This window comes from Tachysurus vachellii, chromosome 13 (genome assembly GCF_030014155.1).
Source record: "Tachysurus vachellii isolate PV-2020 chromosome 13, HZAU_Pvac_v1, whole genome shotgun sequence".
Lineage (NCBI taxonomy): Eukaryota > Metazoa > Chordata > Actinopteri > Siluriformes > Bagridae > Tachysurus > Tachysurus vachellii.
In genome coordinates, this window is record NC_083472.1 from 13704528 (window position 1) to 13768923 (window position 64396).

At 37.9% G+C, this 64396-nt stretch overlaps 6 protein-coding genes across 6 annotated transcripts; 2 read left to right on the top strand and 4 right to left on the bottom strand.

Annotated features, from left to right (window-relative positions):
- The first annotated feature begins 1740 nt into the window (after nt 1-1740).
- Nucleotides 1741-9423, top strand: clic2 (chloride intracellular channel 2). Its single transcript, XM_060885014.1, has 6 exons — nt 1741-1927; nt 3415-3524; nt 3891-4016; nt 6688-6788; nt 7657-7838; nt 8056-9423. Exons 1-6 carry the CDS (start codon nt 1880-1882, stop codon nt 8215-8217), a joined length of 729 nt encoding a protein of 242 aa, XP_060740997.1. The 5' UTR covers nt 1741-1879; the 3' UTR covers nt 8218-9423.
- A 1743-nt stretch (nt 9424-11166) lies between these two features.
- On the bottom strand, nt 11167-12598 carry urp1 (urotensin-related peptide 1). The gene is made up of 5 exons (XM_060885824.1): nt 12502-12598; nt 11783-11908; nt 11615-11655; nt 11390-11495; nt 11167-11228 (listed from the first exon to the last, which is right to left on the bottom strand). The coding sequence occupies exons 1-5, from the start codon at nt 12596-12598 to the stop codon at nt 11167-11169; spliced, it is 432 nt and encodes a 143-aa protein (XP_060741807.1).
- A 3054-nt stretch (nt 12599-15652) lies between these two features.
- Nucleotides 15653-31407, bottom strand: slc24a6a (solute carrier family 24 member 6a). The gene is given in 18 exon segments (XM_060885630.1): nt 15653-17534; nt 17948-18013; nt 18183-18295; nt 18385-18499; nt 18623-18789; nt 22714-22987; nt 24249-24300; nt 24302-24413; nt 24661-24803; nt 24906-24959; nt 25058-25083; nt 25189-25263; nt 25352-25455; nt 25601-25685; nt 25786-25860; nt 26054-26130; nt 28573-28668; nt 30847-31407. Coding segments are annotated over 18 exon segments (1833 nt in total). The 5' UTR covers nt 30935-31407; the 3' UTR covers nt 15653-17423.
- A 5267-nt stretch (nt 31408-36674) lies between these two features.
- Nucleotides 36675-40955, bottom strand: zdhhc24 (zinc finger DHHC-type containing 24). Its single transcript, XM_060885581.1, has 3 exons — nt 40214-40955; nt 39789-40066; nt 36675-38024 (listed from the first exon to the last, which is right to left on the bottom strand). Exons 1-3 carry the CDS (start codon nt 40525-40527, stop codon nt 37732-37734), a joined length of 885 nt encoding a protein of 294 aa, XP_060741564.1. The 5' UTR covers nt 40528-40955; the 3' UTR covers nt 36675-37731.
- A 140-nt stretch (nt 40956-41095) lies between these two features.
- On the top strand, nt 41096-47563 carry LOC132856301 (glutamic acid-rich protein-like). The gene is made up of 6 exons (XM_060885825.1): nt 41096-41285; nt 44543-44693; nt 44862-44945; nt 45203-45263; nt 45769-46203; nt 46767-47563. Exons 1-6 carry the CDS (start codon nt 41245-41247, stop codon nt 47561-47563), a joined length of 1569 nt encoding a protein of 522 aa, XP_060741808.1. The 5' UTR covers nt 41096-41244.
- Nucleotides 47564-52932: 5369 nt separating this feature from the next.
- foxa (forkhead box A sequence) lies at nt 52933-56022 on the bottom strand. The gene is made up of 2 exons (XM_060885346.1): nt 55905-56022; nt 52933-54170 (listed from the first exon to the last, which is right to left on the bottom strand). The coding sequence occupies exons 1-2, from the start codon at nt 55962-55964 to the stop codon at nt 53079-53081; spliced, it is 1152 nt and encodes a 383-aa protein (XP_060741329.1). The 5' UTR covers nt 55965-56022; the 3' UTR covers nt 52933-53078.
- Nucleotides 56023-64396: the final 8374 nt, after the last annotated feature.

Genomic DNA, 64396 nt, shown 5'->3' on the forward strand with positions numbered 1-64396 from the left:
TATATTTCAAAGTGTGTAGTGCTTTATCAGCAGGGTCCATAATGATGCATTTTCTCCCCCAGCATGAAGAAGAGCAGGGTAATGAAAAAGCCATACTCCCACTCTGACCTCTGCTATATTTGACTAATGCTGAGTATGCTGACTGCAGGGAGCCACGGACCCATTCCTTAAAACCCGGCTTTCGGACCTCCATGGAAACACTGTTACATTTCACAAAAGTAATTTGCTTTGATTTCTAATTTCCAAGGAAGAGTGAAGCATGGATTTAAAATCAAGACAGGGCTAATGCTCATATATTATTGTAAGTGTGGGGGCAGGGGATAACACTGAGCAAAGAGTAATCTCTGCCATATCCTGCTTCCTGTGCTGGTCTGAGTGTGGCCTTGTTTCATTTCCAGGATTTGTTGGTAATTTCCATTTTAAGGGCTTGTTTTCTAATCTTACATTACATCTTGGAAGTTCCCCTCCACCCCATGAATACAAAAACATTAACTTTATCATATTCTGTTTGCCATTGTGTATATTTATATTTTGTTTCTCTTTCGTGAAGGGTATTTCGTTGTCCACTGGGACGGTTTCTCAAACCGTTGTGAAATCCCCACAGTGATGCAACAAATCCCCTTCTTCAAAGCAGAAATGAAACTCCTTAATATCCATTTTTAGTTTACCAAACTTTGAAGCTTGCCTGACTTTTGTTCATGGAGCTTAGCAAGAAATTAAACCCAAATTGTAAAGTATGTAAATAACATTCTCACTCTCTTACTCATTTTCTACCGCTTATCCGAACTACCTCGGGTCACGGGGAGCCTGTGCCTATCTCAGGCGTCATCGGGCATCAAGGCAGGATACACCCTGGACGGAGTACCAACCCATCGCAGGGCACAAACACTCTCATTCACTCACGCACTCACACACTACGGACAATTGCCATCTCTGGAAAATTGTCCGTAGTGTGTGAGTGCGTGAGTGAATGTAAATAACATCTCCAGTAAATTTCATGCATTTGAGGTCAAAAGGTAAAAGTACAGTCTACATGGTATCCATGGTAACAGGTTACAAACATTTGATTCTCAGTCGTAGTTTTTAAGTAAGCACTGAATAATGAACCCGAGACCTCATCAATGACTCAGTCGTTCCCTCTTTATCTTTCTTTCCTTTTTCTTTCAGTGAGCAACAGTTTCTTAGCATTGATCACACACTCACATGCACAGCTCTCACTCCCATCACCATCACCCTCTGCATGACTCATGGCTGAGATCAGAGCCCATTCGAAAGAAGTTTCTGGAAGGCTTAGAACACTAAAACAACAACAACAAAAAATCTAGTTTAAATTCTAATCAAACCTCTTTACACCAGCTAGTTTTGTTGTGAATTTCATTTCATTGTATTTCTTTTTCCATTAAAATTAATTATACTAAGTAAAAGAGAAGGGCATTGTGGTCGGACATAGTGGAAGCTTTGTTTTGGGAGTCACAGGCACTGAGAGTAGTGTTACTGAGACCCAGACCGTACCAGAAATAGCACACATGTTAAGTGTAGATGGCTTTAGGGAAAAGGATATAAGACCACTCGAAACACTTTGATGTTTCACTCTTTGTTAACTGCGAGTTGTGTAATGAAATGTGAGCTATTTTTAAAAACTGCATCTACTTGGCTGCTGGTTTATATAAGTCGATGCCACACCCATTTCACTTTCCCTCCCCCTTAGACTTAAAGTGTTGAAGGAGCAGATCCCCGAGCAGCCATCTCTCAGTCAACTAACTTCTGCGCTCAGATATATGTGTGTACCTATTTTATTGTTTCCCTCTTGGTTACGGCTAATTTGTTAGATCACAGCTGTAAAGTTTTCAGCTTACAAGAATCCAGATTGTGGAAAATAATGGCACTGCAACCGGATAAAGAACCAAGCATTGAGCTGTTTATAAAGGTCAGTGCTTTTTACTTTCATCCATGTTAGTCTCTTATATTTTCAAGGGATATAGCAGGGGAAAAAAAAAAACTTCAGTTAACTATCACTATGCTGCTTTTAATATTTTTACTTATTAAGTTCTACTAAGGCAAAACTATGGACACTTACATCTATCTTTAACAGCAATCGATGAACAGCATCACTTTTTATTTTTGTTTCTACTTCAGGCTTTACTTTAAACTACAGCGGGACAAGAGTTGTTTGTTATACTGACAGAATTGTACAGTACTTTCATCTGATTTGAGAAAATGGATGAATGTAAGACTTTACAGAAATATAATAAATTCAGGACAGAAATTAAAAATGTATAATTTCATCCTAAATGAACAAACCACATAAGACACTGGGGAGGAAAAACTCCATGAGACAATAATAGGAAGAAACCTAAAGAGAAACCAGACTCAAAAGGGAACTCATCTCCCTCTGTGTGTGATTATAGATAATTTCCCTTATGTAACTGTGTACAATATGGTCAAATTGTACAATTATGTAACCAGAAAATTTGTTTCCGTTTTAACATGTAGTCTATTTTGACATTCTCGACTGTTCGCTGATGGCGACTTGAGTGCAAGACAGTCCATATCAGTAGTCTAAGAGTAATAGAAACACAGACGAACACAAAAGCCTGCACATTTTAATGCTGGATGACTGCAGCTGAAATCTGTCAACCTTGATCAGTGACCTCTGTGTCTATAGGCAAAGATCCTTATTCTAAATGTGGCAGTTTGCTGTCCTGTCGTTATGTTGCCGTAGTTGCTTAGTAGTGCGTAGTGTGTAACTGTCCTTTTATACACTGCTCTTTATCACAACATACACACCTCAAGAGATGAGGGGGGTTTCATCTTATCATCTAACACACACCACACACAGGGAAATGCTGGAAAGCCCATTCCCCTTCCTGAGGCCCATGCAGACACACGCACATGTGCTTGCACTTACACATGTCAATTTTTTAATGCTCAGAGTTTGGAAACTTTTGGATAGAAACACAATAACCAGATTCCAGAAAATGATTCTACTGAAATATTGCACAAGAACTCACTCCTATTAAACATGCCAACATTCCTGGATTGGGTGTTTGTTTATTTTGCTTCTTTTGGAGGAAATGTGCTTGGAGAGGACTAAAGTTGATTTTTTTTCTTTGGATTAAGTGATTACACCAAAGCCCACATGGACACGCTGTTACCGCTTTTTATCTTCCTGTCATTTAGGTTTTTTAAAGATACCGGTGTGAAAATAGACTGAATTAAGCGGAAAAGGGAAATGTTGATTTATCCTGTAATTAATAACTAGGAATTCAATCAAACCCATGTTCTGCTCCCCTGCTCTGGGGAACAAAGCTATACCAAAGCTAAGCGCTATTTCTTCCTAATTTAATGTATGAATGTGAGAGTCTGTGTGTCTGGCTACAGCATTAAACACATATTTGCCCCTTGTGTCTCCAGGCAGGTCATGATGGAGAGAATGTGGGAAACTGTCCCTTCTGTCAGAGCCTCTTCATGGTACTGTGGCTAAAAGGAGTCAAATTCACAGTTACTACAGTTGATATGAGGAAGTAAGTGCTGCCCCTAACCCTAATAATTCAAAATAGTAATGAGTTGTTACATTATTCGAATAATCATGTTGGGAGATCTGCATAGATATGCATTTTAGAATGGCTGTCATGCCCATATTATTTACTTTTGGTATTACTGTTTGCATTAAGCAAATAAAATCAGGTTACTCAGTCATTCTGTCATAAGCAGCCTCTCCCACATCCGGGTGCGTAATGAATAACAAACATGTGAAAGATTAATTAATCATCACTGGCCTGATTCAGAAACAAATGCTAACCAATACAGTAAGTGCACCATATGATTGATGAGTTCATCCACACCCTGTAGGTCACACACTAAATGACTCCTCTGATTTTTCTGTGCAGGAAGCCAGAGGAGCTGAAGGACTTAGCTCCAGGGACCAACCCCCCTTTCCTCCTATACAACGGTGCCCTTAAGACTGACTTCATTAAGATTGAGGAGTTCTTGGAGGCAACCCTTGCCCCTCCCAGGTATCTTGAATTATACACTTAAATCAATGCTCCCTGTCTGTAATATCAGAATCTATTTAAATGACTTTGCTGATTTGCTGAGCAAATATATTGTTGAATTAATAATAGCAGAATGATTTCAGGCTATTTGGCACCATATATATGCCATAAATGACATAGATATTCAGTGGTGGAAATAATTATTTGATCCCCTGATGATCCTGTAAGTTTACCCCCTTACAAAGAAATGAACAGTCCATAATTTTTATGCTGGGTTTATTTCAACAGAGTGAGACAGAATATCAACAATCCAGAAAAAATCCAGAAAAAAAAAAATAATGGTTATAAATTCATTTGTATTTGATTGAGTGACATAGGTATTTGATTCTCAAGCAAAACATGACCTAGTACTTGGTGGAGAAATCCTTGTTGGCAAGCACAGAGGTCAGATGTTTCTTGTGGTTAGTCACCAGGTTTGCACACGTCTCAGGAGGGATTTTGGTTCACTCCACTTTACAGATACTCTCCAAATCCCGAAGGGTTTTCAAGGATTAAGATTGAAGATTCAATCTTATGAGAGCAAGGTCAGGAGACTGGCCAGGCCACTCCAGGATGTTAATGTGCTTCTTCTTGAGCCACTCCTTTGTTCCTTTGGCCGTATATTTTGGGGCATTGCCATGCTGGAAGACCTATCCATGACCCATATTCAGTGTTCTGGCAGAGGCCAGGAGGTTCTCATCCAGGATACTACATTACATGGCCCGTTCCTCGGCCCCTCAGTGCAGTAATGTCTTCCTGTACACTTAGCAGAAAAAACAACCCCAAAGCAGAATGTCCCACCGCCATGTTTGGAGGCAGAGAAATGCTAAATATGAATCCAAGAACACCGTCCCCACTGTCAAAGACAGCGAGTCGAGTTGATGCCAAAGAGCTCAATTTTGGTCTCATCTCTCCCAAGCCTTCTCTGAATAATTCAGGTGTTCAATGGCAAACTTTAGACAGGCCTGTACATGTGCCTTCTTGAGATGGGGACCTTTCTGACACTGCAGGATCTCAATCCATTATGGTGAAGTATGTTACCGATGGTTTTCTTGGTGACGGTGGTCCCATCTTATTCTGAGCTGATCCCTTCACCTTTCCCCACCTTTCTCAGAATCATCTTTACCCCACGAGGTGAGATTTGCATGGAGCTCTAGAGCAAGGGTGATTGAATGTTATCTTATATTTCTTCCATTTTCGAATTATTCCAACCAACAATGGTCTCTTTCTCACCAACTTCTTGCTGATGGTCTTGTAGCCCATTCCAGTCTTGTGCAGGTCAACAATCTTGTTTCTGTGGTCCTTTGACAGCTCTTTGGTCTTGCCCATGTGGTGAGGTTTGAATGGAAGAGATTGATTCTGCGACAGGTATCTTTTATGCCCCTTTTCCACCGAGGCAGTTTGAGTGCTGGTTCGGAGCCAGAGCCCAATTTAGAACCAGTTCTTTCTTTTTCGACAGCCAAAGCACCGGGTCTGAACCAGGAAAAGTGGTTCTTATGTAGGACCAAAACGTTGTTGGTCTAGACCTAAGAACCGCTTGTGTCAGGGGCTGGGGGCGGGGCTACCGTTAGCGCATTTGATAATATACCTTAAGTATATTAATGTTTAATACACTTTTACTTTACCGTGATATGATACATTATCAGCACACATGATAGTAGGTAGCTACATGCTAAGGCTAAGTTTTTTCTGTGTTAATAATAAAATAACGTTATGTACTTTCTCGATAACAACCTCAGTTTATACAGATTACATGGAGCTGCATGTACACGTTGGATTTGCCGCATTTGGATGCCAATGTAGGTTCACAAAGCCATGAGAATTAACAGTAAAGCAACATCCGCCATTGCTGATGTGTTTGTGTTTGCCACTGCTGCGCTAAAGTTGCTGGGACACGTAACACGTATACAGTGACGTCAGACGCGGCTCTGTGATGGCTCTCTAGCCGGTGGAAAGACAAATTGGTTCTTAGAAGGTTCGCCAGTGGAACCAACTTTGAACCAGCACCAGTGCTAGCTCTGAACCAGCACTCGGTTCTTTTTGGTGGAAAAGGGGCACTATACACATGAGTTGAGCTTTAAGAGTACTTTCCTAAAGTGACAGGACTAATACGTATGTTACTGACACATAACCGGTCTGTGGGGGTCAGAAATCTCGTTGGTGGTATGGGATCAAAGAATTATTTTGCACGTTCAAATACCAATTTATTTATAACCTTTAATCTGGTTTTTTCCTATACAGTCGTATGCAAAAGTTTAGGAACCCCTGACAATTTCCATGATTTTCATTTATAAATATTTGGGTGTTTGATCAGCAATTTCATTTTGATCTATCAAATAACTGAAGGACACAATAATATTTCAGTAGTGAAATGAGGTTTATTGGATTAACAGAAAATGCGCAATATGCATCAAAACGAAATTAGACAGGTGCATAAATTTGGGCACCCCAACAGAAAAATCACATCAATATTTAGTAGAGCCTCCTTTAGCAGAAATAACAGCCTCTAGACGATTGTAAATTCTAGACTGTTAATTTCTTTGTAGAAGGGTAAACTTACAAAATGGATCAAATAATTATTTCCCCCACTGTACAAACAAATACAGTACATGTATACACACATCTCATACAATCTCTTCTGCACTGGCCTCAGATACCCTCATCTCAGTCCGCTGAATAAAGAGTCATTTGATGTGGGTGCTGACATCTTTGCCAAGTTTTCTGCTTTCATCAAGAACAGTCCAAACAACAGAGGTCAGTTACATTCAACTATATAAAAAATTTAGTTAAATTATTGATTAGTACTTTATTTACATTTAAAATCTAGCAAGTATAATTATAGGATGCATGCAGAAAAGCAGGCATTTTATAACATGATTTCTTGTGGCTTTTACTTTTAGAAATTATACTCACACATTGCTTTATGAGGACACCTGCATACCCAGTGCATAAAATTCATGCAGATGCAAGTCAAGAGATTCAGTTTCTGTTCACATTGAACATCAGAATGGGGAAAGGATCTTAGTAATTAGATGACTGGATTAAAGTCATAGGCAGGGATGTTGGCACCAGATGATCTCCTGGGAATTTCACTCATAGAAATCTCTAGAATTTACACAGAACGGTGTGAAAACAAAAATGTTTCAGTGAGCAGCAGTTCTGCCAGGGGAAGTACTTTGTTGATGAGAGAGGGCAGAGTAGAATGGCTCAGGCTGACAGGAAGACTTTGGTACTACCCAGTTAATACAATCGAATACCATCTTGTATTAGAATTCACAACATGTTAAAATTTGAGGATTTCACTCTTGTCAGCCAAAACCAGGAATTTGATACTACAGTAGGCACAGGCTCATTCAACTGCTCAGTTGAAGATCTGATAAACTTTCATTCTACAATCCAGTCCAGTTTAGAAGAGCACTGTACAGTAGATGGGCACTGTAGCCTCAGATCACGTTGTAGTCTTGGATGTAAACATGTACTGAAACTTTCTGTATCTGTATCTACGTGATCGTCTGATTGTGCTTCTGCCACATGATTGCTGCCTGGATAATCGCATGAATATTCCTGATACATTGGATAAAAGTGCAAATAACATTAATTTGTTCATTCTTTGTTTACACAGTACAAGAGCAGGCTTTGCTAAGGGAGTTTAAACGCCTTGATAATTATCTAAACACACCACTGCCAGAGGAGATAGATCACAACTCCACCGAAGACATTGCTGTCTCCAAGAGAAAGTATCTGGATGGCAACCGCCTGACGCTGGCAGACTGCAACTTGTTGCCCAAATTACACGTGATCAAGGTGAGACAGACCGGTTGAAGTAAGAGACAAATTGAAATCCTTTACATATATCATGGAATAGTTACAATATTACCTGATAGCTCACTTATTATGACCAGCATTAAGTTTCAATAAGATTGGTGTGCTTAATGTTAGGTATATTCTTTGTGTAGATTTCTAACAATGTACTGTGAAGCAAAAGTAATCTAATGTCTCTTTATTTTCTCTATATTTAAAGATTGCTGCCAAGAAATACTGTAACTTTGAGATCCCGGCTCATTTCACCGGCGTCCATCGCTACTTGCAGAATGCATATGAGAGAGAGGAGTTCAGTCAGACTTGTCCAGCCAACATTGAGATTGAGAAAGCTTATTTGAGCGTTGCTAGCAAGAGGACATAAATCTCCAGCAGTGTCAAGACAGTAATGCATTACCTTCAACTTTATATACAAAGGAGGACACAGCCTAAATTTTGTAAATAGCTTTAAATTAAATAAAGTGTCAGGTTTCCATTTAAATGACTATGAGTTTGATATGATATTGAAATATTTGTTAATTGTCCTGCTTTACCATTTAATGGTTTTGCAACTTGTTGAGCCCATGAACCTAATTCTTTAGAAATGGTTTTTAATGATGAATAATTTCTTCATTTGTCATATTGGCATGTTATATTTTTCAAACAGGAATCCCTGAATAATTTTTATAATTGCGGATTACCCCTGCATTATCTCTTGTGTAAGCCTGTTTATTAGGTCCAATTGAATGTACATCAAATGTGATTTGCTTTGTCCATAGTGTACATATGTATATCTAATGTTTTTACCCTTTTTTTCCTTTTTGTTTGTTGTTCTGGGGGAACTTTGGAAATTTTTTGAAGATTTTTAGGTAAAGATCTACAAAAGAGAGTTTTTATTTGACAAAAATGAAGATGAAGATGAAATCCACATTTGTTAACTTTACCAAAGAACCTTGAACCTTTTTTGTTCCTGAGAGTTTATCTATTCGATCATAATAATGTACATTTTATGTATATACAAAGTATTATGTATACGCGTATCACGCTATTATTATTATTATTATTATTATTATTATTATAAAATTACACACTAAGATAACAGTGAGTTAAAACACTGTACAATAACTAAGCATACTTATTTCTAAATAATCCTAAACAGAACTTTCCTGTTCTGTACATAGTTCAGTTATTCAGCATTCGTCTACAATTGTATTAAAGGAAAAGGTTATTCTTAGATCAAACAAAGTATTGTTACTGAAGGAAAAGGTCAAATACACTTCATTTCACAATTTTAATTAGAAATAAAACTCATTTCATACATATTGACAACATTGTGCACATCTAGATGATCTTCGGGGGCAGTGGTGGCCAAAGTGGTTAAGGCTCTGGGTTGTTGCTTAGACAACTGGGGTTCAAGCCCCAGCACTGTCAAGCTGCTACTCCACAGTGAGGTTTAAGGGCCTCCTTAAGGGGATCTGCATCATGGCTGACCCTGTGCTATGACCCCAATCTCCAAAGTTGGGATATGCAACAAAAGATTTTCACTGTGCTGTAATGTATATGTGAGAAATAAAAGCTTCTGTCGCTATTATCTTTGTGTTTTTATGAACATGCAGACCTTATAATACAGATGTACTGCTGACAGAAAAATACAGAAATAAAGAAATACAGAGATGATTCAAATTTGCCGGTCAAAATGTTCATAGCATATACAGACACAGTGTTGGCCTCATTGAAGCTCGATGTTTACAGACACTAGATATAGTCATTTTATTTAAAAATATATATCCGTGTTCAGGTAATGCGCTGTAGTTAAATTAGCATACACACTGTTAAAGGGCTGTTGGGTTGATATTTAAGGGAGAAGACAAATGTGACCTTTTTGGTGGCTGTTCCTCTGTAATTCCCACAGGACCGCTAGTTTGTTACACAGTACTTCCAGAAACAGGCTGTTAGGGAGCGACAAAGAAAAATAGCTTCATTGTTTGGAATTTCTTGCAGTATGACAATATATTGCTTTGATGTAATATTGTGAAATTAGAGTAACACTTTACAATAACAGTACATGAGTAATCACAAACCTGCACTAATACTTGAATTAATATTTACTTACTTAAATATGGAGTCATGATGAGTTAAGGCATGTACTAATCAGCAGCTAATGAAGAACTAACCTTAACTACAACTTGAGTCTTAAGAATTCATGTGAATTTATGAGAATTCAACTTAGAGCAAGCATCTCAGACTAAAACACTGGAGAAAAATCTTTTAGAACTTTGTAGCATCTGCTAAATGAATACATGTTACATGTTATAATGGATTGACTGGAGACATTTTTGCAGAGCTTCAGAGGCATGGAGTTCTGTGAAAGTCTTAACTTTTGAAAATATTTAAACAGGCCCCTAAATATCCATCTTATATCATTAAAAAAAAAACTATTCAAGCTTAAGTCTTATATTTACCTCAACATGTTAATTTATACATTATCTAACACCCAAATGTACTAACATGTACTTCATCGTTATTCACACATAAATGTATAAGACTCATGTCGTAGTTAATGTTAGCGCTTCATTAGTTTGTGATAGTATATTCCTCATCATTACCTCATATTTAAGTAAATCAATTCAGGTGATTCCAGTACAGGATTAATCATGTACTGTTATTGGAAAGTGTTACCAAAATAGTTATACTATCAACAACATCCTATGCTGCTACTGAAAATGACAAATTTGAACAGAATTCTGAAATAAAAAACTAAAAAAAAACTCTAAAAGGTTTTTAAAACAAGGCAACACAAGCACAAATGGCAAAAAAACAACAACATATAATTTCATGAGAAATGAGGCTTGACATCCTGATATTCCATTGTAAGTAAAGGTTTTAATTTAAACTACTTAACTTTAAACATTATCTTTTTATACAATTATGAGAATTTTTATAAAGTGATGTTTTCATTAAAAAGAAGAGAAATGATATTTCTGTACTATAGTGTAAAACCGTAGTAAAGTAAATTTGAATCTTTATATAAATATTCCTAAAAGAAAACATTCAAGATGTGCAAATCAATTGTGACAGGAAGCATATCAGAAATACTGTGAAAGCTGTGAGAAAGGTTTGCGCATTTCGTTTTCTTTTCTTAAAAGCAAGCAATCTGTTAATTGTTTTTGATTAAAACTGGCACATCAGGATATTTGGTTTCACTACTGCAGACTATGATTACCTCTCATTCTTCAGTCTCACACGGGGTGTCCAGTCTTATGCGCAAGGTGCTGGTGTGGTTGCAGATTTTTATTCCAACCCGAGCAGAAGCCACACCTGAGTCTATTGAAAGTCAAGAACAACTGATGAAACGGGTGGAATCAGGTGTGGCTGCTACTTGATTGGACTGAAAACCTACATACACACCAGGCCTTTGGCGATAAGATTAGACACCTGATCACATGCTTTTATGTTCTCATTATGTATAAGAACTCTAGAAACATAAATAGCCAGTGCTTTATTATTCATCAAGAGATATAGCAACAATTATACACATATCATGCAGCAAGTCTGACCTCTCTTGTTGGGTTTGGGTAAGTTCTGCTCAGAACGAAGAAAGCCTTGAGAGCGCAGGTTATCTGCTGCTGCTAATTTCCTGACTACTTCCTTTAAGTCATCCACCTGAGAGACAGTTTTATTTTTTTGATGTTACATAATCAGTAGACGAATCACGTGAAAGAAAAAGACACGAGACAACAACATCAAAAGCCATTTGGTTTTTGCCATGGTAACATTCTTACCATGTGGTTCATTTTATCCTGATGGAGATTTTCTTTCTCTCCTGAAACATGCAGCAGTCACCAGATTGAAATGACAGTAAAAGGTGAAATGTAATACAAGTGAGCTACTTACTAAAATATTAAATACTAAACTACTCTACTAAAACTCTACTATTCCCATTCTCTCACCTTCAGGCCAAGTGTCCCGGTCTCTATCCTGGTGAAGCAAGATGGGAAAGATAGTTTTGACATCTCTTTGTGTGCTTACGTCGCTCTGGTCATCCTCTATTTCTGTCACCAGTTTCTGAAGGAGGTCTGGAAACATACATAAGCTTGGTGTAAATACATTATCCAACTTTGGCTAAAAGCAACAGACACTCATAAATGAGATAGATCTAGAATATGTGCTGTTTCTGAACACTGTATCTAGTTTTTTTTTTGAGTTATCAGGCAACCTGATCAGTCCAATACCGTCTGAACTAAGCTTTAAATTGTAATAACATTTGACATAAAATATATCTCTTTCCATGGAGCCTCCTAAGACAGCCAGTAAGCAAACCAACACTAATAGCATCATCATGTGATGATCAAATATAATATACTTAAGCACAATAATGTTTTATATTAAATAATGTGTGTATATATATATATATATATATATATATATATATATATATATATATATATATATATATATATATATACATATATATATGTATATATATATGTATATATATATATATATATATATATATATATATATATATATATATATATATATATATATATATATATATATATACATATATATACACTCTATAGTCTCTATTTTTCCATGTTTCAGAGGAAATGAAATCAAATCCTTATGACTCGTCTTTCAAATTGTTCAAGAAACTGTCTGAACTTACCTTCGTGTGGTGTAAGAGCTGTATCTGAGTATAAAGGTAATGCATTCAATGCTGGGAAAACCACAGCCAAAATGTAGAGCAGTGCCACAGACAGCATACTGACAGAATCTTGGACCTCTTGAGTCTTTGTTTCCTGCCAGTGGGAAGGGACTTTGGTTTTATATCTTCTAGGGCCATCTATTCTCAATGGATCAATATCGCTCATGTCAACCCATCAGTGTAAATGGTTTGGATGTGACAGCACTCTCGTCATAGGTGTAATTCAGGGTGTGCTCACAATTCATAGGGTTCCTATCTCTGCTTGCACAGTGAGCCCTAACAAATGTTGACTCTCTCCTTCCAATCAGCCATCGTTCAGCCATCTCACATTGTTTATGACCTGTGTGGCATGTCAGATGTATTGGCCATACAGACCATTTTAAAAATGTCAACGCATAACATTGTCTTCACACAGGCCTAAAAGATGCAAGCTAGTATATAATCATCTTGAATTAGGACATTTGCTCTATTTTTCTTTTATTCAGTTCAGATTTATTTGTATAGTGCTGTTAACAATGGACAATTTCACAAAGCAGCTTTACAGGAATATCTAAATTTTCACAATCAAGTTTAAAATGTATATTTATATGTACAGTATATTGATCCCTAATGAGCAAGCCATACGCAATACTACTTCAGATGCCTGACTCAACCAGACTTAAAAGGGAACTCATCCTCATCTGGGTGACACCGGAGAGTGTGATTATAAATAATTCCCTACTATAACTGTGTACTATATAGTCAAGTGCTATTATATAACCAGGAGCATTTGATTAACCTCTGAGTATAAGCATCAGCCTAATTTCTGAATTCATTATAGTTTTAATATGAATTCCTTTCTGCTGAAGCCATCAAATGTTCAATGACAGAGACCCGAATGCAAAAATGACTGTAATAGCAGTCCAAAGTCACCCCTTGGCCTCTAGGTGTATCCACAGCAGTCCCATCAATCTCTAGGATGGTCGCATGGGTCAACCTCCTCAGAATCCTCCTCAGCCATCCTCCAAAAGATGAGACCCCAACTTGAAGTAGTGAGTTAAGATGAATCAGACAGGCCCGAAGAACCTATGGAGTCAGAATCACTGGTATATCAAGAGTAACATGTCGATCTCAACAGAGAGAGAGAGAGAGAGAGAGAGAGAGAGAGAGAGAGAGAGAGAGAGAGAGAGAGAGAGAAAGAGAGAGAGAGAGAGAGAGAGAGAGAGAGAATAATAGTAATTTAGTGCATATCACGCAGTATGAATAATGCTTAAAATTCCAGAACCACAGTGCAAAATGCCTTCGTCCCTTTGTTCCTGCAAGCACAAAGAAACAAGCATGAAGAAAAGTGAAATATAAGGATAAGAGTTAATGAAAGTGACTAAATAATGCTCTAAATGAACAAAAAACGTGGCAGAGGAAAAAAGCCAAAGGGAAACATTAATAAATGTGGACTTCATTTGTACCACTCTGTCTGTCTCAAATAGTTTTAATCTATTTTAATCTCTTTAACATCAAATAACAAATAAATGACTAGCTCAGCCTAATGACCCTAGAAGACTAAGTTAAGACTTTTTTTAGGACTTCCCAAGCAGTCTACCTTTGGACCCGAATAATTTATAAAAAATAACAACAATGTATTAATTGTATTAACTTGGCTTTATCAAACCAAAGTGTAACTCCTAGTTTTACTACTTTACTGAAGCAGCTGTACATCTCTGACAGCTTTAAATAATCTAGATGTTCATCATCACTTAATAAGTCAGAAGAGAACATATATTGTTACCTGAACAAATACACTGAGACTTTACGTACATAGTGACGTGTGTTCCAGGATGTTGCTGTGGTGTCTCCAGGCCATATCTATCAAAGTGAAAGGTGTATAATACAACACACGAAGGCTGGTGTTTGATAAACAACCACACTATGTGATGATGGATATCGCTGTCTGGAAGTTTGTGAAACTGCAGATGAAAGTATCAGACAGTACTAATATCCCTCATCATTTTGATCTTTGATAAAGAATAGTGTCCATTTAAAGAAAAAAAAAAAAGAAACTATTTGTAAAGACCATTATAGCTTGGAACAGGATATTGCAAGAACTTCTTGTATTTATATTACCTTTATTTTGTCATGGTCCATAGAACTAATCGTGTACACTATACTGGATGGAATACCTGACTTAAGTATTCACCTGAATTAGTGACTACTTTCTACAATTTGATGCCATCCATCTGTCCATTTTGTGTTTGTGTGTGTGTGTGTGTGTGTGTGCGCGCGCGTATATATATACTCATTTTGGTGTATATATTTTTTATATTACTTAGTCATGGTACAGCTCTCTACCAGCCCACCCCATTTCGTCTCTGCTGGGCACAGGCTAACCTAAACTGGGCAGTTGATGATTGATAAATTATTGGAAAATAATTGCTTGGGATTTTTTAGTCATCAGCTGTTTCAGTAGTTTCAGCTTGTGCACACTGTGGCCTCAGGTTCCTGGTCGTGGAACTTAATATGTTATTTCCCCTGATGTAGCCGGTTCAACCCCAAGGTACAAAATGATGCTTTTCTGCTCACTACAGTTGTAAGTTGTAATTTAATTTGCCTTCCTGAAAGCAGTCTGATCATTCTTATTTGATTTCTGACATCAGCAAGACATTTTACACTATTCTGTAGAAAACTCAATAGACTTTTGCATAAAAATCCTAGAAAAACAGCAGTTTCAGAAATACAATTTTTATTCCATTCAGGAATCTTATAATTAAGATGCAATTAAAATTCCCATTCACCTGTATGTCTGATAAATACATATTTACTATTAAATAGTTAAGTAGCTGCATTAATAGACTTCTAATCCATATTAAACTAAATAGATGCAAAACTTTGACATCTGCTGTTTATGCTATGTTGAACAAAAAATGACTTTTATAAAATGTTATATCGAAGCATAATGTGTTTAATTGCACTCTGAACAACATACAGATTATTTCAGAATACAGTAAGAAGTGTAAGAAAAGTGCAAACAGACACTCAGACATGTTCGTACATCACTGCAAAACAGACAAGTTACTTCAGCTACAATGAATGATTTTCAGCAAACAATATAAGTGATATGAGAATAATTAATCCCCCAGTATTCCAGTAAACCAAATAAACATGGTGTTTATTATAAAAATACGTTAAATGCTATAAACACTCAAGCTATGATAAAATCATTACACAGGTGATGAATCCATTTGGGGTCTTAAAATCATAACAGTATACAGAAAAGACAAGTACAAAAAGCGTGAAAATTAACGGTGAGAATCATTAAACAATAATAACACTAATAATGACTCCTTTATTAATAATTACTACTAAATCTACTTTAGTGCTAAATGTTTTGATTGGAGAAAAAAGCGCAAAATAAATGTCAGAATCGAATAACTGCAACATAATAATAATAATAATAATAATAATAATAATAATAATAATAATTTATAAGCAGTTAAACAGCTCAAAATCATCAAAATGAGGTATCCACTTTTCAGGTTTACTCTTGTCAACTCATCCAATTTTTATTCAAATTTCAGCAAGGTTCATTTCCATTCACTGATTATTCGCAATTTAAAACTAGACAAAAACTAAAACCAGGTGAAACCCACACAGATTAGTGTTTAAAGGTATGTGCACACATGTAGTAAAATGTCTCCAAACATGCATGAAATAGAATAAACTGTTAAAGTCTATTTTTGTTTTGTTTTATCATTTTTTCCCAATTACGGATTACATCATGAAATACATACATCTAAATAATCGTTGTTAAAAAATTGTTGCAAAACATGTTGTTCTATAATTTGTGTTGTCTTGCTCATAATTACTACATCATTTGAAATTCTTTAGGGTAAAAAAATTACAAGAAAAAAGTGAAGAAGTGACCCGTGTTTTGTAACCATTAAATCCTGTGGCTTTATTCATTAAAATTAATGTAGTCCTTTAGAATAAAACTTGATATTGATTGATGATATTGATATTATTATTATTATTATTATTATTATTACAAATATATTAAATATGGCTAAGAGACAAAGTTGAAAGATTTGGCTTTAGTGACACTCAGTGTCCAAACTGAGAGCTTTTTTTTTTTCAGTATTACACGTTTTTGCAATAATTAGCCAAATAAAATTTTATTTAAAACCACCAACAGGCTACTTCAAAAACAACACTGTGGGGGGCAAATAGCATGTGGGCCAGAGCATTGTTTTAATTTAAAGTGTATCAATACTTCTTATCAGCAGCATAAATAATACAATAATACAAGTGTAGTAACTCTTTAATGTGATCTTGAATCTTTAATCACTAAGCTTTTCACACTGAGATTAACCCCAGACTAAACCTCACTTCTAACCCTGGGCAGTGGATGGTTTCACACTTGAACTTTAGAAGCAGGATTAGCACTGCTTTTTGCCCAGGGATGTAAAACCCTGCTAACCAAACATTGTGGCAACATATAAACAGTGCTTTTACAGTGTGAAACGATGTACAGTGTTTGAATGGTACGACTAACCGAAACCGAAAACAGAAATTGAACAGCATGTGTCAACTGGAGCATAGAGAAGTTTTATTTCATCCCTGATGCCAAAACATGAGACTGGTCACATGTTGAATTTATCCAATTATGGTTGCTGACACCACAAATTTGCAAGTAGGGCCAGGGTTTAGAAATATACAGTGTACAACTTCAGATGATGAATAGCCAGGATTAAAAGTTCACTAATACAAGTGTGAAAAGCCACACTGTTTGACCCACACATTACCTGCTCTTTATGTCTCTGACACAATAATTACAGTAATGTGATGTTTCCTCATGAATAAATCCAGCGTATTATTCAGGGTAAAGGTTCACTAGCTGTGTCTGATGTGACCTACAGCTTCTCAAAGCAGATCGAGCAGAGAAGGAAGATGCCATACAAGACCATAAGGCCCAGACCTAACCTCGGGTCAAGTCTCCAGTGATTCAAGTGTACGCTGAGAACCTGCAGCACAGGAGAGAAAACATTCACATAAAAGAGCATTTTTTTTTTTTTTTTTACCAGCACACGGCTGCTTCATTCTGCTGGTGAAATGTAAATCGACTTTTGGGACATTTTCAAAATTTATTGAAAACATTGTTGGCTTTCAGTGTGAGGTGTTTTCACCTCTGTTGAGATAACTTTATATAGAATTTTAGTGCTTGAGGTTAATGACTTCAGATGTTAGAAATTGTATTTATATAGTAAGCTAGGTAAAAACAGATACTTAAGAAAAACTACAAATTATTTTGCAGTTCCTACTTTCACATGAGCCATTAATCAAAACTGAGGAGTGTGACATGACAAAGAGATTCGATGCTCACATCAGCTGTCCTTAATTAAAAAAGGGAATAGTAAGCCTTAATAAAAGTACTCACTGTGAGAAAGACGGAAGCAAGCAGTAAAATAACTGAATAAACCAGTCCCCTACTATTAATGAAGACCTGAGAAGTAAGTGCAAAAAGAAAAAAATGAACTTTTTATGATTATTACAATTATGAACAATTTTATGCATATTACATCTAATAGCAGTGTTTATTTGCATTCAACATTCAAATAAAAAATCCAAGTGAGAGCACAAAGAGAAAATAGATGAAACTAGCTGGAACTAACCGTTGACCCGTAATCCACCACAAGCGTACGCAGAGCCCATGGGAACCCGAGGCCCAACAGAATATCAAAAATATTACTGCCTATTGAATTGGACACAGCCATGTCTCCCATACCTGCAAATCCACAATGTGTATACAAATAAAGTGTGATTCAATGAAATGACAATCTAGAACAATATCTTTTTTCTGTTAGGAATACATACCTTGCCGGGCGACTATAAGACTAGCCATGCAGTCTGGGACACTTGTGCCAGCTGCCAAAAACGTGATGCCCATAATCACATCTGGAATGTCCAGTGTGAAACTGATGATGGTGACCTGAAATACAGAATATGGATGAGCATATTATTTTTTGAAAATGAAGAAAGAATAGAATTCATCTTGATACATTCATCTAAGTTAAATACAGTACTTCCATTTGTGAAGTACAATGGTGCATACCATCCACACCATGAGGTAGGAGAAAACAGCAATCCAGAGTGTGGAGACCACAAAGGTGACCATGAACCAGCGCTCCCAGAGTGGTAGCAAACAGTTGGGCACAGTGTAATAAAGCAGACAGCTTAAAGGCCATGAGAGAAACCACTTCACACGTTCAAAGCATCCTCCTGTGGTAAAATAGAGAACAGAGATTACACTTAGACTACAGAGAGCTTTCTAAGCCTATGATGTCATTTACTGAAGAAAGGAACTGTTAAAAAGCACACAGTCACAAATCCATTTTCAAACTCAATTACCAACACTATCTATTGTGTGACAGATATTAATGATTAATGGTTGTATCCTGGACACAACTTCAAGGTAGCAGAGGCCTTAGCTGTTCTGTATGCATGTATTTTCAGCCCTGTATACAGCCAGTTTACATGATGTATTTATTTATTCTGAGAGAAAATGGGAATATTGCTCTGGGTTCCAGTGCATGTATGACATAATGGCTGTGTGAACAGAATTAATGTGTCTTGGGAAGATGAAATTATAGAATTAGTTGAGGGCAGTGTGAAATAATAAATAAATCTTATGTGACATTTAATAAATTGTTTATGGACAATGGCTCAATTTCTGCAAAAACAAATTTTTGTTGTTTGATACTGGAATTGACTAATATTAACTGTGTCTAAAGATGGTTTTCCTGATTCTTATCAAGATCATCTTGTGACTGTGACCCCATGAGGGGTCTACAGCCTATAAAAAGTTCCTACTACATCATACTCATTCTTTTTCCCATTCTAGTCTTTCCAAGGGTTTAAAAAAGTGGATTCACTGACACATTGATTAGGCTGTAGTGCTCTAAATGTTGCAATTGTTAAAATCTGAAACATCAGAAAGAGTGAGCTGATGATACTTGAGTGACGATACTTCTAATATTTACTTCATTTTTTTCACTACTGACTTTGCTGCTATACAAGACACATCTTCTGTAATTCAGTGGATGTTGAGCTCTTCTGCCAAAGTGCTGGTGGAACATCTGGGGCTTTTAGGACTTTACCCTAATTGCAGCCTTGCCCTAATGTCATTAGCAACAATCCTTTAAAAGCAAAGGAATGCTTTAAAGTTCATCATCATACTTTAAGGCTGTGCAACCACAGTAAAGAGAGAAGAGAGCAGCTGATACATCTGCAGAGCCCACTGGGACAAAAAGATAAGATTAGAGAAGCTGGCAGTGAGCATGGGCCATATGCAAAAACCATGAGGCTCAGTTTGAGCTATTCAAAGAGCCTGCTGAGCACCAGTCATACTGTCTGTATTTACAAATGCAGAAGCCCTAAGCTTAGCATTAATACCTCTATTTCAGTGCATTCAGAAAGTATTCAGACCCCTTTCTCAATTTTCAATTTAGTTATGTTGCAGCCTGATGCTATAATTATTCAAATTAGTTTTTTCTCTCAGTACACCATACTGACAAAGTGAAAACAGAATTCTAGAAATGTTTTCAAATGTATGAGAAATAAAAAACTGAAATATCCCACGTTGCTGAGATCTTTCTACACCTTGACTCGAGTCCACCTGTAATAAATTTAAATGACTGGACATGATTTGGAAAGGCACACACCTCTATAGAAGGCCTCACAGCTGACAATCCATAGAATTGAAAGGAACTGCCTGCAAAGCTCAGAGAGGATTGTTGCAAGGCACAGATCTGGGGAAGGCTACAAAACATTTCTGTTGCACTGAAGATTCTCACAATCACAATTCTCAATGGAAGACATTTGGCACAACCAGGACTCTTCCAAGAGCAGGTCACCTGGCCAAACTGAGCAAATGGGAGAGAAGGGCCATAGTAAGAGAGGTGAACAAGAATCTTGTGGTCACTTTGTGCTCTGTGCTCCAGGGAGCCTGTGTGGAACAAAATTCCAGAAAGACAACCATCACTGCAACCCTCCACCAGTCTGGGCTTTATTTCAGAGTGGCTTGATGGAAGCTTCTCCTCAGTGCAAAACACATGAAAGCCTGCCTAGAGTTTGTGAAAAAGCACCTGAAGGACTCATAGACTGTGATGAAAAAGATTCTCTGGTCTGATGAAACCAAGACTGAACTGTTTGGCCTCGTTTTGTCTGGAGGAAACAAGGCACCGCTCATCACCTGCCCAATACCAACCCAACACTGAAGCACAGTGGTGGCAGCATCATACTGTGGGGCTGTTTTTCAGAAGCGGGGACTAGGAAACTTGTCAGGGTTGAGGGAAAGTTAACTGGTGCAAAGTACAGGAATATCCTCAATAAAAACTTGTTCCAAAGCATTCAGGACCTCAGACTGGGCCAAAGTTTCGCCTTTCAACATGACAACGACCCTAAGCAGAAAGCCAAGACAACACAGGAGTGGCTTAGGGAAAACTCTGTGAATGTCCCAGAGTGGCCCAGCCAGAGCCCTGACTTGAACACTATTGAACATCTCTGGAGAAACCTGAAAATGGTTGTCCATTGATGGTCCCCATCCAACCACAGCGAGCTGAGAGGATTTGCGAAGAAAAATAGCAGGAAATCCCCAATCCAGGTGTGCAAACCATCATACCCAAAAATACCCAAGTACTGATTAAAGGGTCTGAACATGTGATATTTCAGTTTTTTCTTTTTAATAAATTTACAGACATATTTCGAATTCTGTAAATTCTGTAATTCCGTTTTCACATTGTTATTTACTAAGTGTATAGTAATGAGAGAAATATGGATTAGAAAAATTGTAGTATCAGAGTGCAACATAACAAAATTGATTATTGTGAAAGGGGTCTGAATACTTTCTGAATGCACTGTAGATATACTGCTAAAGGCAATGTAATATATGATGCAATAGGCACAGAAACTCTTGTGTGAGCCAAAGCAACAGAATGAAGGGAATATTGTATGACAAGAAGACAAGTTTGTTTGGGTCAAATGACATTGTTGGAGCCTGATAAAAAACATCTGGACAGGTCTTTGGCAAACAGGCTCAGATGGCATAAAATTATTAGCCCTTCACTCTGATAAAAAGTCTCATAGACTACATGCAGGATGGAGGGAGCTATGTGGGCCATACCGGGACCAGAACAGAGCATGAGATGATCAAGATTTACTCAGGATTCTGAAATTACGCAGTCAGTTGTCGGATGTTTCCAGATCATTGGACCTTGATAACAAAAGACAGTAGCCAATGAGTACACTATCCACTGGAGATATCCACTCATTTACAATACTGTCACAATCATGCGGTGACAACGTTGCGATATGTACTTAGCAAAGGAAAGGAGCAAATAGTAATTCTCCAGCTAGTAATTAGTTCCACAGGAAACTGCCCTGATAGCCTTTCAGTTGTAGATGTTTGTATGCATACCCAACCCTCTGTTTTACCTGTCACAAAATACAAAATACCACATTTGGATGAATGAAGCAACACAAAAGACTTAAGGTTTCAAAAATCATATCTGTATGTCAGCAGTTTTATAATGAATTTAACACCTAATATGTTAGTTACTGAAATGTATGTAAAGTGAAATGATTCTTTTTACCAATGCTGAACATTTACCAATGCTTTTCACCAGTGGTGTTTACATTTCACGTTGAAACAAATTCATTATAATGACAGTTAGATACTTGCTTTTAAGTTAATACTATTATGAATAGTACAAATGTTGAAAGGTTATGTTCACATCTGCTTTATGAAGGTTTATGTTGCTGCAATTGAAGGTGTTTTCCAGCAAGAAATTGACCTTTTTGTGGTGGAGAAGTGTGGAACTGTAAGTGCTACCTATAGGAATGACTATTCCTTTTAGCATTTTTGCACTTTTTGTGCTGAGTACACAATTTGCTGACCTGGTATATATGAGAAATTCAAAACACATCTCTTTGACTTCATTATGCTGCTCATTCTAAGGAATTCTAATCACTGTTTGCAATTTAAAATGAGCACCGCTAATCAGGTCACAATGAAAAAAAATCCCAAATGGGGCAAAATGTCTTAAAATATCAGACAAGTAGGCTACATACCAGTTCAGAGGATGTATCATTATAATCAGCCTATCAAGCAGTCTTTTTTATCTCACATGTATGAAAGTCACTGGCCTGGCACAATCAGGGGATTGAAGGGTTGTACTTCTTCTGCCTCTTCATCTTCTGTGTCTTTGGGTTGTGCATCCCCCGTGTCTTCCACCATTTCCATTGTTCCCCCCTTTCCCCATGTCCTCGCCTCTTCTAGCGGCTGAGTCTCGCTGTCCATGTTGTCACCATTTTCTAGTCCCCAGGGTGCTCCCTCCATCCCTGGGCTCTCCTGACCAGGTATTTCTCCTGTGCCACTGCAACTTTCCCCTGAGCTCCGGCTCATGATCAATCTCTGCCTCTGTGGGATAAGAGCAAGAGAGGAAGAATGTCAGAGGGACTGACCAATTGAACACAGAATATTGATAAAGAGGACAAATATTAATAAGTAATTATATAATTAATAATTATCTGTTTATATCAGATGATTATATGACACTATATAGAATACAGAGATAGACACCACACTGGGGACTTCATCACCTACTGTGAAGTATAAAAGGACTGCACACAGGAGAGAGAAGCATGGGCAGGTTCAGAACACTTAATAGTATATGAAAAATATCTTTTTGCCATAACTCCTGTATAACTTGTCCTAAATCCATGGATCTGGGATCTTTAGATAAGGCATACTGAGTTGAATGATGCCCAGTCTTACAATGTTTACCACTTTAGGCATTGTCCAAGTTAAATTGTGTGTTATGATGATTGCTGCTTATAAATGTATTATTACTATTATTATTGCTATTATTATTATTATTATTATTAGACTGTGTGTGATTTTGGTTCTTTGTATTCTAGACATATTTGTAAAGATGTCTGGATGAGTTCTGAATGCATCATAACTTTTTTTACGGAAATAACGGCTAATAATTGGAACTATGAAGTATATTTGATTACTCTAAAGTTTTGCAGAATGGATTATGATCAATTAGTGGTGTTTGGGTTTAAACATTCTGTACATTTCTTGGCTAAACACAGCTAACATGAAAATGGAAATTTTTAGGAATTAAAGCCAGTAGGTCATAAGGTCACATTCTTACCTGATGGTGCTAGCAATATTAATACCCACACACTCTCACTCACTCTCTCACTCATTTTCTACCGCTTTATCCGAACTACCTTGGGTCACAGGGAGCCTGTGCCTATCTCAGGCGTCATCAGGCATCAAGGCAGGATACACCGGATACATACGGAGTGCCAACCCATCGCAGGGCACACACACACACTCTCATTCACTCACGCAATCACACACTACGGACAATTTTCCAGAGAGGCCAATCAACCTACCATGCATGTCTTTGGACCGGGGGAGGAAACCGGAGTACCTGAAGGAAACCCCCGAGGCACGGGGAGAACATGCAAACTCCACACACACAAGGCGGAGGCTGGAATCGAACCCCCAACCCTGGAGGTGTGAGGCGAACGTGCTAACCACTACGCCACCGTGCCCCCAATACCCACACACTTCAAACGATAACCCATGTTTTATTAGCTAAGAGAATGCAGCTTTCCTGTTCCTGCCAGTCGACTACCATGAAGGGTGAGTGGGTGGGCATTACCTCAGCAATGAGCATGCATCCAGCTATGTTGAGGCGTATGTAGGGAGAGAATGGGGGTGACCATGAGATGGAGGCTTGCCTCTGATAAAGAGAACTGGTGAGGATGCAGACTCATCAGCTCATCCACCATCACCACAGCTGAGTCCTGTTCACTTGCACACTGATCTGCGAAATACAATGTGTTATTAGTGTTTTTGAACAATTAAAAGGGGAACAATGAACTGCTTCCCATTGTAATTTTTAAATCTTAAAATTCTATTAAATTTTTTTTTAAAATATTATATATTTTCTTTTTTCTTTTTTTATTTTATACATTTAAATAATAATAAAAAATTATAAATTATTTTATAATTTTTTTTAGAAAGTATTTGAAAAGTGTTGCTACACAAACAACACACACAGAGAGACCTACCTTTCTTCATCAGGATCATAGAAGTGTCACAGTGTACGCTTGCTTCCTCTGGTGCTACATCTTGCTGAAGGCTGCTCACCAAACATGGCTGTCCATGTATACCACACTTCAGTTCCACCCAGCCCCAGATCTGACCATTAAATCTGTGGACCCGACACACACACACACACACACACTCAGTCATTGTTACTCTCATTAAGATTCTATTGGAAAACATTTAGTTTGAATGACTGATCATTACGTACTTCATGATAAGGATGTAAAATCCATACATCGATATGAGGACTAGAGTCTCCCACCTGTGAGAACCAAGCAAAGTTCACAAAGTCTGAGATTCTGTTTCAAAATTGCTATACAGTTTCAAAAGAATGAAAAAAAAAACCCCACTGAAACCTACCAAAGAACCTTCTCATCGTAAATGATCTGCAAGTCAAGAACATGTCTGTTTGTAACAATTCAAGCTGAGAAAAAAGAAGGATACATAAAATAGCTTTGGATGATTTAACATGTAATTCAAGGAAGTCTCACCAGAATTAAAGCTAAGATTGAGATGATGTAGAAAACAGAGTCTCGGAAGAGAGGCCACCACGTGAGACAGATCGTCTATGAGGAAAACGAAAACAAAGATCTCTATATATCTCTATTTCGCCTTACTTTAGGGAAAACACCTGGAAAAAAATAAGTATCCTACCTGTCCAGCAAAAATGCCACACACTCCAATGATAACTAGGATATTAAAGACTGCTGAGCCCACTATGGTGCCAACTCCCACGTCTCCCTTAGTGATGAATACACCTGAGACAATATACACAAATCACACTGGAGGAAATGTCTGAAAAATGTTCTTTAATAGTATTGTATATGACTATATAATATATAGATAAAAATATATAACTGTCACCAATCACTAATCTGACCAAGCAAGTTCAATAAAACTGACCAATCAGAGAGGTAAAGAGCTCTGGAGCAGAACTTCCTGCTGCCATGAAGGTAGCGCCTGCAACATCCTCACTCAGATGTAGGTTCTGAAAAAGCAAAGATGCTCAGGATGTACATAGATGTACGTGTGTTGGATGGACAACTGTGGACAGCGAAAACAATAGCTAAAACAATAACAACTCTGACCTCACAGATCTTTTCCAGAGATGGCACAAAATACACGTCACAGACAATAGCAAGGGCGTAGAACATGTAAACAGCCTGCAGATGGAAAACAAAAGAGAGCTTTTTTCATTGTCTCTATTTTGCTTCCACATTTATATACAAACTGATTATATAAAGTGAAGTTTATTTTACAATGACTTGTATTCATGCATTTATATAACATCTTAAAATGTAATATCTTTTCTTGTGCTATGCTGCACCCTGGAACCATGTTCTGTTGACAACTCACACAAAGGATATGCAGCAGCAACGCCCCATGCCTTCTCTGCTCCTTAGTGAAGACATCTTCAGGAAATTCATTGATCGCTGGAGGCATGTGTGTGCGTGTATGTGTGTGTGTGTGTGTGTGTGTGTGTGTGTGCATAAAAAAAAACACAGTCCATTAGTAACGGCTAGAGACAGAGCAAGCAGCTTTAAATTATTGACATAAAAGCAACTTGAAAACCTTCACAGCATTTCTCTATCCATGTTAATGCTGCTTTAGTGCTTCCACTCAGGCTGTTTATGCAAACACAGTAAGAAACACAGCATTTTACTTTTTGAACTGAAAAAATGGTAAAATAGTACCAAAAAATGTTTGGTATTTGGTATTTTTCTAAATAATCAGATCAAAAATATATCTGATAAAAGCATAGTCTGCTTAAAGAGTCTTCTCACACTAAATCATCTGCAGGCAGGAGGTGTATTGACATGAGGAAATTCAAAGCCTTTTACAATCCCTCTTCTTCTATTAGATAGCAGTGTGCAGAAAGTCAGTCAGCTACAGTACAGGACCGTACACAAATTAGCAGACATCGCAGAGCCAAGGGCTGATTAACACTCCATGTTATACCGAAGCTTTTGTCTCTTTTGGGCTAACTGAAATCTCTGATCATCTGTAGCTGATTTGATACAGTGGTCAGAACCCAAGGCAACATTCCTGCTTACATTAACACAATGAGAGACACTTTATAGTCTCCAGACATAAATTTGTTCTATGTATATAAAAACTGCACCACAGAAACTTTGCTTGTACACACATTGCAGTTATGTGGGCAGTTATGTACTCAAATATTGCAGACAGTACAAAGCAGATTCAAATTTCAAATGCTGCTTTAGGCATCCATGTGGATTCATCAGTCACTACACTAAATAGCTGATAGAGTTGCTGAGAAGAAGGTTCTGTAGTCCATGTCTGTAGTCCAAAATGTTATTGATTCCTAGAGTAGATTATTAATCTTGTGAGGTCAGAAAATAAAAGTACCCTGGTGCTGGAATATGATTATAGAGGGAAATGCTGCACAAAGAAGAGAAAATGTTAAACTCACAATATTGTATGTCAGGTTTCACACAGCAAATTTCATGAAAAGTCTGTCTGAAAAGTTTAAATAAATACTGTAGATCTTCTTATTGGGGACATGGTAGCTTTGTGTGTGTGTGTGTGTGTGTGTGTGTGTGTGTGTGGAGATTGCATGTGTTCCTCTTGCTTTGTGAGTTTCCTCCACATACCATGTAGTGAGTGTGTGTGATCTATTATGGGTTGGCAGCCCATCCAGGGTGTCCCCCGAATTGTGCCCCAACTACAGACTCCAGGTTCCCTGCAATTCTTGGATGGATGGATGGATGGATATAAGGATGGAGGGATGGATGAATGGATGGATGGATGGATCAATAGAAGGATGGATGGAAAGAAGGAGGGATCAATAAGTGGTTGGATGGAAGGATCTCATTGGCAGTGTTTTAACAGACAGTTATCATAGTGCTGGAAAACAGCAGCAAATTACAACAGTGTTTTCTTCCTAGTGTAACTTTTTGGGCAGAAACAGCATTTCTGTAGCATCAATGCTTTACCACATTGACTTTTTTTCAGGAATCTACCACATTCAGGGCCAAGTATAATAGCAGAGCAGTTAGCTTGTGTGCCTGGAAGATTCATCCTGGTTTCTTGGTAAAACTTTCCTGTTTTAATGATATAAAAGTTAATTTAGTTTGATATGATAGATATGAACCACAACTCATGTTAACAGCAATTATACTGAGCAGAAAGACTTACACACACCGTTGGAAGCAGCACAAATGATCAAAGACTGCTGGCTTCAGAGTGGGCCGAGGAAGTGTGACAGAGAAACACTGCTGTAGGTTAGTGATTAGAGAGCTGATCGGTGAGGAAAAAAGGGCTGTGTGACGTGTTTCTCTTAAGCACCCTGCTTTGACTGCTTAAAACAGACCTTCCGCTGTTTTTTTTTACAGATTCTGCTGCTTAGCAACACCAAGCCTCAAAGGGGGCTTGGCTCGGAAGGAGGCAGCTGTCTGTAAATGATGAGAGAGGAATAGATGGAATAGCAAATCAAGAAAAAAGTTAAGGGGTGCTGTTGGACCAAGAAATAAACAAGGGGAGAGTGAGAGAGAGAGAGAGAGAGAGAGATAAATCAAGGGAGAAGAGGAGAGGGAGATAGAGAGCGACAGGGAGCATGAGGAAGTCTGTGTGTGTATTGAAAGCTTCTACACCTTAAAATATATAATCATTTATAGTTTGTTTGGCTGCTTTATGACAAGTGTTTGTGGTACTATTGTGTTCTAAAACCTGTAACTCCAACCCTCACATTTAGTTTCTGTCCAAGTGTGTAAGAGAGAGAAGGTTTAGATTTTATTATTTCTTTCTTGTCAGATCGTACAGCACTTGTATAAATGTTTGCTCCTCTATCTGCTCTGTGCATTGCATTTCCTTATTACGTCGGGAAAATGCAAATTAAACAGACTGGAACTCACCAACTCGCGGTTTGCTTGATGTCTGGTTCAGCTCTCCACTCTGCTGAGTCAGTTTTCGTTTAGACCAGTTCAGACCAAAATCCTTATCAGGGGGATCTGTATGACCAAAACAATTACAGTACTAATATTATTTCTCACATAAGAAAAGAACTAACATCAGCATGTTTTTTGTAGGTAAGAAGACCCCCTAGACATATATTAGACAGCAACTTGTCCTTTGAAAATCATGTCGCCCAAACCACAAAAACAGCCTTCTTTCACCTTAGAAATATTGCCAAGCTGAGAAACATCCTGTCTCTATCTGATGCTGAGAAACTAGTTCATGCTTTCATGACCTCTAGACTGGACTATTGTAATGCATTACTAGGTGGTTGTCCTGCATCTTTAATAAATAGGCTACAGTTAGTCCAAAATGCATCTGCCAGAGTTCTCACCAGGTCAAGAAAGTATGACCATAATACCCCAATTTTATCATCTCTACACTGGCTACCTGTTAAGTTACAAACTGCTGCTACTTACGTACAAGGCTCTTAATGGTTTAGCTCCCATGTATCTAACTAGTCTTCTAACACGTTACAACCCTACACGCTCTCTAAGATCACAAAACTCAGGACTTCTGGCAGTTCCCAGAATTTCTAAGTCTACTAAAGGCGGTAGAGCGTTTTCTCATTTAGCTCCCAAACTCTGGAATAGTCTTCCTGATAGTGTTCGGGGCTCAGACACACTTTCCCAGTTTAAATGTAGATTAAAAACCCATCTCTTTAGTCAGGCGTACACATAACACATCCCGTTATATTATATTGTGCACTATTACACTAGACTTGCACATTTTTATGAACAGCAGATATGTTAATCCCTTTGCACTGCTCTTCTCTTTTTCAACCCATGCCGAGACACCCAGACATTGTACCAGCTCCGATCGTCTTCCGTGCGATGAAGTTTTTGGATCTCCGCTTAGATGAGGCCGACTCTGTGAGAATCCTGAGACATCTACAGATCTACCAGCTCCAGTTGGACTCTGTGATACTAAGAGGAGATCTGAACTCCATGTGATCCCTACACCAATACAACATTTGTCTGACTGTATATTTGGAATCACACCATCTAGTGTCACCCATATGAGGATGGGTTCCCCTTTGAGTCTGGTTCCTCTCAAGGTTTCTTCCTTTACCAATCTAAGGGAGTTTTTCCTTGCCACTGCTGCCTGAGTCACCTCAGACTTGCTCATTGGGGATAAATACATATACATACACACGTACACACACACTGTGAACTATATATATTTAGAGTTTTTATTATATTAATTCTCTATATTACTCCTTATGCTTATCTTCTGTTTTATGTTTACGTTCTGTAAAGCTGCTTTGAGACAATGTTCATTGTAAAAAGTGCTATACAAATAAACTGGAATTGAATTGAATTGAACATACAATCAGCTTACAGTCCAGAGAAAACATGGAGGTGCAAAGTCACTCAACAATCATCATTATTATTATTATTATTAGTATTATTATTATTATTATTATTATTATTATTATCATCACTGTTGTTTTACCAACAATTCTAAAGTGTACTATACGGACTGAAAATGCCACTAAGTTTGGCATGACAATTGGGTTTAGAGATATATTTAGATAAATGATCGGTAATGTGTATTTTTATACTGATAGAATGTAGAATGCATGAGCAAAATATGCACTCACATTTATAGATGATTACAAGATAATCTGATTATATAGCGTAGTGTCTCCCAGTCCTGGTCCTTAGATACTTAAGCCCTGCACATGCATGTTGTGTTTCAATATTGTCTATTATTATTGCACCAACGTTTTTTTGGCATTATGCTCATATGTTGGCTACATGCACTGTTGTTTTGGATGGAAGGCGTGGATGTGATGGACACCAGCTTCTACTCTCAACACTTTCTGCACACATGTAAACCAGATATTTTCACTCTGAACCACTGGACCCACTTTTGACTGGTTGCATGTTGCTAGTCAGCTAATATTTTTGGTAGATTTTATATTATGGAGTCTAGGGGCTCCACAAACACTGTATTCTTCCATCTGAACATTGTAATTTATTCCCTGCTATCAGCTCAATAATGTACAGTGCTCTTTCCTAAAAATCACTGATTCCACCATCATCCAAGCATTAGCTGTACAGTGTGCATAATACATTAAATTGGAATATTCAATCTAATGAATTAATAGCTGTTTAAAAAAAGGTGCACAGTTCAAATAGAAAAAAAAAATCCAGCAAGAGAGCACGCACCTGTTACGTGGAGAAGCCAGCTGAGGGCGATGAGTCCAACACAAACACACAGTCGCCTCAGGAACCTGCTCGTGCACAATGCCTTCATCACGCCACTGCTCAGCCCCTAACAGTCACAAAACATGCCGATGCAAGACAGGAAGGAAAACGCCTCTGTTTTATTTGAGCCTACATACACGAACTCTCGATCCTCGTTAATATGTTAGATTTGTTGGTTTGTGTCACACGCCGCTCGCGCGCCACAGCATCCTCACGCTCTGCCTCGCGACGCAAAGCAAATGTCGTTTCTTCTCAACATGAATCGAATCACCGGGTAGCTACATGCATGGAAGGAAAACAGTACAGAAATATGCTGAGGGATCGTCTGTCTCAGACCACATGTATTGTTTCTAGCATTCTCCGACATCCGTGCACCCCTCTGTGTTCCCTACACACTTCGTCGCTGAGGGTGTTTCCCCAAACAAGAGCTCTACTAGTGCGCCCTCGTGGAGGAGCACTGAGGAAAAACACAGCACTAGCACTAGCAAGATACAGCAGCATTGAATAGATGCTCATTGACAGTTGCAAAGACTTAGAAATCATGTTTTTTTTTATTCTGTGTATCACAGATAGTCCAGAATCTCCAATAAAATCAGAAACTCCAGAGTCTTAATGTTTGAGCTGTGAACAAATCATATTACATTCCTCTAGCTTTTATGCCACTTTAATGCCTTGTATAAAGGCAGCAAGTTCAATTCAGTTACATTCTATTTGTATATGTGTGTGTGTGTGTGTGTGTGTGTGTGTGTGTGTGTGTGTGTGTGTGTGTGTGTGTGTGTGTGCATTTGTTAAAGAGACCAATTTGACCACTGTGAATGAATGAATGTCACCAAATGAGAAAAGTGGTAATGCTGTACAATTAGACCATTTTTCAACTTTTATTGTTGTCATAATAAGTATTGTAAAATTTGACATATTGACAAGGATTCAGACGTCAATGGGATTGTTACATGACATGTTAATTGAGTTATATCAGTAGCTTACATTAACATGCATGAACCATGCTGGGTCTGTTTCCTCTTGGTCTATAGCAATGGTACCTACAAGAATACAGAAGCATAGAAAGGAGAACACATGGAAATATAGCTGCAAGCAGCGATACCGGGGTCAAGCCGATCAGATGCGCTCAGAACATGTCGCTGATGAACCATACCAAGTTTTGTAGCGATATGGCATTGTATTGGTAAAATACTGAACTTGACGTGAAAATTCAAAATAAGTATAAGTGTGTGTAGGTGTGTGTGTGTGTAAGTGAGTGTGTGTAAGTGTGAGTGTGTGTGTGAGTGTGTGTGTAAGTGTGAGTGTGTGTGTAAGTGTGAGTGTGTGTAAGTGTGAGTGTGTGTGTAAGTGTTTGTGTAAGTGTGTGTGTGTGTGTATGAGTGAATGTGTGTGAGTGTCTGTGAGTGAGTGTGTGAGTCAGTGAAGGTGTTTGTGAGTATGTGAATGAGTGTGCGAGTGTGAGCAAGTGTGCGAGTGTGAGTGTGTGTAAGTGTGAGTGTGTGCGAGTGTGAGTGAGTGTGTAACTGTGTGTGTATGTGAGTGTGAGTGTGTATGTGAGTGTGCGAGTGAGTATGTGAGTGTGCGAGTGTGAGTAAGTGTGCGAGTGTGAATGAGTGTGTTTGTGTGTTTGTGTGTAAATGTGTGTGTAAGTGTGTGTGTGTTCCTCGTATGTGAAAACATACACAAGTGTGTGTGTGAGTGTGTCTGTGTGAGTGTGTGTGTGTGTGTGTGTGTGTCTGTGTGTGTGTGTAAATGTGTGTGTATGTGAGTATGTGTGAGTATGTGAGTGTGCGAGTGAGTATGTGAGTGTGCGAGTGTGGAAACTTGGTATGTTTCATCAGCTACATGTTCTGAGCGCATCTGATCGGCTTGACCCCGTGTGTGTGTGTGTGTGTGTGTGTGAGTGTGTGTGTGTGAGTGTGTGTGTGTGTATGTGTCTCTGTGCGTCTGTGTGTGTGTGTGTGTGTGTGCGTGTGTGTGTGTGTGTGTGTGTGAGAGAGTGTGTGTGAGAGTGTGTGTGTGTGTGTGAGAGAGTGTGTGTGTGTAAATGTGTGTGTATGTGAGTGTGTGTGAGTATGTGAGTGTGTGAGTGTGTGTGTAAATGTGTGTGTAATTGTGTGTGTTCCTCGTCTGTGTGAGTGTGTGTCTGTGTGAGTGTGAGTGTCTGTGTGTGTGTGTGTGTGAGTGTCTGTGTGTGTCTGTGTGTGTGTGAGAGGGTGTGTGTGTGAGTGTCTGTGTGTGTCTGTGTGTGTGTGTGAGTGTGTGTGTGTGTGTGTGTCTGTGTGAGTGTGTGTGTGAGTGTGTGTGTGAATGTATGTGTGTGTCTGTGTGTGTGTGTGAGAGAGTGTGCGAGTGTGAGTGTGTGTGTGTAAATGTGTGTGTAAATGTGTGTGTGTTCCTCATAAAGACCTTTCTGATTCTGATTCTGATTCTGATTTTGCAAGAATTTTGCCTAAACATACTTGGCAATAAAGACCTTTGTGATTCTGATTCTGATTCTAATGTTGCAAGAATTTTGCCTCCAGGCCTTACGATTCAGCACAAAATTGGGTTTTTGGACTGTTAGTGGCGCTAGACGGTTTGAGCTAGACACACCAAAGTTGCTACAGTAACTTCTAAGACTGGCCTCTACATGTGTGCCAAATTTCATAACTTTCCTACGTACGGTTCTATGGGCTGCCATTGACTTCCATGGCGGAAGACGGAAGAATAATAATAAGAAGAAAACTAACGATAACAATAGGTGTCTACGCCCCTTCGGGGCTTGACCCCTAAATATGTGGAGTACAGGTACACACGTGGACAAAATTGTTGGTACCCTTCGGTCAATGAAAGAAAAACTCACAACGGTCACAGAAAAAACTTTAATCTGACAAAAGTAATGATAAATAAAAATTCTATGAATGTTAACCAATGAAAGTCAGACATTGCTTTTCAACCATGCTTCAACGGAATTATTTAAAAAAATAAACTCATGGAACAGGCCTAGACAAAAATGATGGTACCCCTAACTTAATATTTTGTTGCACAACCTTTTGAGGCAATCACTACAATCAGACGATTCCTGTAACTGTCAATGAGACTTCTGCACCTCTCAGCAGGTATTTTGGCCCACTCCTCATAAGCAAACTGCTCCAGTTGTTTCCGGTTTGAAGGGTGTCTTTTCCAGACGGCATGTTTCAGCTCCTTCCAAAGATGCTCAATAGGATTGAGGTCAGGGCTCATAGAAGGCCACTCTAGAATAGTCCAATGTTTTCCTCTTAGCCATTCTTGGGTGTTTATAGCTGTGTTTTGGGTCATTGTCCTGTTGCAAGACCCATGACCTGTGACTGAGACCAAGCTTTCTGACACTGGCCAGCACATTTCTCTCTTGAATCCCTTGATAGTCTTCAGATTTCATTGTACCCTGCACAGATTCAAGACACCCTGTGCCAGATGCAGCAAAGCAGCCCCAGAACATAACAGAGCCTCCTCCATGTTTCACAGACAGTGTTCTTTTCTTGATATGCTTTATTTTTCCGTCTGCGAACATAGAGCTGATGTGCCTTGGCAAAATGTTCCATTTTTGTCTCATCTGTCCATAGGACATTCTCCCAGAAGCTTTGTGGCTTGTCAACATGTAGTTTAGCATATTCCAGTCTAGCTTTTTTATGGTTTGTGTCCTCCTTGGTCGTCTCCCATGCAGTCCACTTTGGCTCAAACAAGGACGGATGGTGTGATCTGACACTGATGTCCCTTGAGCATGAAGTTCACCTTGGTTCTCTTTAGAAGTCTTTCTGGGCTCTTTGGTTACCATTCGGATTATCTCTTTATCTCTTTGATTTGTAATCAATTTTCCTCCTGCGGCCACGTCCAGGGAGGTTGGCTACAGTCCCATGGATCTTAAATTTCTGAATAATATGTGCAACTGTAGTCACAGGAACATCTAGCTGCTTGGAGATGGTCTTATAGCCTTTACCTTTATCATGCTTGTCTATAATTTTCTTTCTAATCTCCTGAGACAACTCTTTCCTTCGCTTCCTCTGGTCCATGTTGAGTGTGGTACACACCATGTCACCAGACAACACAGTGACTACCTGGAGCCCTATATATAGGCCCACTGACTGATTACAAGATTGTAGACACCTATAATGCTATTTAGTGGACACACCTTGAATTAACATGTCCCTTTGGTCACATTATTTTCAGTCTCTTCTAGGGGTACCATCATTTTTGTCTAGGCCTGTTCCATGAGTTTATTTTTTTAAATAATTCCGTTGAAGCATGGTTGAAAAGCAATGTCTGACTTTCATTGGTTAACATTCATAGAATTTTTATTTATTATTACTTTTGTCAGATTAAAGTTTTTTCTGTGACCATTGTGAGTTTTTCTTTCATTGACTGAAGGGTACCAACAATTTTGTCCACGTGTGTATATGCTCGTTGTCCACTACACTGGATACAATTGCACATTCAAAACATTATCTAATTAGCCACTCTTTTGGCAGCAGCTTAAACAATCATGCAGATCCAGGTCTGAAGCTTTAAGCTCACTTTAAATCAGAATGAAGAACTTGGTTTGGAGTAGCGAAACCTGCTGTGGTCTTCTGCTGAATCAGAACCAGAATCAGAAAGAGCTTTATTGCCAGCCATGTTTTCACGAATTTCATGTGAGAAATTTGTTATAGTGACAGAAGCTCCACAGTGTAGCAGAATGACATATACAATATAGACAAATTGTATATACAAATGTAGAAGTGTGAAATGAGCAATTGAAATATACAATATAGGCAATTTGTATGTACAAATGTACAAGTGTGAAATGTTCAATTGAAATATACATAGTATATGTTTTAAGTAAATAGTGTGTGAGAATAGTGTGTGTTCCGTGTATGTTAAGTGTTCATCAGATGGATTGCCTGAGGGAAGAAAATGTTCCTATGTCTGGTCGTTCTGGTGCTCAAGGCTCTGTAGCGTCGACCAGATGGCAACAGTTCAAAGAGGGAGTGTGCTGGATGTGAAGGGTCCAGAGTGATTGTCTGTGCCCTTTTGCTCACTCTGGAGAAGTACAGGTCTTGGAGAGTGCGGAGAGTTGTGCCACTGGACTACCCTCTGTAGTCTTCTGAGGTCAGATTTGGTAGCTGAGCTGAACCAAACAGTAATTGAGGTGCAGGGGATGGATTCAATGATGGCAGTGTAGAACTGTTTCAGCAGATCCTGTGGCAGGTTGAACTTCCTCAGCTGGCGAAGGAAGTACAACCTCTGCTGGGCCTTTTTCACAATGGAGTCTATGTGAATGTCCCACTTCAGGTCCTAGGAGACTGTAGTTCCCAGGAATCTGTTGTATCTTTTTCACCTCAATGTTTGACACAAGGTGCTTTTCTGCTCACCACAGTTATAGTCATTCATCTCTAAACTCTCTCATTAACAAGGTGTTTCAGCCTGCAGACCCACTTTACTCAGTATGTTTCTGTGTAAACTTTACTACACTGCTGTGTGAGAAAATCTCAGATTATCTGCAGCCCGTCTGGCACCAATATCAATGCCATGGTTAAAGTCACGAAGATCAATTTTTTTCAGTGTGAACGTTAAAGCTGTATCTGCGAGATTTTTACATTGTACTGCTGCCACACAATTGGTTGTTTAGATAAATGCATGAATGTACAGGCATACAGGTGCTCCTAATAAAGTGTACACCATAGCTATTCTTATTGTTTAAATATGGACACCGCGTTTTGCTTACTTTCATAACTAAGGGTGATTCTTGAATACTACAACTTCATGGAATAACACAAGAAAAACACAAGGCATTCACATTTAATTTTATTTAAGTGTCTTTGAAAGGGCCTCTGGCCAGCATGCCATTACTTGAGGAGTCTATAAACAAATTTAATAGAGAATATTGATTCAGCATGTTGGAGAGATTGGCATCAAAAGTTAATAGTGTAAAAAGAATGATGGTCTTTAAAAGGTTTTATTAAGACTGCAGGAGAGCAATTACTTCCTGCTTATTATGGTAATGTTGATTATGTATCTTTAGAAACTCAAATTTTATGAAACAAATGCTGATGAATTTGATAGAATGAATGCTACATGCATGCATTATTATTCAAGTAAGATGTAATTTTTACAGCATAGAACAAATTATCACATGCTGTAATTATAAACCTGCGCACATCATGCTCAGAGCTTGTAACAGTTGAATGATATTGTTTCTCTGGGTAAACTCTAACATAACCCTTAAATGGTAAATGGTGTATTGACTTAACTCGGAAGAGTAACAGTAACACCTTGGCATACAGATTTCAACACGGTATTTGGCACAATGACAGGTAAATAAAAATATAGTGCATCCAAGACAAACAACTGTCACTATAATATCATTTGGTTGATTTATATAAGAATTACTATGTACTGGGAAAATCATATAAATGCATTAAATGCAACATCCACATCGCATGACAATCTAAAAAACAACAATGAACCATAAACGCTTTCGATATAAACTTATTTGGCAAAATAATTTGTGAAAAATAAATGAAGATTTCTTGCTGGTCCCCAAGATGCAAAAATAGCTGGTACTAGTTTAATGTTAGCTGGTTGAATATTCACTCAATATTTATTCAATAATTACTCATGAATAAAATCCATGCCTGGTTTTACATTACCTACTGTATAGCTCTGGCGTGATATTAGTATTGATAGCTGTTCACAACCGTCTGGACTGCTTATGACCTTGTCTCAACAACATATTTTTCTAGAATTATGTTGAGTTTGGTCTTCATTACTAAGATCAAATTAATTGCATTTGTAGAAAATTACAAACAACCCAATCTGTTCAGATTTACAGCCAGATTATATGAGCCTTCACTTCATGGGGTCAAGAGAGCCAGTGACTCTGAAGTTGATGCCATCACCAGGCAGGGTGGAGGGGATGAGAGGACAAAGCCAGCAGATGTACCAGTGTTCACCCAAGCACTCACGGATGTTGTTTTGCAACCCGAGATTGTATGGCCGCCGGGTTGAATACCATTCCCTCGTAGTTTGGCCTCTCAACATCAACCCCACATGGAAAAAGAGGAAAGCAGAGACCAGCAAGAAGCCCACAACGCAGGTGTCAGCAATGAAGGCAAAGGTGAAGGCTTGCACTGTCACCTGACCTGTTAGCCACAGATGAGATGGAAGATTTTATTCAGTTTAGTCAGCTACATCTGTCTGAATGTCTCATAGTACATTGTCAAGATGACTGGATGAACATTTTGTAGATCATGTTTCTAAATTTCTGCGCATATATATATATATATACACACATACATACATACATACAAGTGCATCTCAATAAATCAGAATGTTGTGGAAAAGTTCATTTATTTCAGTAATTAAACTCAAATAGTGGAACTCATTTATTATATAAATTCAGTACACACAGACTGAAGTAGTTTAAGTCTTTGGGATTGGAATTTGGCTCACATTTAACAAAAAGCCACCAATTTATTCTCAAAAAATTAGAATATGGTGACATGCCAATCAGCTACTCAGCTCAGAACACCTGCAAAGGTTCCCTGAGCCATCAAAATGGTCTCTCAATTTGGTTCACTAGGTTACACAATCATGGGGAAGACCTGATCTAACAGTTGTCCAGAACACAATCATTGACACCCTTCACAAGGAGGGTAAGCCACAAACATTCATTGCCAAAGAAGCTGGCTGTTCACAGAGTGCTCTATCCAAGCATGTTAACAGAAAGTTGAGTGGAAGGAAAAAGTATGGAAGAAAAAGATGCACAACCAACCGAGAGAACCGCAGCTTTGAGAGGCTTGTCAAACAAAATCGATTAAAATATTTGGGTGAAGTTCACAAGGAATAGACTGAGGCTGGGGTCAAGGCATCAAGAGCCACCACACACAGATGGGTCAAGGAATTTGTCTACAGTTGTCGTATTTCTCATGTTAAGCCACAGACAATGTCAGAGGCATCTTAGCTGGGCTAAGGAGTCCTCTTTTCAGATGAGAGCAATTTTTGTATTTCATTTCGAAAATCAATGTCCTAGAGTCTGGAGGAAGGGTGGAGATGCTCCAGTCTGTGATGATTTGGGGTGCAATGTCATCTGCTGGTGTTGGTCCACTGTTTTTATTTTTAAACCAAAGGCACCCATTTACCAAGAAATTTTAGAGCACTTCATGCTTCCTCCTGCTGACCAGCTTTTTAAAGATGCTGATTTCATTTACCAGCAGGATTTGGCACCTGCCCACACTGCCAAAAGTTGGTTAAATGGCCATGGTGTTGGTGTGCTTGACTGGCCAGCAAACTCACCAGACCTGAAGACCAAAAATGCAGACGAGCTGAAGGCCGCTGTCAAAGAAATGTGGGCTTCCATACCACCTCAGCAGTGCCACAGACTGATCACCTCCATGCCACGCCAAATTGAGGCAGTAATTTAAGCAAAAGGAGCCCCTACCAAGTATTAAGTACATATACAGTAAATAAACATACTTTCCAGAAGGAAAACAATTCATGAATTGTTGACAATTTATGAAGTATTAAAATTTTTTGAGAGTGAAATGGTGGGTTTTTGTTTAATGTGAGCAAAAATCATCACAATTAAAAGAAGCAAAGACATAAACTACTTCAGTCTGTGTGTACTGAATTTATATAATACACAAGTGTCCGCATTTGAGTTTAATTACTTATAAATAAATTTTTCCACAACGTTCTAATTTATTGAGATGCACCTGTGTGTGTGTATTTATATATATATATATATATATATATATATATATATATATATATATATATATATATATACACACACACACACACACACGACAACAAACATAAATGATAAATACATGAAAAGGACAAGTGATGAAATATCTTTACACCTCAAGAGCAATCACCTAAACATCTGCTCATTAAGCACTCACCAGTGACCAACATAATCCATGGCACCATGAGTAGCATGATGCTGTGTAAAGTAACACCTTCCTTCAAGATGACAATGAAGACCTCAGCATTCATCACCACAGCATAGAGCAGACCAGCCCACATAAACAGTAGGCAGCTCAGGAAGTAGCGGTAATTGCGAAAGCCCACACACTGCCCGAAGAAGACGCAGTGGTGATCCCGACGCAGGATACACACATTGCAGTCATAACAATGTGAGCATCGTGGAGGAGTGTGTGTCTCACAGGTGTAACAGTACCTGACAAACAGAAGGGAAAACAGATTGTTCTAATAGCACTCACAATATCCATATACACTGATGTGTATTCAGGGTTAAGAGAGGTCTGCTGAGTAGAGCACATGAAATATGAGCCAAATACACTACAAATTCAATCATGTCACTTACCTCCAACCCTGCCCCACATTAAAACCACTAAGAAACACGCCACGAATACTTGGGCTGGTTTTAACGAACAGAGAGGCATTCCATGTTATACTTCCCAGCATGAAGTACTGGGCAAGCAGATGAATAGTCTTCCAGTGAGCAGACCACTCAGTGTCCTTCTGTGATGGCTCCAATGGGGCTTCCATCAACACCAGATAGCTCACTTCAGCCGTGATGGAGAACACCAGAGTTGTATTGAGCACGATGGGCAAGTGACGACAACCCTTCTCTAACCCACACCAAACTTTACTCCTGAAACTGACCATCTTCACCATCTACAGCGTTTTCTATTAAAACTCCGCTGAAGAACCAGTAACCATGTACTTAGCGTCGTGATGCTGGATAGTAAATTCATACAAAACCATAACTAGATGAAAACACTGAGTTTTCGTATATACCAGTAATATTAAAGGGGCTTATTCTTGTCTGGGACGATGTAAAACGTGTTTTAAGTTTAGCAAGTAAGGGTAAGGCAGCTAGCTAGCTAGCTAGAATCATGGCACATTAAGAACAGCTGGCGTGTTTAACATCGGCTAAGGGCTTAGTGGCTACAAAATAAACGTAAACCATTTAGACAGGTCTGCCGATCCATTTATTTCTATATTGTTTATCAGTGTTGGAAACCAGCTCTGAGCTTAAAGTAGGTAAAAAGCTAGTTGGCTAACTTCCTAAACAATGGCAGGCATAAGATTATTGTGTTTCAATTTAAAGCGTCCCTTAAGAGCAAGCGGTTGGGACACACTGGTTCCTACTTTCAAGAAATAATAGATTTAAGGAGTTTAAACAAACTGCAGATATGTCAAGATAGGAAAATGATGTTTGTAGATTTATCAATGACATAAATGTATAGATTGCTAAATGTGTCAGTCTGAAAAGTGCCACCGTTGCTCTGTTCCATTCCACAGAAGATTCTCTAAATCCCTAAATCTTTTAATCTCTATAGCGGTTGTTCAGGACATGAAAGGTTTCGCCATAACGTTTTATAAATAGCGATGGAGAGCAGAAAAGGTCTCTATGTGAGTCACTTATTAAGGTAAACTTTCATTACACTAACTCACCTGTCTCAGCTTTAGCAGATATATTATCCTATAATTTAGTTTTTATACTGTAGTTAGTTTGTAGTAGGGCCGGGCGATAAAACGATAACGATATGTATCGCGATAGACACGTGATCGATATCAATAAAAATGTGTTTGATAAAACGTTCGATATTTTTTATTCTTCGTCGGAAGAAAACAGAGGTTGCGAAGCAAGTTTGGTTGCATTAACAAAGGCACTCGCTCTCTGGTAACCTAGCAACGTAGGGTGCGACACGCTAACAGCCAATCATGTAACAGTATCAGTTTGGTTGCGGCATATCGTCGTCTCGTGCTGGTCTGCTGGATTCCTCTTCAGTAACCGGCGACTGCTAAGCAGAAAATGAGCCGCAGCAAGCGAGGAAATTGTACGTAAAAGAGGAAAAGTCAGCTCACCAGCATGGATGTTTTTTGGATATTATAAGTCTACGAAAATATACTTGAATAGTTCAACTTCAAGTAAGATTAGAGTAAGAATAACTTGAAGAGTTACTTTTTCATATTTCTGCAGGTTTTATATTTCAAACAATGTTACTGCAGGGCTGTCCAGGTCACGCATGTCGGTCTTTTCTCCCGCCACACATTGTATTTCTCACGCAGTAAAACTTTTTGACTATTTATCATATATTTAATATGCCGCAGCGCCCAAAATGTATCAGTCCGCACCACTGTCTCTATGGGACCGGTCAGGAATCAAGCGCGTCTCCCCTGGAGTTCTTAGTCGAGCCTGACACTTATCAGCCAATCAAAAAAGAGGCTAAGCAATAGCCAATCAGAAAATAGCACTATCTGGGTAAGATTTAACGCAACAACCAATGAAAAAAAAGGGGGGGGGGGGCGCTTGGAGATGTCATGTTTGCCTGTCTTCAAAACTTGAGAGCCCTGTTACTGTACTGTATCAGGTTTGTTTTTTATATTACAGATGTATCTCAGTCTACCTCAGTTTTATTTATGTTTACAAAACACTGCACATATTTTAAAACACTTTATTTACCAGAAGGTGAACAGCTAGTGAACTTCATAGCACTAAACCTGCACTAAATTCTCACGTTTCCCTGTTTATATTTAACACTTTGCACTATTTTATTACACTTTATTAAGCATTTCTTACATTTTCTTTCATTTTGCACCTTAAATGTTAAGAGATATTTGTTGTGTTCATTGTGACTTTAGACTCATGTTTACATTTTAATTATTTGAGTTTTTCTGGTTGTTGACATTTCTGTCTTAATAACTGAGGGATTATGATCAGAGGAAGGTTAAGTTTAAAATAAAAATGTTTAAATGCAATATATTTTTCTCCTGGTCCTTATTTTAAATGGGTTATAAAAAATATCGATAATTATCGATATCGACCGATATGAAACACTGATATCGTGATACAGTTTTCAGCCATATCGCCCAGCCCTAGTTTGGAGGTTAGTTTAACTGTAGTAAACTCGGCTTGACTGTATGAGAATACAATGTTACATGAACTGCCACAAGGGGGCGACATTATAACTGCTGTCTCGTATAACGTATCTCGTATCCTGAGACATCTACAGACCTACCGGCTCCAGCTGGACTCTGTGATACTTGTATATTTGTAACCACACCATCTAGTGTCACCCATATGAGGATGGGTTCCCCTTGAGTCTGGTTCCTCTCAAGGTTTCTTCCTTTACCAATCTAAGGGAGTTTTTCCTTGCCACTGCTGCCTGAGCCACCTCAGACTTGCTCATTGGGGACAAATACATATACACACATACATACATTCATACATGCATACATACATACACACTGTGAACTATATATATCTTGAATTTTTATTATATTAATTCTTTATACTACTCCTTATGTTTATCTTTCGTTCTATGTTTATGTTCTGTAAAGCTGCTTTGTGACAATGTCCATTGTAAAAAGCGCTATACAAATAAACTTGAATTGAATTGAATTGAAAAATAACGTGAGGGCATCGCGTTCAAATCGACTGACATCCACAATCCTAGAGGAGTAAAGAAAAGAAATGAATAGCCCTTATATACACTGGCACCCTATAATTTGTATAATGTAGTTAATTTCCTTTCTCTCTGGATGTTTTAGTAACCATTATTGATGTATTCACTGGAACCAGTAATGATGTATTCACTGGAACCAGTAACAATACATTCACTAGAACCAGTAACGATGCATTCACTGGAACCAGTAACGATACAGTCACTGGAACCAGTATTGATGTATTCATTGATAGATGCTTCAAGGCACCTTTGTACGTTGCTCTGGATAAGAGCATTTGCCAAATGCCCTAAATGTAATTGTAATATTGTATGCTAACAATCATGCAAATAAAGCATTTTGAAATTGAAATTGATGTAAATTTTGAAATTAAAAAGAAAAAAAGTTTTTTTTTGTAATATACTTTGTTTATAAAAGTTTTATAAACTACAAACTGACTTTCTCACTAAACTAGACATGCCTACACACTAATTAGGTTTCCCTTATAATATGACAGCTATCAATATGGGATTCTTATGTTTAGCACATGCTTCTTCCAAACCAGACAACCACATATTTTTGTACTGCTGCTCTTCTGCATCACAAAGTAGTGTAACACATTTGGAGGAAGACTCTGCCTTTGGAAGCACACAGACACCAGTGATTTACTAGTGTTCCTTTGTTAGGTGAAAGGGAGAGTATGCCATCCCTCTCTCACTGACAGCACAGCTGGGTTTCTCTCTCAGATTGGCAGCGGATGGTACTGGCATTGCTGGGATTCAAACTTGAGACCTTCAGGCTATAGAGAATATGCTAATTAATAGGGATGGGTGAAATAAGCCTCATGAAACACAAAAATGGTTATGCCATGTTGATTTTAAGCTTTGTATTGGTATTAGATTTTGGTGTTGTTTCTAACTGCAGTAACTCCATAAACTCTTGTCACTAGTGACATCTTCTGTCTACTTAAAAGACTACATATTAACATTCTCACGTGTACATGTGTGTGTTGGTGTGTGTGTGTTAGGTAGTTGAATAAGCTGTAGTATATTGGCTTTGAAATGAACTTTAATTACATATATTATCAAATTAAGGTGACTTTTTCCTTACTTTTGCATAGGAATACACTGAATTTTGGTAACTGCTGGATAGAATCAATATCTTCTACCCCTGAGCATTATTCAAGTGCATTATACCTATTCCACAATATGTCACTATACTATTGTGTGTGCATTACCAGGGTCACTCAGCTGCAAAATGAGTTGCAGGAACTGAGTGAGAGAGAACGCAGGGCACGACACCATAACCAGAAACTGCTGCAAGATTTCCAGAGAGCACAAAACACCCTCAGTGACTTGGTGGCTCGCACTGAAGCGATGAACACCATAAGGGTCAGTAAACTAGCAAACCAATTGGTTGCCAATTGGTCACAATGTTTTCAGCATTTCACAGGAATTAAATGTTTTATTACAGAACAGGTTATAAAGGTCATGGCTTAGTAGAACCTGTCTGCATTCAGTTTTTTTTTTTGCTTGGTTTATTATATCACTTTTTAACAGATGGAGTATGAGAGGTTCCTGGAGGAGAACTTCCCTAAATGGCAGCAGAAGCTGCAAGAAAAAAGGTTGTCAGAACAGCAAATGGTACTTCCAGTTGTTCTTATATATATAAAAACTGATATATAGTCTAAAGCAACCTTATTTGCAAACAGTTACTGTAGCTGCAGACTTTCATTCCCACTAAATTAATGCCACAGATAATAGTCCACTGAACACTGATGAGGCAGATAATGAAGAACCATGCTTTGTAAAAGTGACTTATAATTGGATGTACCACTCTTACATACACCATAAGCATTTAAGATTAATATTTCAAAATGTTTTGTATTTTTTATGCTCAGATGATCGAACAGCACCTAAAGGCCTGCACATTACGGACAGACGAGGAAGGTCAAAGGAAAGGTAAAAGGAACAAACACCCTTTTAGAATCAACTCTTCTTCACCCATTGCTCCTGATCCATCTCATCCTTCACTCCCTTCAACACATATCTGACCAAAGTAATAATGTGGCAGAAGGTAAAAACCTTCAAATCACAACATTGTATAAATAAAATAAATAAATAAGATCTATTTAAGACTGGGTCTTCCAAAGAGATAAGCTGAAGAATCATTACAGTTTCTAAACCTGATATTTCTTCTAAAAGTGTACACTATGTGGCCAAAAGATTGTGGCCTCCTAATCATCACACCCATATGTGAGCCTTCCCAGAAAAGGGGAATAAATCAAGAATGAGATAAAAAAAAAAAAAATAAATAAACAGGCTGAGATGGTGAAGTGTCTGTCCACAACCTTTTGGCCATATAGTGTGCTGATGCTTATGTGGTGGTTTATATTTTGTTTATTTGAGCACCATCTTGCTTACTTTCTGGTCAAATCCCAATATTTCAGCATTTCTTTCCACCCAGGTTACAAGCAAAACATGCAAGGAAACTTTCCTTCTACGTGGTTAACTCAGTCACCAATTCTAGTAACGGAACCGGAGCATGGTATCTCAAAGCACAGCAAAAACACCCAGAATGTTCACCAAGTTTGGAATTCATCTTTACTTGACTACAGCTTATTATCTGGTAGTCCAGTATTCCTACAAGACCACAATTCCAGTGAACATTTGAGGCAATATCCAAACTCCTGTACCTCTGGGTGTGGAAAGTTTAACGTGAGAGTAAAGTGTCCTAATGATTGTCCTTCTTGGTCACACCTGTCATTGACTAATGACGGTAAGTCGAGAAGAGAAGAAAAACTAATATTGAAACAGCAAGATGCGTCAGCAAACTCTCACTGTGAAAATCATCACATGCAGAAGCAGAGGAAGAAAGTGAATAGCAGGGACACTAAGCCAGGTGAGGTGAGATTACACTTCAGGTGGTCATGAATTAAATTAATAAAATGCAGAATTTTTGTGTTAACTGTTATTTTGCTACAAGAAAAAAAAATTGTGAATTTAGAAATTTAGGCCCTGGTTAGTAAAATAAAGACAAATAAGTAAAGAAGTACAGTAAAGTTAGAGCCTGTAGCCATGTTATGTCATCTGTGTGTAAATAAATAAATAAAAAATAAATAAAGATTAGACACTATGGAGGCTTATTGTGGCCTAACACCTTACTCGCCCATTTAGTGGCTCTGTTGGTCCTATTAATCAAGGGATTAGAGCCAATCAATAACAACACTATAATGATGACTTAAGTTCATGTAAATTCTCAGGAGTAAGAGACTTCTCAGAGATATACTTTGAGATCTGAGGTAGAATGACAAGTCTTCGAACAAAGCATGCATGCAGTGTTTCTCAAAAAACTGATAATAAAGAAGAAGGATTATGCAGACATGTTAGTTCTATGGGATTGTATTAAAGTATTATATCATTCCTTTTGTATGTTATTTACATATATCTTGTGCCTGTCCACAGTGAATATATCAACTTATAGAGACACTAGTGAAAACAGTGATCTGTACACTAAAGCCGTCAAAAGGCTTCCTACTGAAGTTCCGACTACAAGAGATAAGAGGAGCGAAGAAAAACAGACACACAACACCAGGAAAGGTGCCGTTTCTGAGGGATCATGCTCAGTATCAGACAGTCAGTCTGTTTCAAACCACAGGAAACAAAAGAGAAATCAGCAGTCCAATGGGAGAAAAAGTGCCTTCAAGACATCTAAAGTTACTAATTACCCTAAACAGTTAGTGAAAGTGAACAAACACGAGAGTAACCTGATTGAGGAAAGACACACAAGCAATTGCTGTACAGTTAAGACAGGACGGATGAAGAGATATGAAGATGACACAGAAGAGGAAGAAGAGATATTCATTCCTGAAGAGAAGCGAGTGAATGAAATGACAAACAGAGATTCAACTGAGAATCATGGTAACAGGGCAAGTCTGTATGAAGAACTGGATAAAAAAAAAGAGGTTGTGGAAAGATACAGAGAGCAGGACAGTTTAGATGAAGAAGAGGAGGAAACTTTAAGAAGCAACACGTCTGTTAAGGAATCCCTTCTTGAGGAAGTAAACTCTGTGAGAGGAAGTGAGACAGAGGATGGAGGAGCTGGAGAAGAGCAGGAGGAAGATGGAGTAAGGGGAGATGAAGATGAGAAGAGCAGATCATCAGGTCAAATGAACAAAGAGGACCATAATGAATCTGAACAAGAAGGAAATTATGGTGAAGTTTTGAAATCGGGTTCAGAGAGAAGCATCCAGGACAGGTAGTGTACAAGATAAATAAAAACATACAACAATGCATGCTATTATTAATTATATTGCTTCCTAATTAACCCTTGAGTAATTTCTTAGTCTAAGAGAATTGTATAAAGATGACACTGAAGATGATCTGGCTGAGGAACAGGAGGAGGATGACGATGATAATGTGATAGTAGAAAAATCATCCCCATGGACATGCCAACTTGCTGCTAAAGACTATCAGGATGATAATGATGAAGAAGAAGAAGAAGATGATGATGATGATGATGATGATGATGATGATATTGAGGGCCTTCTCGCACCACAAAACAATTCTCTTCAACATCAGTAGGTATTTTTCCCATGTAATATTTATCCAAAACAATAATACTGTATTTGTTTTTATTTTAACTATAGATACTATTTATTTAATAGGTAATTTATTATACTTTATTTAATATATAAAAATAATTTGAGCTACTTTATGAACTTAGTGTATTAATGCTTCCTCAGCAGCTCCAAGCTAAATATCTTTTTAGAAAATATTTTGGATCTATGTTTGAGATGCTAGTGGTGTGTTTTTAGATATAGGGTGTCTTCACCCAGGGGGACAGTTCCTCATCTACAGCATCTACAGCACATAACAAGCTTTCTAAATGATTTGATGAGGATAAAAATGATGTAATCTTATGCTCTTGCCTTCACAGTTACTAGACCTCAGTCAAGTTGTGACCTAAATGTTAGCACATCTCACCAACATCAAATTAAACATAAATGTAGGGAATCTTCCTTACAACTGGGAGCAATCCATCTACCTTTAGTGACTTGTAGAATCTATGTCAATGCTCTTCGGTGTCTCTTAGGGGCCTAAAACCTTTCTAAATCATTGTTTTTTTCTGTAATTTTTCACCTGCCTGTAGGGATTTGGTAAACACACTATAACGATGATCTAAACAAACATGAGCTAGATATGATTAATTAATTCTGCATGAATTACAGAGAAGTAAGTGACCTCAGAGAAACGATTTGATGTCTACGTTAGGATAGCAAACCTTTTTCAACGGTTGCAGCTGCCACCAGTTTCCACCTGTGCAACCACACCCATGAACAAAACATGTTTATTAACCTATAATTTACTGTTTCTCAGTTAGAGGTTTACATGCCCTTCGGTTGTTTAGAGGTTTTACAAAGGGTGCTTAATAAAAAAATAAAATAATAATAATAAAAGTAAAAGTAAAATCCTGACTTAGCAAATATAGTGTATGACAATCATGAGTAATATGTGCTTCAAAGAAAGCAAAACTGACATGTGACTTATCAAAACAACAGATGTTTCACCTTCTATAATGACAATGCAGGACCAGCTAAAAAGAATCAAATCTCAAAAATGTATTTTTAATATGGATATATACTGATGGAATTTATATCAGATTCATTGTCTCATTCTCTATTAACTCACTTTTTCATTTTATAGCAATGTCTGGGAAAATATTGCATTCAGTACTCTTTTTCTCTAGCTACAAACAATATTTTTATGTTCTTCCCCATGTAGATTTAATCAAAATGAAAAAATCACAAAGAGACCCAAAACTAGCCTGTGATCCAGTGGATACTTAAGAACTTTCCCTAGATGTGGCCATTTAGTGAGCACCTTATATTGAGTTAAAAATAACTAATGAAAGGAATAATAGAAAGTGAAATAAATCAGTTAGTTGTGCAGTTTTGCTGCAGACGTGTAGTCAGACCCTTAATAAGCAAGTTACTGTTCACTATATAGTTTGAACTAAGCATTTATACAGTTTTTATAAAGTGCTTGTTGCTTCCAAGCATTAGTCCTGAAGTAAATAATTCATTATTTAGTTCTTTATATTCAGGTCATTAAGTTCAGAATAGGTTGCAACTCATCATATCTAGTCACCTAACCGGTTTTATAGCCAGTTTTATAGTTTCAGATTTGTTTACTCATTTCAAGTGTTTAATCTTTTTGGATTCTTTTTATATTCTTTAAAATCTTTCATAATTTATTGGTGTGAAAAATTATCTACAGAGAGATTTAAATGATTAAAACCTCGAAGTTAGTACAAATGCCTATAAAGAGGTTTAATAATCATGTATATGGTTTTTGTTAGCGTATATTAGGAAATACTAAGTACATTTTGCTAGATTTAAGATATTTTGACTAGGTGTTATCTTTTATAGTGTATAGTGACATACTAACATACGCTTTTTATTAGAACCCACAATATGGACATAAATGTAGAGATGTTAACAGAGCAACTATTGCCTATTAAATCTATAGTATAATCTCTTGGTTGTGTTTTTATTTATGTGTTTATTAATGATTTGTTTTATCCCAGGTTGGAAAGTAAAGATAAGCCAGTGGATTCTAGTGATGAATTTGACCATTTTTATGATTAGTTCCACTGCCAACACACACTGAAGATAAAATTGAACTCATTAATGACAAGGTACAAGAAGATCAAACATTATTCAGGACATCTTAATAGATAAAAACTCTCATATCTTATATCTGCCTGCAGTAGGACAGAAGCTCCAGCAATTCTGTGCTTTTAGGATATGAACAAGGTTTAAAACCTGTACAGCAAACACAGACAAGCAGACTGAAAGATTAATATAGAACAACACAGAGAATTACAAAGAGATGAAAGGACAAACCGGTGCAAGGAATCCCTCAGGCTTTTATGTTATTTGCCGGGAGCTTATCGGCTTGCCCTGAAAGAACCACAGTACTGTCACTGTGCAAACACAGGTGGGTCTGCTCGAGCAACAGAACGAGAAAGAGATATGAAGGAGAATAATAGAAAAAAGGGAATAGATCACAATGGAGGCAGTTAAATGAAAAGAGAATTGTGAAAGAGAATTGTGAGGAGATCTCTTCTTACATATCATGCAGAAACTGCATTTCCTAAATCAAAAGTAACACTATGAGTATCCAAAGTGTGTTATATGCGTAATTTAAATGTAGAAAGGGTTAGAACGCTTTCATATTTAGATTGGAAGCACAGCCTGAGGGGAGGAGGGTGAGTTGGAGTTCGGGCAGTGAGAGGAGGCCGGAGTGAGGGGGCAAGGGGCTGAGCGATGGCTGTTTAAGCGATGGCTGTTTGAACAGGCATGTTTGCATGGATGAAAAGGGACAGAGAAACGCTAGCAGAGATGCACATTAACAGACAGACGAAGAGAAAAAGCTGCCACTGTGTAAACTGCACCGGCCCAGTCTTTCCTTCTGGTGGTCATGACAACGCTGCAGAAGCTACTCTTTGCCCAGTCACATGCCCTCCTTTTGACATAAGGAACAAAACGTCTCCAATGTGGCAAGTCACAGCAGACATTTTGAATCAGTTACTGCTGTAAACCAACTGCTACAACCATTGTTCTTTTTCACTGTTTCCCTGAATAGCAACAAACTATGTTATTTTAGCTGAAAATGGTTTTTAAGCAGTGCATTTCTTTTTCATTCAATACACTACTAGTATTAACTGAAATTTGAATAACTGATGTATATGTATATAATAATCTTTTATTTAGATGATTTTGCAAATTAAATTCCTGTATAAGCTAAAGAAAAACCCTCAAAGGCAAAATAACATTCTGGCAATACTTAATAGCACTTTCACTATTATACACTTTGTCCTTCTGATTACTTGGGTATCAGATTAGGGCATTTTTGTGTGACTGTAATTAATTAAATCAGCCCTTTTTGGGCTTTTTCTATCCTTCCACAGCCACAGAATGTTCCAAAATAAAATCTAGACTGAGGAAACCTGAGGAACACAGCATTTCAATTTTACCAACTCCTTTTAATCTATTGAACAGCACATGCTATTTAAAAAAAGCATTTTATAAATCACAGTTTATAAATCATGTTACTATTCAGTTTTTCAAACTTTAGATGTAAGAGTGAAGAATGTCTGAACCTGATTAGGAGTCCTAAGGGTTTAGGGGGTTAATCAAAGACAATCTCTTCATCAGTCATATCCGTGTCCATCACAATGTGGAACTCACAGTGTGGCAGTCACAACTCAAAGCTCATGAACTCCTCATCCCTCACTCTTTCTCTGTGGATTGGACACACACAGAGGAGCCCATGGCCTCTGTTCAGATCGCTGTGGGTGTCCTGGTGCCCCTGCTAAGGAAGACACAGCTTTGGGGAGGTCTGTCGTTAAAGCTGGTGTCATCCCTTTATCCACATCCACTTGTACACAATGCTGCTTTCCCAAGATACAAAGCTTAGCACAGGAGGGGTGGAAGGAAGGTCGGGACCTTTTGAATAACCTTCCCGACATAGCCATGTAGCAGAATGTCATACCACACACTAGCCGTGCTACATCATTTACTCACCTATCCTGGATATTTCCTCCATGCCACATCTTATATAAAGAAATTGATGCTTATTTCCATGTAAAATGATCTGTAAATCATAGTGTTATTGATTTACTACATTCCTGCCCAAATGTTTATTAATGTTTAATGGACTTTGAGCTTTTATTTAGTGACTGAAGATTTATATATTTAAAATACCACTGTTTATGAGAAAAAGTCAAATGTGAAATTGGTGACTAGAGCTTCTGCTCTCTTGTGACTGAACTTAAACAGCAGTGACTGTTTGTCCAAGGATGGTGTGTGGCAGAGCCCTAGCATTTCTCTCAGCATTTCTCACACTTCATACATTTTAAATTGCAGTGAGATACTAATGACCTCTTTTAAGTTAACAGTGCTGGAGGTGCTGGACTACTAATCGGAAGGTTGTGATTTTGAATCCCTGGGCCATCAATCTGAGCCCCTGAGCAAAGCCTTAACCAGCAGCTGTATAAATGTAAGTAACTCTGGATGAGGGCATCTGCCAAATGCTGGAAATGTAAATATTCTTTTGGTTTGGCATTTCTTGCAAAATTGTTGACCTCACTTAGGATCTAGAGTCATTATTGGACCTAGTGTGTAAATATTGGAACTGAACAGGTTTTACTAGAGGTCCACTGTGACAGGATCTTCTCTTCCCCATCATGCAGGATGAATTTATCTTGTTGACAATCAATTGCTGTAAATTACAGGGTAACTTCAATAATTAGAGAGTGCTGAGTGAATAACTTATAGCATTAGCAATTATGATAATCTCTTAAATAAAATTAGTTTGAGGCCTTGTTATTTATGTTATAAGCATAATGATATTCTGTTTGTTTGAGGCTATGTTAGATTATTAATTGAATCCTGTCTCTGCAAAATCTATGGCCAGCAAAACAGTGACAAACCCAAACTCTAGATATGGGAGTGTTCGTTTGAGGTCTAGAACGTCAAATACACCCACAAACACTTCAGTAGTATCTGGTTCATGACAACATTGAATACAACAATAAGAACTTTATTTATGAGGAAACCTAGCAACAGACTCATGAGTCCTGCAAAATATGACTATGACAAACATTTATGTATTTGAGGGCAGGTTTATTATCTAAATTTTTAATTTATATACAGTATTTTAAAAGGTCAAAACACAAAGTGGCACTTTAGTAGATCAAAAACTAGTGCTTCAGGAGGAGCTTAAAACTGGCATTGGGCACATGCTTAGTCCAGAGTAGCACATTGACTCTCCTGCATATGTTGATTCCTCTTTACCTGTGAAATAAGGATTATGCTGATGAATGTTGGAGCTTGAGGATGGGTAATAAAGAGGGTAACTCACAGGAGGCTCATAGCACTGAAAGTCCATAATTGGTGGCACAGAAAGAGGCTGGTGGAAGAAGGGTTCACCATGAACACAAGGCTCCAAAGGGCAGGAATCACTTGACTGAAGTGTTGACATGGTGGGGCAAGGTATATTTGCAAGTGGTGCAGAAGGTTCTGAGGATGGATGAAATGGAGTCAGTGAGTGTGGGGTATGCTGCTGAGGTTTGAGATGTGAAGGTGACATGGGAGCACACTCCATGACTGATGGTAACACTGTTGGCATAGGAAGTTTAGAAGGCTGAGGTGGGGAGATAGATGATACAGCTGTCAATTTAACCTCTGATGACTTTTTCTTGCCTTCCTCCTTTGCTACTTCTCTGTCTGCCTTCTTTGAACCATTTTTAGTTGTGGATGGGGATGTCGCACTCTGGCACCGGAAACGCTTTTGTCTGCGCATGTAGCAACCATTTTCAAACATGTTGCCAGAGTCAGGGTGCAGGGCCCAGAAGGATCCTTTCCCTGGAGAATCCGGGGACCTCGGGACACGCACAAAACAGTCATTGAATGAAAGGGAGTGGCGTATGGAGTTTTGCCAGCGTTGTTGATTTTGGCGGTAATAAGGGAAGAGCTGGCGGATCCAGTCATAGATCTCATTTAGGGTGAGCATCTTGGATGGTGATTGCTGGATAGCCATGTAAATCAGTGAGATGTAGGAATATGGAGGTTTGGTGTGGTTGAAGCTTCTCCGGTACACTGATTTCAGGTCAGGAAGCTCCAGTCTATTATGGTCTGTTTCAGGACATCTCTGTTGGGCCAGTACAACTGGTGGAGTCTCAATCCTTTCTGTGTCTTCTCTAGCCATTGATTCTCTTGGGAGACTGAAGACATGATAGGGATGCTCTGGAGAAGAATATGGCCCACCGCCTAATCGCATACTGTCTGCTCCACGAAAAGCCTGAACCAAGAAAACAAATGAATATTAGGAAAATTGTTTATAAGGTCTCTTATTAAAATATCTTAGAAGCAAACAGATTTAGGAAACCTAAGCACTACCATGCTCTCAGGAATAATTCTGTTTTCCCACTTTTCTTTGCTCTAACACACCCACATCAACTCAGAAGGACTGCTAATTAGCTGAATTAAAAAAAAATCTAATTAAACTTGCATGTTTCCAGGTAAATCTTACATAAAAAAGATAGAATAAAAGAGGTGCCATTGATGGTATCAACCCACTAACAAGTAAAATAGAAAATAATGAAAGTATTAAGTGTGTTTGTTTTTGTTTTTGCATGCTTCGGTCATACCTGAATTGAAAACGGAATCAAATGATATTTTCGGACACCGAGGTTACTTGTTTACTTGCTCATGAGTTAGTGTTTTGATTTCAGGTGACATTCCTCCTCGGTGTAGCCCCTCTTTTGAGAGTTGTATTCTGTCATTAATTTCATTAGCTCGCCTAACTCAATGTAAATGATATTCGGGCCACCCAGCCTGCCGATAACCCCATCATTATCCCTCCCTTTTCACCCGCCTATTGTTCCTTTTTAAGTCACTCGCCGTCCGCTATATTTCTGTTTCATGTCAAAAGCAGTGACGGAGGGCTCTTTTGAGACCAGCTTGTGACCTTCGTTGTGCACTTTTTTGCCCTGCACATTGTCGCTCATATTTCCGCTCTTTTAAGTCACTATAGTATGAGCGCTTTGTTCCCCTGCGTCCTAAACAGAACGTGGCGTTAACTGAGAGTCAGTGACAGAAACGCGGAACCCAATCACAGAGTCAATCAATGAAGTACAGGCGGACCACACACAGTTTTACACACACACACACACACACACACACACACACACACACACACACACACACACACACACACACACACACACACACGCGCACAGTTTTACTCACACACACATACACGCATACAAATGTACGTCAGCTAAGCAATTTTTTAACCATAATACAATTTTTTTTAATTGCAATGTGTGTATATATATATATATATATATATATATATATATATATATATATATATATATATATATATATATATATATATACACACACACACACACATTGCAATTTTATTATATATTTTTTTAAAACAAATTTTATATAGAGAGAGATAAACAAAGAAACAAAAAATGCCACTTCTCATGTAACATTTGGTACTTTTAATTATTATTTCTTTTTTCTTTTTAATGAGTTTTATTTATTTTCATCAATTTGAATCACATTCTGATTATTATTAGTCCTGTTTCCTCTTCCACCCGAAAACAACCTAAAATACAACAAAACGCAAAAACGAAGCCAATAAAATAGAGGTGTAATTTTCACTTATTATTGAATTATTAAACATCATCATTATATATAATCATTATTATGTTATATAATTATTGTTTAATGCTTTTTTTTAGAACCATGTCCACTAACGCAATAACTGACATTTTCTTAAAATAAAAATAAATATTAACTATGCAGGCCTATTTGAAAAAAAAAAAAAAAAAAATATATATATATATATATATATATATATATATATATATATATATATATATATATATATATATATATATATGTGTGTGTGTGTGTGTGTGTGTATTTATTTCAGTCAGCAGGTAATAAGGCTTATTCCTGGTTAGAAGACGAAAAGAAAATCTTTGATTTGATGTAAAATAAAAACAATCATTACCTGGTTCATGTAAAAAGACGTCCATTCATCGCATCTCTCCTGTTTCACTCCACCAATCATAGCTTCTACTTTTCGTTGTTGTTGTTTATTATTTAAAAAATAAAGCTCTCAATATTTCAGAAACCCAGCTTCACAGATTAGGAGCATGAGCAGTTTGATCAGCTTTCTTAGGGGAGCTGTGAGCTTTGAGAGCTTGTTCAGCTCTGCTCTCCCGCCCAGATAACCGTCCTGCCCTCTGCACATCTCCATTTACTCTTTACATGTAAATTAGCATGCAGTCCTGACTTAGTGTTAGAATTAAACCTAACAATAAAAGTACTACAGCAGCGACAGACCTTAATCGAAGGATGTAAATATCTAGCATTACAGAGACAGAAAGCAGAAAGCTTGACAGACACGCTTATATACTGTACATATGTCCAATATGTGTGTGTTGTATATATCTAATTTTTCTAAAGATATATAAATATATTTAAATGCTTAAATGCTATATTATACTATACTAATATACTAATACTAAATAATATACTACTGAAAGTGTCCAAACACCTGCGCATATATATATATATATATATATATATATATATATATATATATATATATATATATATATATATATATATATATATATATGTGCCATAAGAGGTTTTAAGAATCATTCAGTGTTTTTGTGTAAACGTGTAAACCTCGCCTGGTCCTGCATTTTACTATATATACGTCACAATTACACATTGTAGGCGTATAAATCGTGTATATTTGCAAATGTTAAAATAATGTTGGATTAAAAGTATTTGCGCTTGAATATAATAATAAACAGGCTTATTAACGTGTACCCAAACTTATTTTTAGTGCTCAAACGGTGTGGAAACCATTAGCCTATATTAAAGTTCTATGTTATAATTAGTAAGTAGTTATAATTAGTAATTATAAGTAGACTCTTTAATAATGAGTTTTTATTGTTCTAAACAGTTTCTATTGGCTTAAAAGACAGGTGGAGTTATGATGTCATAATTTTATACGAGGTGTCATAAACATTTAAATATATATTTTTTCCTGTACACTAAGCACTTCTTTTTGTGACCGAGAAAGAGAGAGACTTAAAAAAAAATCAAATACAATAAGATTTGCATCAGATTTTGATATTTATTGCTTTATTTTTTTTAACTTAATGATTGTCTTTTTTTATAACTGATAATAAGACTGGGAAAAATAGAAATAGAAGAATTGCCGTTTCTTTTATGAGCATTTGATGAGCATTTAATAATTCATCTACTTTTCACACCTTCATGCTGACAGGCAGCTGGCTGCTAGACTCGGGGTGTTGGGTGTCATTTTTTATTGGAGCAAAGCAAACATTTACTCTGCAGCCCATTTAAACGCAGCAGCTCCTCTGCACCCCTTCCCCCAAAACTCATCAGCTTTCAGCTCACAATGCCAAAAAATACCATGCATCAGTGCTGAAAAGCCAAACCAGCGTTGATTTATTACTAAATTCTTTTGATAGTTCATATAATTCACTCTTATCAGACTTCTTCAACATTAAAACCATTTAAACACAGACTTTTTGTCAATGTGCTTGAAATGTTTGTCTTCTGTTGAAAAAATACTCGTTCATCCTTAAATTGTCTGTTTAAAATCATTTAAATGCATTTAGAAGTAACAGAAATAAAATGAAATATATTGCATAAGAAAAAGAAAATGAAATCTTTTAGCAAAATCCCACATGGTTCACATTCTACAATGGAGGTGCAAATTGTCACACATCATGGATAGAAATACAATAGTATAGTATATAGAGTCAGATCTAGCTACACTATCTGTAATAAACATTCAATTCATTCTGCTCATTTACAGACTAATTACTATTATTGTTAATAATTGCTATTACTGTTATTATATTGACATTGTAACAGCTTAAATATGTTTTACAGAGTTTGTGGTTAGTATTATTATTACCTTTTAGCCACTCATGTAGAAGAAATTTATAGTCTATTCACAAGTAGTCTTACCATTACATTTATTTCAGAATTAATCTAAACCAACAACTATACATGAAAATGCTTTTAGTAGTTTATATGGTCAAACAGTGTTATGTAAAAGGACACTACAGGAAGAAACTGAGTCCATGCGTGCCTTATTTTCCTTCTCCTGACTTCAGCCTGCTCCTAATGCACAGCTAACATACACATCCTTTTCTTAAAAGTCAGTTTGTAACAGTAAAAAAGTGTTTGCCACAAGGATATGAACTGATATTAAAAATTGAATAATAATAATAATAATAATAATAATAATAATAATAATAATAATAATAATAATAATAATAATAATAAAAAAACTACTACTACTACTACTACTACTACTACTACTACTACTACTACTACTAATAATAATAATAACAATACTACTACTACTACTACTACTACTACTACTACTACTACTAATAATAATAATAATAATAATAATAATAATAATAATAATAATAATAACACAGTAATGCACATTTTTATGTACTAGCACCCAAACAGTGTGTGGGGATATAAAAAAGAAAAACTCGATAAAATCTAAAAATGTACCTTGTTTGGACATTTGACAGGATGGCCCAGGATAATTTGAAAACACATTGTGATAAAATCATTAAAAAGACTTGTTCCTTGATTTTATATAAAATTCACACCTAAATGTTTTTATTTCATGTCACATACCAAATGTATTATATCAATTAAAAGTGCAATAATAAGATACCAGTTAGTTAATTAATTCATTAATTCATTCATCTTCAGTAATCACATTATACTGGTGTAAAAAACTAAATCTGTTTGAAAGCAACTATGACCCTTTTTTTTTTTAAATCTATTTTAACCTTCTTCAACAGAAGATACAGTAATAGAGTAAATAGGCTTGGATGATTCCTGTCTGTCCTAAGCAAAAGTTGAAGATACACTGGAGAAACCTAAATATGTAATATTAAAATCTGCTGTGTTGAATTCTGAGATGTGTTGAACATTTGAAATAGCTTAAAAACTATTACAGTAAATAACACCAGAAGTTCTAGAAGCAGCTATGAAAGCCCCAGACCTGATAAGAACATGCACACAGGGGCAGGATTCTTAGCCACACTGCCCCCATGAGTTATACTTATATACACAATTATTCATTTATTTACATATTTAATCCATAGAGTTATTACTGCATTTAATGGTAACAATTACCATTTAGTTCAAAAATCTTCTACAGTCATGAACAAATTTAAAGTTTAAGTGCAGACGATATGTCTAGGAAGTACAGAAGCATTTCTAATGTAAATTATATTGCAAAGGTTGGAAGAAAGAAATAGGGATTATGGAGTGTATAATGTCTGTACATCAGAAAAAAACGAGAAAAAGGAGACTTTGTAAGGATTTTAAGATGCAGAAGGAGTGAAAAGTTTCTGAATTTTTCCTGCATCCTTTGTTATTGATACCTCTTGTGTGACAATGGCAAGATTAAACACCTGCTTTGTCAAACACTGTTAGTAAATAACTTCAAAATGGGCTACTAGACTATGCTGTACCTTGTTGAGTCTCAACTGCCACTTTTTTGTTCTGTTTGTCACCTCCATGCCGTGAGGCAACTGAAAAATTTGTTCTTTACATTCTCACTTTTCATCAAATTCCCACCACAAGCAACCAATCAAATACAATTTTCAGCCCTAAATGGATAGCTGAGAAATAATAGCCTTCATTTTCTCCTGGAGTCAAGTTTGAAAGATGACCTTCAGCTCAAGTAAATCAAAGAAGCTTCAGTCTCACTGATTTACCTGCTATCAGCAATCATTTGAAGACTGGCAGGAAGGAATTAGTGTTGGGTCCATGGTGAACTCAGAGTTTGCACTGACCCATTAGTTCCTTAGGAGTTCTCGGGTATGCATTTTTGTATAAAGGACATTATTTACATTTATATTATTTACTATCCAGTGTCACCCAGATGAGGATGGGTTCTCGTTGTAGCTTGATTCCTCTCAAGGTTTCTTCCTTATATCCTCTCAAGGATATATATCGCCTCCGGCTTGCTCATTAAGGATAGATGTTAGAGATATATAATATTTTAAAATTTAAGTAAATATTTTAAAATCAATTTTAAACTTTAAATGTATGTATGTATGTATGTATGTATGTATGTATGTATGTATGTATGTATGTATGTATGTATTTATGTATGTATTTATTTACTTACTTATTTATTTATTGGTATTCTTATTTTTATTTTTTTATTACTAGTAGCATTTTTTTCTGTTTCTATACTTCTTTACATTTACATTTACAGCATCTGGCAGACGCCCTTATCCAGAGCGACGTACAAAAGTGCTTAAATCTCTAGCATTGAATACATTAATGCTGGCTCACTAGGTTACATACTTAAGATACCATGAGTTTAAAACATTTGTTCAAAGTTACAATGAAAAAGTGTCAAAGTTTTTTTTTTTTAATGCAAAAGATAGGGAAAGAAGTGCTAGTTGAAGTGTTTCCTTAATAAGTAGGTCTTATTAGTAGGAAAATAGCCAGTGACTCAGCTGTCCGGGCCTCTAGGGGAAGTTCATTCCACCATCTTGGTGCCAGAACAGAGAAGAGTCTTGTAGTATACTTGCCTCTTACCCTGAGAAATGGTGGAACTAGTCGAGCAGTGCTGGTAGATCGGAGTGTGCGAGGTGCAGTGCGAGGAGTGATGAGGGCTTTGAGGTAAGAAGGAGCTGGTCCATTTTTGCCTTTGTAGGCCAGCATCAGTGTTTTGAATCTGATGCGTGCAGCTACTGGAAGCCAGTGGAGGGATTGCAGCAGTGGGGTGGTATGCGAGAACTTTGGCAGGTTGAAAACAAGCCAGGCAGCTGCATTTTGGATCATTTGCAGAGGACGGATTGTGTGGTAGACCTGCCAACAGTGCGCTGCAGTAATCCAGTCTAGAAATGACGAGATTGAACAAGTACCTGAGCAGCCTGTGTGGACAAAAATGGCCGAATCCTTCTAATGTTGTAGAGAAGAAACCGACATGAGCAAGTCACATTAGCAAAATGAGAGGAAAAAGACAGCTGATTGTCCATGGTTACCCCAAGGTTGCGAGCTGTGGCTGAAGGGGAGATCAGATCATTGTGCAAGGATATAGCAAGATCATGACCTGGGGATTAATCACCTGGGATGAACAGCAGTTCAGTTTTGCTAGGATTGAGCTTTAACTGATGAGCAGTCATCCATGATGAAATTTCTGCCAGACATGCTGAGATCCGAACAGAAGCTGTGGTATCTGTGGGTGGGAAAGAGAAGATAAGTTGTGTATCATCAGCATAGCAGTGGTAAGAGAACCCATGTGAGGAAATAACTTCACCAAGAGAGTGAGTATACAGGGAGAAAAGAAGAGGACCAAGTACTGAGCCCTGTGGGACACCAGTGGGGAGTCTGCGTGGAGCAGATGTCACTCCTCTCCATGTTACCTGATATGAACGACCTTCCAGGTAGGAAGCAAACCATTCCCAAGCTGATCAAATCCCAAGACTCCTGAGGGTGGACAAGAGAGTCTTGTGGTTGACCGTATCAAACGCTGCTGAAAGGTCAAGGAGGATAAGGACGGATGACAGTTTGGCTGATCTAGCAGCATGTAGTTTCTCAGAGATATCCAAAAGGGCTGTCTCTGTGGAATGAGCTGGTTTAAAGCCAGACTGGTTGGGAGCTTGGAGGTTGTTCTGTGAGAGATAGACAGACAGTTGATTATAGACAATGCGTTCAAGAATTTTTGAAAGAAACGAGAGAAGTGATACCCGGTCTGTAGTTACTGATGTCTGATGGATCCAGAGTGGTAATGAAGACAGAAGGGCAGAAGGTCTTGCGAGATGGTCTGGAGCATAGTGGATGGGAGTGGATCCAATGGGCAGGTGGTAGGATTGCAGGACTGGATGAGTTGTAAAATCTCTTCTGCTGCTACAGTTGAGAAATGTGACAACGAAGGTGTAGGGGAATCCATACTCTGAGATGTAAGTGCAGTCAGGGCTGAAGTGAAGGTCTGGCAGATTTCTTCAATCTTCTCCTGGTAGAAAGAATCAAAGTCTTCTGCAGTCAGAGAGGATGAAGGAGGAGGAGCCGCGGGGGTTGAGCAGAGAAGAGATGATGTTGTGGAATTTCCGAGGGTCATGTGAGGAAGCGTCAAGCTTTTCCTTGTAGAAGGAAGTCTTGGCAGAAGTCACATCTGAGGAGAACTTGGCAAGGAGTGTTCGGTAAGAATCAAGATCTGCATCTAGTTGTGATTTCTTCCACTTTCTCGGATGGTCTTAGCTCTCTTCGATTGTTGCGCAGCACATCTGAAAGCCAAGGAGCAGAACAAGAAGTTTTCTTGGGTTTAGTGGACATAGGGCAGAGGAAGTCCATAGTTGAAGAAAGAGATGAAAGGAAAGTATCTGTGGCTGAGTCCAAGGGTAGTGAGGAAAAAGACTCAGGATCAGGAAGAGAAGAAAGAGTTCCAGAAGCTAAGAAGAAGGGGAGACAGAGTGAAGGTTGCGGCGGGTAAGAGCGAGGGGGTAAGAGGTAGTTTTAGGTAGGGTAGGGAGAGTGATGGTGAAGGATACCAGGTGATGATCGGAGACGTGTAGTGGGGTAGCAGTCACGTCTGTAGCTGGAGAAGGACGGTTGAAAACCAGGTCCAGGACATTGCCTCCTTTGTGTGTGGGGAGGTAGCTGTTGAGTGTCAGGGCAAATGAGTTGAGAAGAGTCAGGAGTCAAAAAGATTGAAGCTTGTCAGAGGGGAGGTTGAAGTCACCAAGCACTGTCAGAGGGGAGCTATAGGAAGGGAAAACACTAAGTAGTGTGTCCATTTCTTCCAGGAAGTCACCTAGGGGACCAGGAGGGCAGTAAACAACAATGATAACAAGGTTGATTGGAGAGGTAACTGAAATGGCATGGAATTCAAAATAGGAGATGGTTAAATGAGACAAGAGGAGAGGTGTAAAGCACCATTTCTTTGACAAAAATAAACCTGTACCACCACCCCTGCCTGTTTCTCGTGGTGAGTGAGAGGAAGCATAGGCAGAGGATAAAGCAGCTGGTGTAACAGTGTTCTGTGGGGATATCCAGGTTTCTGTTAGCGCAAGAAAATCAAAGGAGTAATGGGAAGTTAAAGCAGAGATAAAATCAGCTTTCTTTACAGCAGACTGGCAATTCCAGAGCCCACCTACCACCACTGTTTGAGACTTACACAACAGAGGAGGGTAGATGGGATTGGGATTGTGACCTCTGCTCTGTAGACGAGAGCGTCTGTGACAGAAGGAATTAAGTACAGAGATGGGTTTGAGGCACATATTTGCAGTCAACCAAAAGTGAGAATTAAGGTATGGTATAATGTCAAAACAGTACTAGTGGCATGCAGAAGCTTTGGGAAAGAAGATTTGAGAAAAGCTTCACAGGCAAAAGCGAACATATTTATCAAAGCAGAATCATTTCACTATCAAGTATAGCTCTCTATAGTGGAACAGGATGGTCCTCTGGGACAGGAAACCACATTTCTACCTCTTTCACTGTTCATTTTGAGCTGAACTCAGAAGTTGAACCAATTCTACCTCAGTGGCCACACTGTTCACACTTTTACTTTTACTAGTTATTGTGGTTAGTTACACTGCTAGTTACACTTCTGTCCATTGGCCAGATTAGCTATGTTATCTGTGGATATGATCCTTTGGGGTAGCAAACAGCTCCAGGGGTTGGACAATAAAAATTAAACATATGGTGTACAGGCTCCTTTTGTGGCCAATACAGCATCAGTTCAAGTGCACAGCGGTCAGAGGGATTTTGAGCCATTCCTCAACTTCGACTTTCATTCAACGACTTGCTGTTTGTATTGGTGCATTATCATCCTGACACATGGCATCACCTTCAGGGAACAATATTTAAACCACAGAATGGTTTAGTAGTCCTTAGCAGTGATGCGTCTATCTAGTACAAGTAGATGGTCTAGGGAATGCCATGATATTGCATACAAAAACTTCCACTTTCATTCAACGTCTTTCTGTGTATTGGTGCATTATCATCCTGACACATGGCACCACCTTCAGGGAACAATATTTAGACCACAGAATAGTTCAGTAGTACTTGGCAGTGATGCATCTATCTAGTACAAGTAGATGGTCTAGGGAATGCCATGATATTGCATCCTAAACCATCACTGATCCACCCCTGTGCTTCAATTTATACATGCAACTGTCTATGTAAAGCATATAAATTATATTAAATTTGTTTTTTAGGATCATTGTCCTGCGGCATCACCCAACTACTTCTACAGAGCTTCAGCTGCCACAGCCACCCTAATATTATAATATAGGATATCTTGATAAACATGGGAATTCATTTTTCCCTTGATATGACAAGTGGTTCAGACCCTGAAGAAGCAAAGCCTAATTCTCAGATTCTTCTGAAAACTTAAAATGTCTTAGTGCTTTTTAAATCTCATTTCATTAATTTGCCAATTTCCAGCTCTAATTA

Bases quoted from the DNA above. Each gene is read 5' to 3' on its own strand.
- clic2 (XM_060885014.1), top strand. From the start codon at position 1,880: ATGGCACTGCAACCGGATAAAGAACCAAGCATTGAGCTGTTTATAAAG. The intron at 3,525-3,890 runs GTAAGTGCTGCC...TTTTCTGTGCAG, and splicing joins ACTACAGTTGATATGAGGAA to GAAGCCAGAGGAGCTGAAGG. The intron at 4,017-6,687 runs GTATCTTGAATT...CACTGGCCTCAG, and splicing joins GCAACCCTTGCCCCTCCCAG to ATACCCTCATCTCAGTCCGC.
- urp1 (XM_060885824.1), bottom strand. From the start codon at position 12,598: ATGCTGTCTGTGGCACTGCTCTACATTTTGGCTGTGGTTTTCCCAGCA. The intron at 11,909-12,501 runs GTAAGTTCAGAC...GTATGTTTCCAG, and splicing joins AGCTCTTACACCACACGAAG to ACCTCCTTCAGAAACTGGTG. The intron at 11,229-11,389 runs GTCAGACTTGCT...GTGTGTATGTAG, and splicing joins ACCCAAACCCAACAAGAGAG to GTTTTCAGTCCAATCAAGTA.
- zdhhc24 (XM_060885581.1), bottom strand. From the start codon at position 40,527: ATGGTGAAGATGGTCAGTTTCAGGAGTAAAGTTTGGTGTGGGTTAGAG. The intron at 40,067-40,213 runs GTAAGTGACATG...TCTGTTTGTCAG, and splicing joins AATGTGGGGCAGGGTTGGAG to GTACTGTTACACCTGTGAGA. The intron at 38,025-39,788 runs GTGAGTGCTTAA...TGTGGCTAACAG, and splicing joins ATGGATTATGTTGGTCACTG to GTCAGGTGACAGTGCAAGCC.
- LOC132856301 (XM_060885825.1), top strand. From the start codon at position 41,245: ATGGAGAGCAGAAAAGGTCTCTATGTGAGTCACTTATTAAG. The intron at 45,264-45,768 runs GTAAAAGGAACA...CTTTCCACCCAG, and splicing joins CGAGGAAGGTCAAAGGAAAG to GTTACAAGCAAAACATGCAA. The intron at 46,204-46,766 runs GTGAGGTGAGAT...GCCTGTCCACAG, and splicing joins TAGCAGGGACACTAAGCCAG to TGAATATATCAACTTATAGA.
- foxa (XM_060885346.1), bottom strand. From the start codon at position 55,964: ATGATTGGTGGAGTGAAACAGGAGAGATGCGATGAATGGACGTCTTTT. The intron at 54,171-55,904 runs GTAATGATTGTT...TTCTTGGTTCAG, and splicing joins CGTCTTTTTACATGAACCAG to GCTTTTCGTGGAGCAGACAG.